This window comes from Juglans microcarpa x Juglans regia, chromosome 1D (genome assembly GCF_004785595.1).
Source record: "Juglans microcarpa x Juglans regia isolate MS1-56 chromosome 1D, Jm3101_v1.0, whole genome shotgun sequence".
NCBI lineage: Eukaryota > Viridiplantae > Streptophyta > Magnoliopsida > Fagales > Juglandaceae > Juglans > Juglans microcarpa x Juglans regia.
In genome coordinates, this window is record NC_054594.1 from 29,757,062 (window position 1) to 29,829,150 (window position 72,089).

The following is a 72,089-nucleotide window of genomic DNA, read 5'->3' on the forward strand; positions in this document are numbered from 1 at the left end:
TGGATTGCTTGTGATAAGGTTATTGAATTCCTAAAATTGTTTTGATATGTGAATCTGGAAAATGTGACATGGTGGCCTTTGTGTGTGATTTTCTTTAGTCTCTTTCATTGTTTTGGCATGAAAATTGCTAGGGACTAACAATAAGCAAGTTAGGGGGTGTGATGAGTGTACGAAAATGCACTCTAAATACCCTATTATTGGACTAAAATGCTAAAATGTGAATAGAAATCAAAGGAATTAATTTGTATTATTGAATTGAGTTTCTATCTACTTTGGAATACTCCTGAGTATATTTTTATGTTTAATTTTAGAATCTATAAAAGAGCAAGTCCAAACCCAGTCAAATTCAAAAGACTTTCAAGTGGGCAAGACGTTAGAATAACCGAAGAACTTTCACAGAGGGTAGGACTCTTCAAATAAAGATAATGATGGGGTTTGAGAGTAATTTGGATAAGAGAAAAAGTCAATCCGAAATTCGTTAGAAGACAGCATGTACATACTTTAATATTTTGATCATAACTTTCTACTCAAATATCAGATTGATGTGATTCTTGGTACGTTAGAAATCATCTTAAAGGGCTACAAAGTTCTCTCTAATAAGAATTTCTAAATTCAAACTCCTGAAGCACATATGTGACTGCCAAGATGAGTTCTAAAATTTAGGCGATTTTGTATGCGGGAATATGAAGACATTAGGGTTAGGGATGAACTTGCACATTCGATGGTATTTTTAATTTATGTATTTATTTTTTAATTACTAAAACTCTTTTGTTTTATCATTCTTAATTCATTGTTGATGTTTTCTTCTCCGAATAATCATAGAATTTATTTTGTTTATGGATTTAGACATGCTTTTTCTATTGAATGGATTAGCTCTTTACTTATGTTTGGATCAATTACTTATCTGTGTTGATTTAATTCTTTACTGCAATATCGCTCCCTGAGTATATTGTCGTCCTTGAATTTTCTCAATAGTGATAATAATTTACGTATTTTAAAAGTGGAGAATGATTTTTCAAAAGGTTACATTTGGTTTAATTTTGGTTTATAAATCTATACCTTCCGATTGGAAATTTTAAGAGTTGAGTTTCCAATTGAGTTATTCATTGAATTAAAAATAATTAAAATATCATATTTGTGCAAGGGATTCCCAACGCTTTACTGTTTGTCAAATTTGACTACTTTTTCCGTTAGTCACATTACTTCATTTTAATTTACATTTAAAATTAATCTTTGTTCTCTATTAATTATTTAATATTTTTCTTTAGTCACATTGTCTCTTTGTGGAATCGACATCCCAAAGTTGTGTTACAACTACCGCGTTATTTTTTGGACGTAATCATTTCACAGCCTGCATCAACTCGGTAGAAATTTTGGTCCCGACTCGTACAGTGTGCTCAGGCATTTAGTGGTCCATGGAAACCAGCTCCAGGGGTTCATTGGGCGCTACCTGTCTCAGTGTCTACTTGTCTTGGACCTTCTCATCCCATTTGGCCAAAGTCGACGGTGGAGGCGGTCCAGCAATCTCCCCGGCTTCTTCAACCATCCTCACTTCCTTCCCCTCATGCCTTAATTCTCGTGCATAACATTCCCGACCTGCTCGCCTCGAATTTCGCCTACACCCCCGAGTTTGTGGAGAACTTCATCTTCAGGTGGTATGTGGATGTCACCGCCTTTAGATTATTCAAGGTCGGGCGACCCAATATCTTGTTGTACGAGGGGGCCTTTACCACTAGGAAATCAGCCATCATGGCTGACATTTTGGGGGCCTTCCCGACCAGGATAGACAAGGTAATAGCTCTCATTAGCTTGACGATGTCTCCTGAGAAACCCTTGAGTAAAGTCAGGGTTGGGTACAGTCGATCAGGGCTAATTCTCATTCTAACGAAGGCTTCCCATAATAGGATGTCTGCCGAGCTGTCATTTTCAATCAAGACTCTCCGCGTCGTGAAGTTGGCTACCTGCATGGTAACTACCAAGGCATAGTCATGGGATGGAGGATACCTTCTTTGTCTTTCTCACTGAATGCTATGACGGCTACCCCCGTGTGTCTCCTAGCGCTTGTAGTGGCCCTCCCCATCGTGAACACTTCCTCGTACCGAGCTCTACGGGAGTGGGCCCTCCTCTCGCAGATCCCCTGTGATGGTGCTAATTTTGCCTACCGAGTTGCCTGTCCATACTAGGCTTTGACGCCGTGGGTTCCTTTTGGTTCCCCTTCTAGCCCTTCGTCTCCTCGAGCACTCACTCCCCTAGGGCCTCGGGCGGTCATTTGATCGTTGTGTAGGCCTTTCATCCTCTTGGCGTCGTTGTTCCAATAGGCTCCCCAATTCTTCCATCCTTCAATTTACTCCTCGGGATCTCACAAGGACTGTACATCAACTCACCTAATTTCTCCTAGCAATATATTGTTTCAGAAAAAGGATAATACTTACATGATCCCTCCAATTGAGCCAAACACGCCAAGCTACAAACTAAATAGATACCTAAAATCTGGAAGGAAGCGTGTGATTGATCTGTAAGTTGGAGACTTAACAGGCCTAGTGCCTTCCAGTTCAAAGATGGAGAAGACGTGCTTGAAGATGGGTAAATAGAATTATTCCATCAGGCATACATCATTCAATGCAAGCTTCGCTGTTCATTGCATTCAAAACTAGTGATTCAAAATTCAATGAATTCCAACATCTTTGGTCGGCGATTCAACTTTTTAACTACAATTTTTACCATTATCTCCGGTTCTTACTCCCAATTGGAACAAGAACTGCATCGCACGCATGGATTTGTGCCTTGAAATATCACAAATCCGAGTGAGATAACTAATTACGAATTGGTAAGACCTTGGATTTTCAAGAAAAAAGAGCATAGGACCTATTGTGTAATGTTTGCAAGAGTCATCTTTCAACAAAGTCAGGCTTACTTTACGTAATAAAAACAAACATTTGATTTCAAGGCCCAAACTTTAATTTGTCCTTATCTTAAGATTATAGAAGTAAACTGTCATTTGGATAGTAGATTGAAATGAGATGAGTTGAGATGACAGTTGAATAAAATATCGTTAGAATATATTTTTTAATATTATTATTATTTTAGGATTTGAAAAAATCGAATTATTTATTATATTTTGTGTGAAAATTTAATAAAGTTGTAATAATGAGATGAAATGAGATGAAATAAAATACTTCTTATATCCAAACGAAACAGTGGGAACTTGTGTAATTTACTTTGCATTAGTAAGATTTTATCTTATTAATTATTATTTCTATTGTGTTTAATTCGTGGGTTTCACTAGTTATTTGGTTTGGCTTTATTGTTAAGGCCTCGGGTCCTAGCAATTATTGTTAGAAACTATAAGGAGATTTTCCTCACTTCACAAGCCCACTGGGCCTCGGCCCGATACCAGCCCCAGTGTCCAAGCTTACTCATGAAGAAAGGCGCCTACAAGGAAAAGCAAATGGGTGGTTGATGGGATGGACAAGCCTAACATATCTCGATCACACTCTGACCGTGGGGACTTGTACAGGGCAAAGCGAGAAAGACGGAGAACCATTGGTTTTCTGATATGGGAACATCGACAGACCACCAAAGATAAAGCAGGATCAGGGAACCATGCTGCTTTCATGGTATCACTACCCAACTTACACGCCACATTAATGATGCCGTCGTAGAGCCACGCCGCATTAAAAGACTCTGATAAAAGGAACCATACGAAGGACACAAACTCCAAAGGGGCAGACACGATCTGTCCCCCTCCCAAACTCCTAGTATAAATAGTAACTTTCAGTTACGAGACTTTTATACAATATTTTTTATAACTTTTTATACAATTATATTTTAAAAAGAAAATATTTATATAAAGTGATGTTATTTTATAACTCATTTAAAATATAAAAAATTATAAACATAGTTGTATATCTATCATTTTTTGTGGCAAGATATAGACATGGCAATGGACCATGGTTAGGTCCAGTTTGGCTTGAGAGTTGAGATCAAACTTGTTTAGTACGGAGAGGGTTGTTTTGTATCCAAACGGCCATAAAATTTTTAGATGATTTCATATCTTATCTCACTGTGTATTCAAATAACGACACATTCCTTTTTCGACATGCAGGAATTTTTTGCTTTTTCACCCCGAAAGGAAAAAACACAACCTTTTGCTTTTTCGCCCCTTTCCCTAAGCTAATTCTCATCCCCGTCTACGCACCTCCATTCCCAAAAAATGTGAAACGTTGCGTCCCTCAAAGTCCATTGAATGCCAACCCAAATCGACATGTATGTAATTTTTTCGCCAAAAATGGAGGATAAATTTTGTTACTGTAATGCAAAGATCTGTCAATTTTTTTATGGATCCATCCATAATTGTTAATATTGACCTATATGAAATAATGGGTTCGGGCTACAATAGAAAATGATATTTAATAATTTCTAATTCATAATTAGAATTATATATATTGTAATAAAAATGATGGTCTTTTAGACTTATTGATTAATCTAAATTTAAAAATTGGTTTCCTATTAATGATGTGATTTTAATATTTTTTGTGGATATGTAATTTATTAATTGCTATTAATTAATATAAATATATTTATAAATAATATTCAACCATTATAAATACTATGCAATAATTGGTGGGACTCACAACTATTACATCCCTCAAAAAATTAAAATCATATCATCTCACTTTTAAATCCAAACATACAAACTTTTAAGAATCATAACATTTCATCTCAACTCAATAATCTTATTATTATTTATAATTAATCTCAATTCATCTCATCCTAACTCATTATCTAAATTATCACTGCCCCATTTGGATACTGATGACTTGCATAATTTCTTATATTTTATCACTTCTTAACTTTAAACTTTAGTCTAAATACCATATTATTGAACTAAAATGCTAAAATGTTAATAGAAATTATTGAAATTAATGTGTATTCTTGAATTGAGTTTCTATTTACTTTGGGATACTCCTGAGCAGATTTTTATGTTTAATTTCAGAGTTTATAAAAGAGCAAGTCCAAACCCATTCGAATTCAAAGGACTTTCAAGTGGGCAAGACGTTGAAACAACTTAAGAATTTTCAACGAGTGTAGGATTCTTCAAATAAGGATAATAATGGGGTTTGAGAGTAATTTAGATCAGAGTCCAAAACGCGCTAGCAGATATCATGGACACACTTTAGTATTTTAATCATAACTTTCCGCTCTAATATCGAATTGATGCGATTCTTGATGAGTTTGAAAGCTATCTTAAAGGGCTACAAAGTTGTCTCTAATAACGTTTTCCAAATTCAAATTCCTGAAGAGCGTACGTGGCTGCCAAGTTGAGTTCTAAAATTTAGGTGATTTTATGTGCAGGAATATGAAGACATTAGGGTTTCTTTCATATCCTATTTAAGCATATCATTAGTACGAAATTGGAGAGTTTTTCAGAGGGGCATTTCTTTGGAGTTTTTCGTTTCAAACGCTGCGGCTTGCGAGGGATGACGCTGCAGACTGCGAGGAGCATTTTCTGTGTTTATTTTCTTCTATTCTTCTCTCAGAAAAATTATGGTGAATTCGTTTACTTAAAATTTAATTTTTAGTATGAACTAAATTTTCTTTATTCTAGGAAGACGATGTAATCTAGGTCTGAACTATGATTGATTTTCTATTCTAATTTGAAGTAATTCTCTTTTACGTTTGTTTGAATTATTCTGAGTTTATTGCTTCTAATTAACTGGCCATTAATTAGATGATTTTAATCCTGTGATTTGCTGTCGAAAGAGGGAATTATATGATAGATCTTGGATATTTCGGCATAGGTAAATATAGAGATCGAAAGACTTATATGAATCTATGTTATATTAAAATCATAGGTCTTATTCCTTTCTTGCTTTATTAATTTGCATAGTCTTGTGTAAAATGATGAACAAGAATAATTTCCAATTGACTATCGAAAGAGACTTTTGGACGTTGTGGAGATTTGCTAACAAATAGAGAGAAATAAATTCAATTAGTTAGATGAGTAAAGCATAATGAGAAATTAGGTGAAATCGATCTCCTAGAAGTTTTATTTCTCATTGATTTGATCTTTGAACAACAGTTTTCTTTTCCTTTGAATATTTTCTTTGAATTAATTTTATTTTAATTTGCAATTACAAAAATCTTAGTGACCTTTCTAAATAAAGTCGAGATTAATATAATTTCGGTATTTATCAAAAGTAAGTTACCAATCCCTGAACACGATACTCTTCTCATCACTTTACTATAAAACTACGATACTGTGCACTTACAGTTTTACACCGATCAGATACAAGAAATTTTTTATCTCATCTCATCATTATAGTTTTTCTAAATTTCTACATAAAATATAATAAATAATTTAACTTTTTTAAATTTCTAAATAATAATAATATTAAAAAAATAATATTTTAACAATATTTTATTTAATTTTTAATTTTTATCTTAATTTATTTCACATCAAATAATTATATTTTAATAACATTTTATTTAATTTTAATTCCATCTAAAACTATCACATCATCGCCCACAATCAAACTGCCCAGGCGATAAAAGCACAGCTCCGTCTCAGCATACGACAACCCCAACTATCACATCCACACATCCCAAGATTCCCTACCATCACATTTCCTCTCTCTACTGAGTCGTGGCATTATTGGTATGGAAAATATGAGGGTGCACGTCAAATATAAATTCTAAATATGCAGACTAATTAAAATAAGGAATTGACATATTAAATAGATATATTTGAAACTCATATTAACATTTTCTTATTTGCATACGTACGTTTTGGATTGCATGTTCTGAAAATATGTTCTCCAGATCTTTTCTCTGAATATTTGTTGGGTACTAATTATTGATGTCGTATTTTGCAAGCCTGGACAACTTCACACATTCGATATACGAGCGATCACTTACACAGTCACTATCGGAGACCTCGAGATTCATTGATCCTTCGATGCTTAAATCAGTATAACGATTAAGATAATAAACAATAGTTAAAGAATGATAATGTAAAATGCTAGTGATAGATTGACTGATTACCTAGTCTGCTATGAGTTGGACCTTTATTTATAGTTACCGACCAAGCTCCCACCATAGTAGGGTGTTGCATAGCAGGGGATAATACGATTGTGTTGTCGATTTCACCGAGCAGCTCCTATGTCGTTACCTTGCCGAGCTTCAGAGGTCTCAACCTTACTGTACATTGCTCGGGCATTAAATGCGGCATGGTTACTGCTTTGGCAGCATTAAATGCGGCACGCCTTCTCTCTGGGCCGCATTTAATGCAGCATGGTTTCTGGCCTGGGCCGCATTAAATGCAGCATGCTTTCTGTCCTAGGTCTCTTCCATCTGGTGATGTGCGTTGTGTCCATTCTCTCCCAAGCTTTGCCCATATCTTTTGCCCCGTCAGTATGGCCCGACCTGGGTTTTCTTGAACCAAGTATTACCTGTTTTGCCCAGAGCAGGTGATGTGGCCGACCCTGCACCTGGCCCAATCCACCCCAAACCATATAACCACTATTGCACACTGGGCCCATTATTTGGCCCTGCATAAGGGATTTTCTCCCTTCACAATACCCCACGAATTTTTAGCACACCTGTGGGCTGGAAATTCAAAGACTTTCTTCCTTTTTTTTTTTTTAAAGAACCCGGGTCTGGAAACATAGAAAGTGAATGGGCACTTGCCCGCTCATTGTGACATGAACTGATTTCTCCGTAATCATTAATGCCAACCCCATTAATTAATGTGGCTTTACGGCGCGTCAACTTCACCCAGGATTGGTTCATTTTGTGTACACGTGCGGTGGGTAAACGTCACGCCGTCTTCCCGTTGCTAAGGCGTCTCTTTGAATCTCATGTTGTCATTTAGAACATGTGACCATTTATCACGCCGTTCCTATTTATTCCTTCTTCTTCATTTCTTCTTTTCCTCTTTCCTTTTGCCTTCGTCTCACTCTTCCCCTTTCGTTTTCCTGAGTACCTGAGAGTTCTTCCAATTTCTTATGTCTGCTCTCACCATGACTAAGCGAAGTGCTAACGAAGCCCGTTTTAACTACTACGCGGGGCAATGGTGGACGTCGGCCATGATTCAGTATCGGTTCGTTCTGCAGAGAGTTCCCCATTCCTGATGGGACTGCTCAAGAAATTCCCTCATCCCGTGTCACATTGGTGGACGAGTAGGGCCTGTCGACAAAGGAGGCCCTCTATCCCCACATGTTTTCTATTGGACTACGCTTGCCATTCTGTCGTCCAGTACATGACATCCTGGACTTCCTGAAACTGGCTCCGGCGCAACTCAACCCTAATGCCTGGCGTTTGGTTCTGGCCAGTTGTGTGGCCTTCCGAATCGTTTTGAGCGGTTTAGACGATTACCCAGACCTAACCGCCCGAGAATTTCTGAGTGTGTACTGGATCAATCGGCTTGACAGGAACTGTTGTAGCTTCCAATCCTATTCCGCCGAAAGGTGCTTCGCTACCTTGGAGAGGCATATTCTTTGATAAAAGAATGACACCAGCGATTCTTCTTTGTGAGGGGCATTGGCTGGGAATGCCCTGAAAGGGAGATCAAATACGGTGAATTCCCAATTTGATCCGTTTGGAGTAAGGTTCCGACCACTAAATCCCTTACTATTACGTTATCGGAGAGGGAAGGGAAGAATCGAGCACAAGAACAGTGCCATGAGCTCTGACCTACTAATAGCTATTCTCAACACAGTCTAGATGACTTGCTGAGCTTCGTGCAAAGGTGCAGAAACGAGGAAACAGGTACGCAAAATTACTTTATGTGCAAGCCAGGCCTTCACACAATGCAACATCGGTCGCCCAAATGAACGGGGCAAAGATCTAACGGAATAATGGCGAAGAGTAGTGCAAACAAATATACAAAAATAACGAAGTCCTTTTATTTCCCGAACAGCGTTACAAACTGGTCAATAATGAGAATACAATGTCAAAAAAGAGCGGAATAATGGCGAAGAGCAGTGTAAAAAAATATAAAAAAATAACGAAGTCCTTTTATTTCCCGAATAGGGTTACAAACAGGGCAATAAGGAGAATACAATGTCAAAAAAGAGCGGAATAATGGCAATGAGCAGTGCAAACAAATACAAAAGCAACGAAGTCCTTTTATTTCTCGAACAAGATTACAAGCAGGATATTATATTGGCAAAAGCTGCAAGAATGAAAAGAAAATATCTTCTGAATAAGAACAAGGTGATCTGCAGTACGATGTCTCCGTCAAAGAAGAAGCCGTTCAGTAGAATCCTACTCTGGTCAGACGAGGTAAAGATCTCTACGGTAACGCCATGGCCAGACAGAACAGGCAGATCGGTAGAATGACTTCCCCCTCAAGAAGATGGACACCCCTATCGGTCCGGGTTCATCTGAGCATAACTGAAATGCTCAGCGGCGAAGTTGCATCTCCCCCACAGAGACGCTTATCTATCTTTCTTGGGGGAAGGGGATTCAGCGGCACCCTACCCAGGATCTCCGAAGGGCTAACTGGGATTCAAGGTTGGGCAGGAGGGAGAAGGATTCTTACAGACAGAGGGTCAATAGGGAGCAATAGAAATCAACTCCCAAGATTTAATTGCCCCTTTGAACTGTCTATTCCTACCCTCCTCAGTCGTGGCTGCCACACCACCTCCTTGATCGAGCACCGTACAGAACTCGTAGGACGTGAGTTCTGATGCATTGCTTACGGAGGAGGACCCCGTAAGCAAAAAGACAAGAACAAGCGAGGTTTCATAAGCAAAAGGGCAAGGACAAGTGATATGGGAAGCTTGTTTCTTCTTTCGTATTCGAAACGCCATAACCAGCGACAACCTGAGCACCACAGAAGAAGGCGTTGCTCCTCGAAAAATACGAGAGGAAAGAAGAAAGCCATGGGAATTGTCAAGTTTGGGTGGAAGGAAAAGATGCGAGGTGGGATGAGTTCTCCAGGAAGAAGGAAGAGCCCCTTTTATAAGCAAGGGCGACATATGACACCACCGGGGTACCATAACTCCCAGGACCTCCCTGGGCAACCACGTGTCCCTAAGGCCTCCCAAGTAGCCCACGCGTCCCTTATGGGAAACCTTGGGCCCTTGAAACTCGAAAATGCAGGAAATCCCAACAAGTGCGTCGCACGGAGTTCATGGACATTAACTGCAGGAAAACCCAACAGACCCGTTGCACGGAGTTCGTGGAGCAGTTAATGGGGAAATTAAATGCGGGAAACCCCAACGTGTGCGTCGCATGGAGTTGATGGAGAAGTTAATGCGGGAAACCCCAACGGGCTCGCCACACGGAGTTCATAGAGCAGTTAATAAGAAGGTTAAATACAAAACTTCAATCGACAGGCTGCACAAGGCACAAAAATTTTCTTACAGCTGGCATGGCTGCACCAACGGAAGTGGGACAACATTCAAATCAAACAGGGAACAAAGAGACATCTGTAAAAGCAGGTTCAAGATGAACATGAAATTAACAGCAGATTAAGACTCCCACGTGCGTAAATATGATGCCGCGCAGCTCGATAAACGCTTGGAACGAATAGGATTTATATATGATAAAAACTCTTGAGCAGGGGTTTCACAGTAAAAGAACTACGGAATGCAACAAGTCCAGGAATGAAGAAAGCAAAACACAAATTGTCATCATGTGTTTGTGTGAGCGTGAAAACTTAACAGGGATTTAGACCAACGTGTAGAATTTCCACTCGGCCAGCAACCTTAAAAAAGTATCTGCTCAGTACACAACGGAGATTGCTGCGAGGTAAATGAACGAACACAGGCTCGGCAAGTAAAGAACTTCGAAACGTGACAGGCAAAGGATGGAGGAAAGATTGAAAGCCTCGATTCAGTCAAACCAAGGCAAAACTAGAGGTACATTACTTTGTATAAAGTTATCAAAGTTACACCAAAAAATCCCATGCAGGTCTGAAAACAGTGGAGGCAGCACACACGTTATTGGTACGGCTCCATGCAAACATGAAGACTTAACGAAGATCAAAATCGCCGCAGAGTTTCACAACTCGGCAACCACCCTGCAGGGGTACCTCCACGGTTCCCCTCTAAACGGGAGAATCTCGCGCACCACTCTGTTCAGTGAGATTTGACGCCAACGGGCCCGAAGGCCCTGGTCCCTCACCAACACGTTTCCTTTTTGCACGAAGCTCGGCAAGTCCTCTAGACAGTGTTGATAATAGATGTTAGCAGGTTAGAGCTCATGGCTCGGTTCCTGTGCTTTATACTTCGTGGCCAATCCAGAGACCGGGCTTATCTGATTTAGGTTGGTCGCGAGAGACATAACAATGCAACATTCAAAAGTAATCCATAAAATTTCAACTAATCACAGTCTTACATTGTTCGAGTTTCGCCTGTTTTTTTGTTATACAAAGTACTTCCTTAGGTGCTCAGCGTTCCACGAGTGTGGCAGCTCGTGTCCTTCAAGGTCCTTAAGTCGATATGACCCAAGTCTTTTGGTTGCTGTTACCAAATATGGCCCTTCCCACTTGGGACCCAGTTTTCCTTCATCCTGAGTAGTAACCCATATTTGTTTCAGAACCATGTCCCCCACCTTGAAATTGCGAAGCCGGACTCGTTTGTTAAAATACTGTTCAACTCTTCATTTATTGTCTACCGCTCGATTTACAGCTTCCTCCCTTCTTTCTTCCAAGAAGTCCAAGTTCTCTCTCAATCGTTCGTCATTATGATTCGGATCGTAATGTTGCATTGATATGTGGGTACCGCAACTTCAACCGGTATCATAGCTTATGTTCCATAAACAAGGGAGAAGGGAGTTTCCCCCGTTAGGGTTCTTACTAAGGTTCGGTATGCCCACAATGTGCTCAGAAATTCCTCAGCCCATTCCCCCTTCTATCCTCCCAGCTTCTTCATTAGTGTTAAGTAATGTTTTGTTGGTTGCTTGCACTTGCCCATTGGCTTGGGATGTCCTGGCGAAAAGTACTTAGTATTGATTTTGAGCTCCGAGCACCATTCTGGGTAATGAGAGCAATCAAACTGTCTCCCATTGTTAGAGATGAACCTTTGGCGAATTCTAAATCGGCAGATTATAGATTTCCAGAGGAAGTTTGTAATCACCCGAGCCGTAATCGTTGCTAGAGCTTCTGCTTCCACCCATTTCTTGAAATAGTCCACTGCCACAACTACAAATTTTACTCCTCCTTTTCCCGCATGGAGGTGGCCAATGTCCAACCCCCATTGCACGAAGGGCCATGGGGCGGTGACGGAAATGAGTTTCTCAGGGGCAATGAGGAATAAGGGCGTTTTCCTGGCATTTGAGGCACTTTCGGGCAAACTCTGCGGCATCCCTGTGAGCATTTGGCCAATAGTATCCTTCCCGGGTAGTTTGTGCTGCTAATGCCCTTCCACTCATATGGTTCCCACAAACTCCTTCATGTATTTCTACTAGAATGTACTGAGCTTGCTCGGAGGAGATACATCTTAATTGAGGCTCAACGTAACCTCTTTTGTATAGAACTCCTTCTACCAAAGTAAATCGAGCAGCTCGATTCCTAATTTTTCGGGCTTCCTCCCGGTCATCTGGAAGGATTCCCTCTTGAAGAAACTTTAAAATATCTGTGGCTCATGCTGGGGGTTGTAGGACCTCGATAGCTGACACCCGAATTCCTACTGCTGCTACGTCAATGGTTCGAATCACCACATGATCTAGAAGTGAAACTTCTTCATGCCCCAAGGTAGTTTTGGCTAGCCGATCCACTTCTTGGTTCTCTCCTCTCAGAATCTGATGGATGGTCAAATATTGGAAGAGGTCCCACTCTTCTTCTACCCACTAGAGATATGTTTTTAGATTTTTCCTTTTCGTGAGGAACTGTCCGATTACCTGCCCCACCACAATCTGAGAGTCAGCTTTTACTTCAACTTCAATTGCACCCAAAGACCTGGAAATTGTTAGACCCGACAAGAGTGCCTCATACTCGGCTTCATTATTGGTGACTTTGAATCCGAGCTTGAGTGCGTAATCAAGTTTTTCTCCTAAGCTTATTATTATATGCACTCCTACTCCTCCACCGGATCGGCAGGACAAACCGCAACGTAGACCTGTCAGGGCTTGCCCTGGGGCATGACGACCATTTCTTCTGGAAAGTTCGAGAATTCGGCCACAAAATCTGCTAACACCTAGCCCTGGATTGCAGTGCGTGGGAGATACTAGATCTCAAACTCATTAGCTCAATTGCCCAATTAGTCATCCGACTAGACATATCTGGCTTCTGCAGTATTTTTCTCAAGGGGATATCAATTTGGACTTTTATTGGGTGAGCTTGAAAGTAGGGCCTCAAATGTCTGGTAGTGATTACTAGTGTGAATGCTATCATTTCTGTTCGGGGGTGTCTGACCTTTGCCCCCTGAAAGGCTCTACTCACATAATAAACCAGGAGCTGAACTCCTTCTTCTACTCAGGTCAACACGGAGGACACCTCATTGGGTGACACTGCCAAGTAGACAGTCAAATCCTCTCCTAGCGTGGTTTGGCTGAGCACTGGTGGATGAGCCAAGTATTCCTTCAGCTCGTCGAAAGCTTTACCACATCTTCATCCCATTCTTGTGATTTCCGGAGGATGCCGAAGAAAGGGCGGCATCGGTTGGTTGACTTTGCGATGAAGCAGCCCATGACGGCTATCCTTCTTGTCAATTTCTGGACTTTCTTGATAATCTGGTAGAGGCATATCCATAATCGCCTTAATTTTTATGGGATTAGCTTCAATTCCTCGTTACGAGACCATGAAACCCAAGAATTTTCCTAATTCGACTCCAAAAGCACATTTTTGTGGGTTGAGCTTCATTTTGTATTTTCTCAGTACTACAAAGGCTTCCTGGAGGTCATCAAGATGCTGTTCAGACTTCTTGCTTTTAACCCGAAGATCGTCAACGTAGACTTCCATGTTTCTCCCGATCTGGTTTTTGAACATTCGGTTGACCAAGCGCTGGTACGTTGCTCCTGCATGCTTGAGGCCGAATGGCATTGCTTTGTAGCAATAAAGTCCCCAATCGGTGATAAATGCTATTTTCTCCTCGTCATCGGGACTCATTCTGATCTGATTGTAGCCAGAGTATGCGTCCATGAAGCTGAGTAAGGTGTGCCTAGCCGTTGAATCTACTATCAAATCTATCATTGGAAGGGGAAAACTATCTTTAGGACAAGTTTTGTTCAAGTCGGTGAAGTCGACACACATCCTCCATTTCCCGCTTGCCTTCTTGACCAGTTCAACGTTGGAGAGCTATTCAGGATAGTAAACTTCTCGAATGAACCCCGCAGTTAGGAGGCGTTCCAATTCCTCAGCGATGGCAGCATATTTCTCCGCACTGAAACTGCGGCGCTTTTGCATGACTCTTTTTGCCTCAGGATTTACACTGAGGTGGTATTCTGTTACAGATCCATCGATACCTGACATCTCTCTTCATAGCACCAGGCAAAGACATCACGATGCTCCACAAGTAGTTGCTCAATAGATTGGCTTAGCTCGGCGGACATCTTAGATCCTATTTGCACAGTCCGCTCAGGGTTCTCTGGATCTACCAGTACCAAGAGTAGCACTTCTTCATCCCTTACTTTGTAGTCTAGTTCCGTGACAGTGAGTGGTGAAGGCATGATCGCCTTGTTGAGCTCCGCCTGCCGCATTGCCTCTTCGTCCCCTACTTCATGGTCTGGCTCGGTCCAAGCTGGAGGTATAGGCGTGGCCGCTCCCTCATGATCCTGCTCGAGAGTTTGTACGACTATTGCCTTTGACTTCATATCCCGAGTTTAGCAATCTCTCGCGGTCTGCTGTTCGCCAAGCATTTCTCCTACTCCAGATGGGGTCGAGAAATTCACCTTCAGGTGATAGGTGAAAGTCACAACCTTCATTTGGTTCAAGGATGGGCGTCCAAGTATGACATTGTATGAAGAAGGGGCTTTGACCACCAAGAAGTCTATCATGAGAGAAGTTGGTTTGGGAGCCGTCCCTACCAATACAGAGAGGGCGATTGCTCCGATTGGTTGGATAGTGTCCCCTGTGATGCCTTTAAAGGGCGTAGGTGCTGGCCGCAACCTATCAAGAGTAATCCCCATTTTACTGAATGCTTCCCAGAAAAGGATGTCTGCGAAACTGCTGTTGTCGATCAATATCATTTTGGTCCGATAGTTAGCTATTTGCGCCATCACTACCAGCGCACCATCATGAGGTGATGACAATCCCTCTCCATCTTCTTTGTTGAACGTCACCTGATATTTTCCGGAAGGATCTTTACGGTATGGTCGTTGGGTGAAAAATGTTTTTTTGGGCCGAGGAAGTTGTTCCCCCCCCGCATATCCTCCAACTATGGTGCTGATTTCTCCTATGGGGGTTCTTCTCTTCTCGAGTTTCCTTGACGCAGGTTTTCTTCACGGTGGTTTACGGCTCTCCTTCGCTCGGGACATCCATTATCCCTCCGAGCGTGGCCCCAGTCTTCGTGGGTCAGACTATAACTTCTGCGAATTGGACCCTAATTCCTCCGAATGTGGCTTCGGTCCTAATTCTATCGAACGGGGCTTCGGTCTTGGTTTCTCCGAGAGTAGGGACGATATTCTCGTCATGGCTCATCCCTCTCATTTTTATATTGGTTGGCTCGAATCTCTGGGCTGTCAAATTTTCTCCACTTCGTATAGCAATCTTGGGTGTTATGTCCGTCGCTCCTATGGAAGGAGCAGTATTTAGGGCGCGATGAACTTTGTCTTTGCTCTCCTCGCTGACTCGGGTCCTTCTCAGTTTCAACTATCAGACTAGAATGTAAACGAGGGCCAGGTTTTCCCTTGCCTTTGGCTTCGTAAGTCTCTTTCTAGCGGACTCCTTGGTTCGATCTTTGGTGCCGCTCTACCGTTTTCTTGTCCGCCCTCTCCAAGTCACGCTTCCTGGGTGTCGTTAATGCTTAGAGCGTATCCTCTCTGTTTATGTAACCGTCTGCTCGGTCCATAAACTCCCTCAAGTTTGACGGTGTCTTCCGGGCAATTTCTATCATGAAGGGGTTACGAGGCCAGATCCCTCCTAATAGTGCCGCCAAAGTGATCGTCTTGTCTTGGTCGTCCGTCATCATCCGTTCTTTGTTAAACTGGGAGAGGTATGACTTAAGGCTCTCATCATCCCTCTGTTTAACAGTCAACAGATAGGCAGCTGGCCTTCTCCTCGTTTGGCTAGCCATGAACTGCGTTAAGAACCGACGTGCTAGTTCATTGAAACTGTCCACAGTTCCAGGTCGTAAAGAAACAAACTATACTCGTGCCACTCCTTTCAAAGTGAGGGGGAACGCCCTACATGCTATCTCACTAGGGAAGTCGTGGAGAGTCATGTGGGCGTTGAAGGTCTCAAGGTGTTCCAATGGGTCCTTTGACCTGTCGTACACTTCCATCTGAGGAACTTTGAACTTTGGAGGTATTGGTACTGCCAAAATCCCTGTGTTGTATGGCAACTCAACGTTGGTAAGCAGCTAATCCACCGTGGTTTGTTGGCCCATCTGCTTTGCTACTTCTATCTGGATTCGCCGATTGATTTTACGTCGTTCTTCATCAGCGGTGACTGCATTAGGCTGGGGGTGGTCCCCAAAATGATGGCTTTGTTGGTCTGACTCAGTTTCTTCGACATTTCTTCGTATGGCAACGTTCTCTTGTCGGAGAGTCTCCATGTCTATCATGAGTTTCTGTATCGCTTCATTTTACTGATTAAAACTTGCTTCCATTTCTTCAGACTGCATCATATCACGCTGCGAATGCTGGGAGCGGGTTGTTGCCGGCATACGAAGGACACGCTAATTATGGGACAACAAAAATCCCTCAGACGGCGCCACTGTTAATGTCATGTTTCATGGGCCTGGGCAACTTCACACCCCCGGTATACGAGCGATCACCTGCATAGTCACTATGGGGGGGACCTCGGGGTCCGTTGATCCTCCGATGCTTAAGTCAGTATGATGAAGAAGATAATAAACAGTAGTTAAAGAATGATAATGTAAAGTGCTAGTGATAGATTGACCGATTACCTAGTCTGCTGTGAGTTGGACCTTTATTTATAGCTACCGACTAGGCCCCCACCATAGTAGGGTGTTGCATAGCAGGGGATAATATGCTTGTGCTGTCCATTTCACCGAGCAGCTCCTATGTCGCTACCTTGCCGAGCTGCAGAGGTCTCAACCTTACTATACACTGCTCGGGCCTTGGGCCGCATTAAATGCAGTGTGGTTGATGCTCTAGACCAAATTAAATGCGACACGCCTTCTCTCTGGGCTACATTTAATGCAGCATGGTTTTTGCCCTGGGCCGCATTGAATGCGACATGCTTTCTGTCCCGGGTCTCTTCCATCTGGTGATGTGCGCTATATCCCTTTTCTCCCAAGCTTTGCCCATATCTTTTGCCCTGTCAGTATGGCCCGACCTGGGTTTTCTTGAACCAAGTATTACTTGTTTTGCCCAGACCAGGTGATGTGGCCGAGCCCTGCACTTGCCCAATCCAGCCCAAACCATATAACCATTATTGCGCCTTGGGCCCATTATTTGGCTCGGCATAAGGGATTTTTTCCCTTCACACTAATGTTTTTATCAGACTATAATTACGAGATCATGAATTATAGTTTGTTGTAACTGAATTATTATGAATTTTTTGGTGTTTACTTTGATGCCCTATGCTTTGAAGTACTTATAAGTATAAGCTAAGGTAAAAAAAAAGTACATGAGTGAAATTAGGAATGAGATTGCAACATTTATTAAGCACATGAGTGACTATATTATGTTGGAGACATCGACATGGTAACGGTTCAAGGTTTCGTCTATGTGAACACCAATAATCTTTCTTATTTATGAAAAAGCGAGTTAAGTTTGGACACAAAAATATGTTTTATCTCATTTTATCTCATTTAATTATTATAATTTTTTAAAATTTTTACACAAAATACAATAAACAATTTAAATTTTTCAAATCGTAAAATAACAATAATATTAAAAAATACTATTCTAACAATATTTTATTCAGTTTTCAAATTTCATTTCAATTCATTTCATCTCAACTCATTATCCAAACTTTCCCAAAACATAAATAGCTGAGTTACGTATTTACTTTTTTTTTTTTTTTTTTTATGCAAATATTTGTTTAATGGCACGTGATGTTGTGTTGAACTACCATGGTTGATTTGATAAATAGAATCATTGGTTTAAATAGAATCATTGTTTTAAATAATAATTGGTATATTTACAAAATCTAATAACATATTCCATCTTAAATTTATAATACATAATTATCATTAATTAATTACTACTTAAATAAAGTGGGTTATGACAAATGAAGAGGCAAAAAAATACTTTAAATAAAAAATTTGAATTTCCCAAGGTATAAAATAATTAATTATATGAGAGTTTAATACACCATTCTAATTATTGGTATGAGTACTTATCAAATAAACTCATGAATTTTCCATGTTAAATTGATATTCGAAACTATTTACATCAATAATAAATCAATCATTATAAAAACAAATCAATTATTGATGGGACCCACCGTTTCTTGATTCCTATAAAAAGTTAAAATCATCTCATCTTACGTATACATTGCCTGCAACATTCTTCCTTTTTCTCGTATCACGCACGCAACATGACTCCAGTTGGCTTTGCTCCAAAGGTATGCGCTGATCATAGATCATGGTTGCTGCGCACAATGTGCCCTATATGTTGCCTCAGTTTCCTGTCAGTTGCCTGCAGTTTTGATGTGCCATGATGTTTTGCTTTGATAGTGATGGTACCAAATCCGCTCTCCATTCCTTCATTAAATCACTTTGATGCTACATTCTTGTGCAAAATCATTCACACATTAAGTTATTCGGCTGCAGGTAATACACTGCGCATGGCATTCAAAGAGTCATGAACGTGGCAATGAAGCCACTAGTCCAAAGACATGATTGTTTGTATTGAATATCCACGATTAAGCATATGGGAAAAATTGGTTGTGCGTCTGAGCTACTGGTTGTAGTGAGGAACACTTGTGGGTGAGGAAGTTCCCGTGGTGAGCGTTGCCAAGGGTGGTGTGGAGCTGGAGCTTTTCGTGGTGGTTGATCATCATTGTGGCGAGGAAGTTTCTCTCAATTGACTGTCATCATGGTCGAGGAAAAGTGGGCAAGGCTAGCTCTTACCCGTAGTGCTCTCCTCCTCTTGGCAAGCCCATCGATGGTATTTGTCGCCCCTCATGGCGGACCCATGTTGCCGCCTGCGTACGCAGCAATGGGATCGCGAGAAAGTTCCCATGTTGCCTTCGTCAGCGCTTGTCCTCCATGGGTTGGTTTTTGCCATTGTCTAACTCAGGTGTTCTTGGTCCTGGGCACGTAGAGGGACAGGGAGCACCACATCAGTGGCAGACAATGCTTGCAGGTCTAGTGTGACCGTTGGTTGCCTTACTAGCCTGTGCTCATCTGGTGGATTCCTTCCTACCAGTTGATGGGGCTTTGAGCTATGAGGAATCATGCGCAAGCCTTTGCTATCTTTGTCTGGTAGTCCAGTGAGGTGGTCAGATAGGGCCCATGTCGTGCATGGGATAGCAGGCTTCAGTGAGGCTTTTGGGTGTACGTTGTGGCGTTCACCCGTCACGTGATGCTCATGGCAAGACTGAGTTCGTGGGTGGTTTCCCGGTCTAGGGTCGTTACGATGGCGATAGAGAACATCGGTGGTTTGGACGACGGTTATTGGTGGCTTCACTCAGCCGTGATGAGGAACTCTCGTGGGGAATAACATAGTGGTGGCGAGGAACTCAGGTAGGTGGAATCTTTCGTGGGCAAGCAGAGGTGATGGCGGCAACCTCTTATGTGGCGAGCAAAGGTGATGGCAACTGCCTCCTTTGTGGCAAGCAAAGGTGACGGAAGCAACCTCCTCGATGGCGAGCAAAGGCAATGATGCAACTTCCTTGGTGGCAAGCAAAGCTTCTATGGGCAGGGAACTCCCTGCCGATGATAGAAAATGCCGACGGTTTCGGTGGTGGGCGCCAATGGGGTACTTGATGTGAGATCCTTAATTTTTATGTGTTTTAATTATTTATTATTTATTATTTATTTAGTTGTGTTATTTTATAAATGTTATTTTAATTGTGCTTGAAGGTGGGAGCCCAGCTCCAGCCGTGTGAAACGGTACCGTTTTGGGAAAAACCCCTTAGGGTTTCATCGTTTTCCTCTTGCGTCGTCCCTCTCCTTCCTTTTTCTTTCTTTTTCTTCCTTCTTCTTCCTTCGGTTTTCTTCTTGTTCCACTTGCTGCCGATGCCAACCCCTCCTCCAATAGGACCTTAGCCACGTATTGAAACCCGCATCAAGCCACTATCTCTTTCTTTCCACCTCCTTCTTCCATGAGCTACTCCGTGTCATTCAGCAATGGACTCCGAGAAGTCGCTATCAAGCCATCGCTACACTCAGCCGCCACCACCTTCCACCTTGAGCTTCCATGGTTGTCCCCGTGTCGATTGGCAGTGCCTTCAGCATGGTGCACCATCACACGTCTCCTCCATTTGCATGTGAACCATGTTAGTCATATTCAATCGAACCACCATACTCGACCTATAAATAGGCAACGAGTTCCCTCAATTAAATCTTCCTAGTTAATCTTCCTCCCTCTCTTGTATAAGCTATTTTCATCTCACTTCTAGTTGTTTAGTTTATGTTCTGTGAATTTTGTTGTGAGTTCGAGAGTTTGAGAACTTTTTGCTGTGCCTTGTTTTGTCCATAAAAGTCGTGAGCTTCAATCGATTTCTTGTTGATTTTTGGTGCTTGCCGTGAGTTGCATCTTCCACCCATTTACACCTAGACCGAATTCTCACTTGAGTGAAACTCACCAAAAAGGCCACTATGTTACTCTTAAACCACCACTGCCGCCACTTTTGGCAACAGCTCCATACGTGAGATCTTCCAGAATTTTCCCGACATCGTGTAAGTAATTTTCCAACGCGGCCCATGAGTTTTAAAATAACATTATTATAATTAACATTATTTGTAAACTGTTGGTTTGAGATGGGCCTTGGGCCGCTGAAGTATTGGGATTAAATTGCAGTTGATGTTGGATCTGGGCCTTGGGCCAGATTGGAGGATGGGATTATGCATGTAGTTGGTTGTGAAACTGTGTATTTGTAATTGTTGTGATTTTAAATAAATGAGCCAATTACTATTTCATCCAATATTTGTTGTCATGGATATTTATCGTCTTTAATAAATTGTGCTATGAAGTCACGTTGTCTGTTTGGAAATCACGACCCCAAGCTGAGACGGGGCATTATCTCAAAGGAACTCCTCTGGTCACTCAGGAGCATAACAGACTGACGTGAAGTCCCCTGAGTTGTCGTAGGGCAACGACGGGAACGGACGAGACAGTAACGCTCTCGTACCGATTCTGTGGCCTTTTGCTGGCGGGGTTAAGAATGCTTGGCCATGTACGCACCAGGCACAGAACTAGGCATCGGTCGTTACCAAGTCTCATGTACGGACGTTATCCGTGGTATGACGATGAGAGTCAAGGTGTGTAGATTGTCCATAGGAGAGATTGTGGTGCATGCATAATAAAATAATATAGTTTTTGGTGTGAGTTATTAAAATTTTATTTTTGGAAAAAAGAAACGGATTTGTTTCTCATATTTGACCGTATGTGGACATGTTGGTTGTAATAATATGTTGTAAATTCTTAGAATTGGTTTTGGTTGATTACTTGTTGAGATGTCATAATCTCATTGTGGTGTATTACCCTACGGTTCCGTCTTATAATATCGTAGATTTTGACGCAAAGGTCGAGTATGAACCTGAGAGACCGGCTCCGCTGAAGCCATGACTTGCTGATATGTTGTTCAGCGATATGAGATTTGTTTCCCTGATGTTATGTTATTTTATTGTAATTATCTGTCGGATGACTGTATAACTCTTGTAAAGAGTATTTTATTATTTTAAGATTTCTGGTACTTAATAAAGAATGACATTTTTATTTCTCTGTTGTTAGTATTATATTGTACACTTATTGCATGTTGTACACACTCTGAGCACTTGTCATTGGGGTGTGGATCCGTGTGGTCATCATCCCTGTGTCACGAACTCTACTAAAATAACACGTGGGGGTCGAGGGCACCACACTTGAGCTCGCGGGTGGCCAGGCAAGACGTACTCGTTGTGGCGCTTAGCGGGATGTTACTTGCTGTGGGTGATCGAGCTGTGGGGAGGAGTCTCCATGGCTTATGACTTCCTTATCGACGGCATAGAATGTCGGTGGGTCAGGAGGCGGTTGGTGGTGGCCACATCGGCTCACAGATGCTTGGACATGGACTTTTGGTGGTGGTGCTCTTTCATGCGAAACACTGAGTGTATGTTGGGTGTGCTAGTATTCTTCCAACGTGAAGCTTCCAGGGGCTCGGGTCACCGCATTGGCGACAGAAAACTTTGGTGTATCTAATGGTGGCCAGTGTTTGCCTCATCGACTCACGGTAGGCTGGCGGGATGGTCCCCGTTGGCCTTAGGACTTTGCACGGTGAGTTCCAGGCACAACGACCTATGTTGGCTTTGTCCAGCCATTCAGAGTTGTGACAGACATAGACATAATATCTAGTGAAGGGTGGCGGGCAGCCAACCTGCTTTGTGGCGACCAAAGATGACAGAAGTGACCTCCTCAATGGCGAGCAAAGGCAATGATGGCGACCTCCTTGGTGGAAAGCAAAGCTTCTATGGGCAAGGAACTCCCTGCCGATGATAGAAAATGCTGACGGTTTCGGTGTGGACACCGATGGGGTCCTTGAGCTCACAGATGGCCAGGCAAGACGCAGTCGCTGTGGGTGACCGACCTATGGGGAGGAGTCTCCGTGGCTCAGGACTTCTTTGTCAGTGACATAGAATGCCGGCGGGTCAAGAGGCGGCTGGCAGTGGCCACATCGACTCACAGATGCTTGGACATGGACTTTTGGTGGTGGTGCTCTTTCGTGCGAAACACCTGGGTGGCGAGGAAGTTTCTCTATGGTTGACTATCATCGTGGGTGAGGAAAAGTGGCCAACACTAGCTGTTGCCCATAGTGTTCTTCTCTTGGCAATCCCGTCGATGGTCTTTGTCGCCCCTCATGGCGGACCCATGGGTGCTCATGCCACCATGTTGTCGCTTGCGTACGTTGCAATGCGATGGCGAGGAAGTTCCCATGTTGCCTTCGCCGACACTTGCCCTGCATGGACTAGTTGTCTGCCATTGTCTAGCTTAGGTGTTCCTTGGTCCTGGGCACGTCGAGGGACGGGGAGCACCACATCAGTGGCAGACACTACTTACAAGTCCAGTGTGGCCGTTGGTTGCCTTACTAGCCCATTGTCGGCTAGTGGGTTCCTTCCTGCCAGTTGATGGGCCTTTGATCTATGAGGAACCATGGGGAAACACTCATTGTCTTCGTCTGGTGGTACAATGAGGTGGTTGGACGAGGCCTACATTGTGCATGGGATGGCAGGCTTCATGCCTGCCAAGTGAGGCTTTTGGGTGTATTGTGGCGTTCACCATACACATATGCTGCGCATGGTGAGATTGGGTTCGTGGGTGGTTTCCTGGCCGAGGAACGTTACGGTGGCATGGCGGCAGCGAACGCCAATGGTTTGGATGGCGATTACTGGTGGCTTCACTCAGTCGTGGTGACGAACTCTCGGGGTGAATAACATATGGTAGCGAGGAACTCAGGCAAGTGGAATCCTTAGTGTGGAAGCAGAGGTGATGGCGGCGACCTCCTCTGTGGCGAGCAAAGGTGATGGCAGCGGCCTCGTCTTTGGCGAGCAAAGGTGACGGAAGCGACCTGCTCGATGATAAGCAAAGGCAATGATGGTGACCTCCTAGGTGGCGAGCAAAGCTTCTATGGGCAAGGAACTCACGGCCGGTGATAGAAAACGCTGACGATTTCGCTGGTGGGCGCCGATGGGGTCCTTGAGCTCACGGGTGGCCGGGCAAAGACGTACTCACGAGACTTTACTCGCTGTGGGTGACCGAGCTATGGGGTGGTGTCTCCACGGTTGAAGACTTCCTTGTCAACGACGTAGAATGCTGGTGGGTCAGGAGGCAGTTGGTGGTGGCCACATCGGCTCACAAATGCTTGGACATGAACTTTTGGTGGTGGTGCTCTTTCGTGCGAAACACCTGGGTGTACGTTGGGTGCGCCGGTATTCTTCCAAAGTGGAGCTTCCATTGGCGTGGGTCACTATATTAGCGGTAGAAAACTCTGGTGTATCTGGTGGTGGTCGGTGTTTTCCTCACTGACTCACGATAGGCCGGCAAGATGGTCCCTGTTGGCCCTAGGACTTTGCACGATGAGTTTTAGGCACAATGACCTCCATTGGCTCTGTCCAGCCATTCAGAGTTGTGCCAGACACAGATGGAGTTGCTACTGAAGGGCGGCGGGCAGCCAGCCTAATGTCGCGAGCCTATATTACGTGCACCCGTTCCGCCACTGCACATGTCCTACGACACAAATGACTTTCAACTTTTATATCAACTCATCTCATCTCAATTTACTATCCAAACAGTAACTAAATGAAATCTATACTAACTTTTCCATCTGTCAATGGATGCGTACGCTCCTTTTCTAACTTCATCACTTTTTAGCTTTCTTTAATTTTTGGTATGTCAGGTCTTCATGCGCTGCTTACAATTGAAACAACAATATTAGAGCACTAGTAGTGAATTAGGCATTGTTAAATTTTGGTCAAACTTTAGCTAATTAACTTAAAAACTATCTTGATGGGCTCCGAGATGGACCTAGTCTTAAAGATCATTTGCAAGTTCCAGATGAGTCAATTATAAGGTCATGAGCTAAGAAGATCAAGGAGGCAATGCAATGATTGGTGCAATCCACTTGGGACGAGTCTAGCAAGAGCCCAACATTTAAGATGGGCTTGAAGGATGAAGATCCAGTTTTATTCATTTGATACAAGTTATAGAAGAATGCAACAACATGACTTAAAGGCTTTGGACACTTGAGGTCTTTCAACTTATTTAATTCATTTAAAGGACTTATTTTATTAGTTTAGAATAACTAGGTTTATTATGAGAAGACTTATGGGGGGCGCCTATTCAATAGCATGTTGGGAAAATTATTATTTTGTTGAACTAGGGTTTTAAAAAGTAACTGTAGCCTTACTGTAGACGTGACACTATTCACTCAGGGGCATTTTTGAAAGATGGAGATTTATATTGGTTAGGATTTTAATTAGGTTTTGTTTTAAATACTCTTGGTAGCCTCATTTTAATCAATTTATGAAATTTGATGAATTTATTCATTGTGAATTGAGTTTATCTTTTCTTGTTCTTGAATGAAATTTTTGAACTTATCAAAGGTAAATCACAACATTTGTAGCGTTCTTCCTTATAATTTAGGTTCTTGAGACAGGTTCTTAAACGGATCTAGATTTTCATTTAATCTAGGTTCTTGAAACGAGTTCCTCAACGGATCTAAATTTTTCATTGGCTTGATTTTAGCTTTCTTGGATGAGTTTTCAAATTGATTGTGGGTTCAAGGGATTTCATTCCTGTGGGTTCAAGGGATTTCATTATTACAGGTTCATATCATATCTACATCAAACTAACTAAATCTATAATAAATTTGTCCATCATCTTCTTGGTTGGCTAGATTTAACCAGCCCAAATTGCTGGCTAAATTATTTTGTAGCCTTAAAATAATCTTCCTGCATGTAGGAGGCAGTGCGCCAAGTTCCTTATTCGATGAATATAAGGGTGCGTTGATATGAACCCACGGGAATGAAATCCCTTGAACCCATAATCAATTTAAAAACTCACCGAAGAAAGTCAAACTCAAGTCAATGGATGGAGAGTCTAGACCCGATGAGAAGTCGTTTAAAAAACCTAGATTATATTAAAATCTAGACCCGTTGAAAAACCCATCTCAAGAACCCAAATTACAAGGAGAAACGCTACAAAGATTGTGATTTACCTTTGATAAGTTTGAAAGTTCAATTAAGAACAAGAGGAGTAAAACTCAACTCATAATGAATAAATTCATTAAATTTCATAAACTTCTTAAAATGAAGTAACAAAAAGTATTTAAACCAAAACCTAATTAAAACCCCAGCCAAATTAAAGCCCCAACTTCCAAAAATACCCTTGAGTGAATAGTATCGTGGCTACAATACGGCACTACAGTAACTTAGCTACAGTACTTTTAAAACCCTAGTTCACTACAGTAATTCTTAAAGCCCTAGTTCAACAAAATAATAAATTTCCCAACAAGCCCTTGAATAGACCCACCATTAAGTTCTTCTCATAATTAAACCCAATAATTTTAAACTAATAAAATAAGTCATTTAAATGAATTAAAAAAGTTGAAACCCTTCAAGAGCCCAAAGCCTTTAAGTCTTGCCCTTGCCCTCTTCCATAACTTATCAAATGAATCAAAACTCGATCTTCATCATTCAAGCCCATTTTAAATGTTGGGCTCTTGCAAAACTTGTCCCAAATGGATTGCATCAATCCTCGCATTACCTCATTGATCCTCTTGGCTCTTGACCTTGTAATTGGCCCATCTGAAAATTGTAAATGATCTTTAAGATTATACCTCTCTTGATTCCCATCATGCGTGTATATATTTATCTATGTTTTACCTTTTTGCTGACAATGGGCTACGGGAATACTATACTACTACCAGCAGCTTGGTATATCCAAACTTGTTGGGCCAGACTGCAATATAGGAAAGGGAAGATAACACCAACAGAAGTAAATATTTACTTCTTTTTTCTCTTTTCAAAATATAACTTCGCTTGCTCTTCTAATGCAACGAAGGGATGTTTATTTAGATGCCACACATATGCCAAAAGTCAGAGTATACAGTATTGACAGCAATATAAAAAAGTCGTTGAATTAATATCAACGTTAAAAAAATTAATGTGTATTTTTTAATAAATAATAAATATTTTAATTATAATTAGAATTAAAATAAATAAAAATATTAAAATCAATATTTTAATAGAATAATAATAGATTTAAAGAGTTTTTTTTTTAGTAAAAGGAAGACGGCACCTCCTGCCCTTTATTAAAAATTCTCACTTATGAGAAAGGGAAACTTTGTCTACAAAAAAACCATGAAACTCAAATGAAACCCAAAAAAACACTCAACCCCATTAAACAAAACCTATACAATTACCAAATATGTCTAACATATGTTGTGCCCATCATATCCAATTTGTACAGCCCCCTAATTTTCCGAGGAAACTGTATCCAATCCGTGAACACCACCCTTTGCCAAAACATGTGCAACTTTATTCCCTTCTCTAAAGAAAATACTTAATAGAATAGTCAAAATCTACCAAAAGTTTCATTAACTCATCCCAATAGTTCCAAAGATACCAAACTATACAGTTTCTAGACAATATCCACGAGACAACCACCAAAGAATCACATTCTGTCTATGCACATATGCCCCAACTGATGACAAATTTTTATTCCTTCTATAACCGCTCAAAGCTCATCCTCGTTATTAAAACAAAAACCAAAAAATTTTGAATAGCCAAAAATCAATTTACCTTTACAATCCCGAAGCAGCCCACCCACCCCAGCTGGACCGGGGTTCCCAAAACTGCTCCCATCTAGATTTAATATCCAACGGTTAGGCCTTGGTTTAACCCATCGCACCACCTTTACCTTCATTGTAGCTTTCTCTATTATCGGCACATTTTTCTCAGAATCTCTTCATCAAAAATAGACAGCTTCTGCACCTTGACCATTCAAGCAACAATGATCTGCTCCCAATATTTAATTGAGCTCCACACTTCCGAGACCGACTCAGCCCTCCCTTCCATTTTTGCCTTGCACCTTCTACTCCACAACCACCACACCACAACGCTAGGTTGTAACCCCAACAATATACCCACCTGTGACTGTCGAGATGCACGATTAAACCACACTTGTACCCTTTCGTTCCAACTCTGCTGAGGAATAAACGGAATTCCTAATTCTACCGACACCTTTTTCCAAACAGCCCGGCAAACTCAACCTTGCCAAGAACATGCTCCAAGTTCTCCTCCTTTCGGCTCACACAACAATTACAGGCTAAGGGGAAAAAAAATTAAAGAGTTTGTTATTTGATATTGTTGAAGATTGACTAATTAAATTTAAAAAAATAAATTTTCTAGTCAAAATTTGATTAAAAAATAGTTAGGTCATTATTAATGCTCTTAGTACACCATGACAAAGTAGCGTCGAGTCATAATAGAATTGATCTAATAGTTAGGTCTCGTTTGATTATAAAATGAGATAGATAAAAGTTAAAAATTAAATAAAAAATATAATTTTTTAATGTAATTTTTATTTTAAGATTTAAATTAATTAATTAATTAATTATATTTTATGTATAAATTTTTAAAATTTATAATAATTAAAACCAGATTATTTATGATCTTAAACGTTACGAACTATTTTTCATTTTTATTTTTCATATCGAATGACGTGAATCATCCTTACAGCTCTAGTCGTCAGAACACGCGTTATTTCAAGAGTTCTTCTACAGTCACCGAAGATTTGTCCCGTAATTTGTCCCAACTGATGTGGCATGTGCCACATAATTTATTTAATATTAAAAAAAAACTGAAAATTGATTTGAAACCAGATGACCAAATCACCAAACCCATATTGCAGATGACCCCCAAAACCCAGACAGACGGAATCCCTCTCCCTCTCCCTCCGTTCGGCACCAGCCTCCACTCCGAACAGTAGCAGCCCTCAATTTCCGACGTCATCTTGCAACTCCCCTCCATCTGGCCTCGCGTCCCCAGGAATCCGAACGGTAAATAACATTCCTTCCCTCTTGTAGTCTCTCTAAGAAGTTATTACCAAACATATTGGGTAGAATATTAAGGATAATGATTTACGAACCCCAGCATGGCGTGGGGCTAAGGGCTTTTCTTTTCAAAGGAACTTTTGAAGATGTTGCTTTTTGCATCTGAACTAGCTCTTTTAGTAATCTTATTCTGGGTTCCATCGCTAGAGGTGGATCCCCCAGCATGTATTGACTACAAAAAAAAAAAAAACATGGATTTCTTTCTTTGGAAATTGTTGTTAGAAAAACTCTTTGATAAAATATATTTATTTGATATCTCTCGGGTAACATGGTATAAAGGTAATTCCAGGAAAGATTTGAGCTCTTCATGGTTCAACACATGAGGTGTAATATAATCATTTGGTAGAACTTTGCATCCATCTGAGTTGGGATGTTCATTAATTTTTCTAATCTTTACTGCCAATACGACCTCATTTACAATCATGAAAGTTCATAAGCATTTGATTGTATGAAAGAATCAAAACGAATTACACCTGAATTTCTTGCAAAAAGAGAAAAAAATCTATTTACATATTTGGAAGTCAATGGCATTTTTTCCATACAAACTGCGTCTACTAAGAATTATAAGGAGAGTGAGATGGATCAACATGCAGTTTTCTTCAGCTATTACATTCATATTTTTCAAGCCATAGCTGTTCTCTCAATATGCTTCAAGAGGACCATATATGTTTTCGCCTCAGCTGCCAAACCAACCTGGATTTCGCCACTATTGACATGTTTTCTCACTATACACGTGCTCTTTGTTTTACTGCCATAAGTTATGCTTTTTTTTTTTTTTTTTTTTTTCCCACATTGGTAGTCATCTTGGGGATGCCACTGACAGAAAATAGTGTGATGACGGAGAGGATGACATTTCATTGAAGGAGTAGAGGAGATGTACAGAGAATGACACTTCTGGGAAGAGATCTGAACGGGATGAGATTTCATTCTACAGAAGAGATTTTATTTGGGGGGACGGGACGGAGCGGGAGGGAGGGAGGAAAACAAAGGGGAAGGGCGTTTTTTGTTTTTAAATTCAAATTGATTCTTCTGTAATTAAGGCTTATTTAGAATGTTAAATTATCTCAATTTATTTTAATTTATTATTATTATTTTTTTTAATTTTAAAATAATAATAATATTAAAATATAATATTTTAATAATATTTTATTATTTCAATTCAATTTTAATCAATTTAATTTAATATTTAAATATAACATAATCGAAAGAAGCTTATCCACGTGGGTCACTTCAAGTCATTCAGATGCAAAGTTCGAAACATTTCTTCGGCTTCTATCATTTCTTTTTCTTATTTAGTGATTAAAATGATATTATAAATTTTTTTATTTTTCTTTTAAAATATTTAAAAGTATCTAAAATTTATATAAAAAAAAATTTACACTTATCCAGATCCAAATTAGTCGTATCAATTCAGCTTTCTGTCCTCCACTTACAATGACTCCAGCTTTTTTCATTTCATTTCAACTTTATCTTCTTTCATTTAGGTGTCAGCCTTTCTGCACATACAAGAACGCAGCGTCAGTAGAGAGAGAGGAAATGTGTGGGGTTGTCGTATGCGATGTAGTGTGGATGTGATTGTTGAGGTTGTCTTAAGCGGAGACGGAGCTGTGTTTTGTTTGAAAAGTAAATTTATTTTAATTTATTATTATAATTTTTTTAAATTTTAATATAAAATATAATAAATAATTTAATTTTTTTAAATTTTTAAATAATAAAAATATTAAAAAATAATATTTTATCCTCGTAACTCAATTCAACACATTTAAACGTAATTTAAAAATTCATACGTAACTTAAAAGTTAAAAGGCAATGAACGGGAAACCATGCCAGTGATGCCACTCCCTCGAGTGAAATCGGGAGGAAGAATGAGAGGATTAAAAGGTTAGGAAAAAATTAATTGAGAGAGAGGGGAACCAAACGAAGAGAGGTAAAAATAAATAAATTTATTTTTTAGAATTGTTACGTACAACCGTCTATGTGGAATTGTCAAGTAACTGCCTGACGTGTCAACACAGAAATTTAAATTAAAAAAAAAAAAGAAAACCGAGAGAACTATCGGACTGAAGTCACTGAACCAAGAGAGGGAAAAGAAGAAGAAGAACAACTGAAATCCAGAAGGAAGAAAGAAGGAAGGACTGCGACTGAAACCTAGAAGACCAAACCCATTTCTGCAGAGCCTTTCGAGTGGAAGGAAGAAGACCATTCTCCTCCTCCTTCCTCTTCTAATAGTTGTTGCGTGAATTCTTCGGTTCTCCTCAGTGTACGAATTGGTTCCAATCCCATGTGGTACCTCAACCACTTGTGCTTCGACGAGAAACCCAATTAACTAGAAGACCCTGAAAACAAAGAGAAACTAAAAGCAAAGCAGTCATTAATTGAAGCAATTGGCGCCGAAAACGCCATAATTTTTTCTAGATTTTCATTCCCATTTTTTTCTTCCATTTGCTGAATTTCCTCTCTAATTTTTGGGAATATAAATATGCTCTTCCCCATAATTCAGCACTCATGATCGTTCACAACTGAGAATTATGTTCAGCCTGCAGGTTTTTTTTCCCCTCATTTTTTTTTCCTTTTCCCTTGGGAATTTGACTCGAATGAATGGTGTGCCATCGACTTGGTACCACTGAAATTAAATTAAAAATAATCAATATGATGTTCTATCTTGGTCAATGAGCTTTGTAGGAGAGAAGAAGAGAAGCTTCGGAGAGACGAAGGAGAAACGAACATTAGGGGAGAAGGAGGATGCGATGAAGGAGAGCATAAGGGGAAAAGGGAGGTTCACGATGAAGGGGCTATCAGGTTTTGTTTCTCCTGTCAGTTCAATCAAAATTTGCTTGAATCCATTCCAAAATGAAAAGCACCGTTTCATTTTCATTTTCCACGTGCAACACGATTGCGCGCCGATTACCTTGACGGTTGCAAGAAGCATTTTTCTTTTTTTATTATACGGTTGTGCGAGAGTTTTTCAACCGGTTGTAAAACATCAATAGGGTGGTTCATAAAATTTTCTATAATTTAATTAAAAAATATATTTTTTAAATTTTATTCATTTTTTAAAAATCTTCTACATCTCATTTTTTATTCATTTTTAATTCTATTAAAATATTTATCTATTTTTTTTATTATTTTTTTCTCTCACATCCATTTACAAATTTAATTATTTAATATTTTTTTTTATATTTTGAATTATTACTCTAATAAATATTTTAAATAAAAATTTAAATTATTTTTAATATTTTTAAAATTATTATTTTTTAATATTTTCATACTTATTTAAATTAATTTAAAATTATTATTTAAAATTATAATAAATATGAATATGAGAGAAAGTGTAAATAATTGAAATAAGAATTAATTTAATTAAAATGAATAAAATATTAATAATAATGATTTAGAAAATGTATAGTAATTTTTCAAATATGAATAACTATTATTCCTTAAATTTTTTCTCTAAACTAAGAATCCGGATGGAAGAAAATTTTGAGAACATTCCTTAAATTTTTCCACCAATTATAGAGAAAAAGAAGTTAAGGAAAACCAATTGAAAATGCTCTAAATGAAAAACGCTATAGGCAGTCACCTGGTGCATGCGCGGGACAAACCGGTCTGACGTGAAAAAATTAAAAACGCACCGTTTCAGTATTTGATCCTCATTTTCCCAGATCTTCGACTCTCCCTCCCCCTCTGTGTTTCTCTCCCTCGAAGACCTTCCCGAGTTCTTTGTGTTGGTCCAAAAAAGAGGGTTGTTTCGCTTCGTCAATCTCTACTCAAGCAAACATCGCGTCCTGCTCGCGAGGAGATCAAGCTCAAGTTCATCGACACCTCCCCAAAGTTTGGGCACGGCCGATTCCAGACAACTCAAGAGAAATAGAAGTTTTATGGACGGGTCAAGGCATAATTATGCAAGCATGTCAGATGTTTTTGGCCATCAAGTTAATGTCCTTTTTATTCAATGCAATATTTTCTTCAGGACAATTGTGTCGTCGAAATTTATGCGGTTTGACATGTTTGATGATTTTGTACGGTTTTTTTTGTCAAGTTTTATTCTAACGAGGATATCTTTTTCATCTTAAATAATTAGTATTGCTTTAAAATTTTGGCCAGCACTTAAAATCTGCTATTTCATGAGTTGGGCACCATGCTGGTTTTGGTTTCTATTCCCTATTTTCTTCTTTTTTCGTATTCCATTATTTTGGGATCAGAATCTCTGAGCTTTTCTACTCCGAAGTGGAAATTGTGAGGAGTTTACTATTTACATATCTTAGTTAAAGGTCGAATATCTGTATATTTGTCTATTATTATCTTGAATGAAATCTTGTTTACATATAAAGAAACATCTTAGCTCAAGTGTATGTAAATGGCCCCAGAAATATTTTGGGTTTATAAAAGATGATAGCAGCTTTCTCTTCTGAGAAGAGGAATGAGGCTGACCAAAACTAGTTGAATCTGACAAAAAGAAATAGTTGACCAAATGTAGACAGAAAAGAAAAACTTTATCAATGCTTGATGCTGCCGACAGAGAAGACCACACGAAAATAGAGACCCACAAATCAAGACAAACAATACGACTCAGAAGCAATGTGGGTAGCAATTGCCCAGATCAGTGAGCAGGAAGACGAAGAACTAACACGAACAAGAAACCAAAAATCCAGATGGGTGGGAAGAGGAAGATTTTCGTTTGGTTACTCAATTCATCTTAACTCATTATTATAATTTTTTTAAATTTTAATATAAAATATAATAAATAATTTAATTTTTTTAAATTTTAAAATAATAATAATATTAAAAAATAATATTTTAATAATATTATATCATCTCAATTCAATTCAACATCTAAACACAATTTTAGATAAACATAAATTCTGTTTTAACCTAAAATTATTTTAACTTATTATTATAATTTTTTTTAATTTTAAAATAATAATAATATTAAAAAATAATACTTTTCAATTTAATTCGGATCAACATTCGATACTGACTTTATTTCATTCTTGTTTCGGGCGGGCATTTTGTTTTGTTTTTTATTTTTTTTTAAAAATGTGATATGGAGTCACCGACTGTACGTAACGACCGTAGGCAGAAGAATTGTGCTCTAAATAGAGTTTTTGATATTGGAAAGAAAATATGAATAAATTTTCATAACCTCTCCATATTCTACATTTTTTTTTTAATTTTTATTATTTTTTTCTTTTATCAAATATTTATTATATGAATAATAAATAAATAATTTAAAATAATTTAAAAAAAATAAATTCTGAAAAAAATTAAAAAAAATATAAAATATAAAGTGTGATAAAAATTGTATAACAAAACTCAAAAAAGATAGCACAAATGGTCAGAAGTAAATATTTTCTACTTTTTTGACTTTTCAAAATACAATGAGGGGAAGTTTATTTAGAGGGTGGGTCTACGCCCACCGCTAGGAGCTCCTATTAATATATTTTGTGTTTTTTTTATTTTTTTGCTTTTTTTACATGATTTTTTTAATATCTTTAAATATTTTTTAAAAAATAAAAAAATTTACAATATTATTATAAAACACTTACTTAATTACGAAATAAAAAAAAAGTTAAAAAAAAAAAAACAGTCCCACGGGAGCTCAAGCGGGAAGCCTCCAACGGTAAGCATAACTTCTTCCTTATTTAGATGTCATTAATTAGAGTATTGGTAATGGTCTAGCTATTATCAAGTCTAAAATTTAACTAGAATTTTAACTTTTAGTTATAATATCAACTTTTGAGAGCATCTCCATCCCATTCCTCATATCACTGTTATCTTTAAATTATAGAAAATAATTTAGAGAAAAGCTCAAAAACCCCCTCCCATCCCATTCTCTATTTTAAGATTTTGGTTTAGGGGATGAACAGTAGTTTCCTAAATATAGAGAACTACTATTCATCCCCTAAATCATCTTTTATTAATATTTTATTCTAATAAATAAAATAAATTCTTCTTTCAATCAACTATACTTTCTCTTACTCATATTTATTATAGTTTTAAATCATAATTTAAAAATTAATTTAAATAATTACTAAAATATAAAAATAATAATTTTAAAAATATTATCAAACCCGTAAAAAAATAATTAAAATTTTTGTTTAAAATATTCACTATAGTAATAGTTCAAAATATAAGAAAAAAAATTAAATAGTTAAGTTTGTAAATAGAAGTGAGAGAAAACAGTAATAAAGAAAGAAGAGAATAATATTATTTTAATAGAATAGAGAAATGATACGAAATGAAATGTAGAAAGTTTTTTAAAAATGAATAAAATTTAGGATAAAATTATAATGTCCTTTTTAGCTAAAATTTAAAGAAAAATTTAAGGAACCGGATGTGAATGCACTGACTAGGTGAGTCTACATTGGACTAGCTATTATAAAGTTAAAATAATAATATAATATTATATTTTTTGTTTTTTTTAATTTTTTTTTTACAAATACGATTTATATATTTCTTAGATCTTCATGCTTTGTAAAAATAATGTCTACACTATCAATTAGTAGAAAGAATGTACATGCTATGCATATTTTACCATTCAAAAAGAGAGAGAAGTGATGAAATAATTAAATATTACTTTCTATTGTGAATAGTAACTAGTCATGTTTAGAGAGGATTTAAGATTTACTATTTATTAAGTCTTAAGCTTTGGACTATTGACTAGTCTAATGTAGAGATTTTTTTTCACATCTAACAAAAATTTAGACTTATATTAATATTTAACTAGTCCATTACCAATGCTCTTAACTGTTTGAAAAAGCCACACATATGCTTGAAGTATAGGATGTATTGCCAGCAGTTAAAAAAAGTTGTTAAAAAATTATATCCATTGTAAAAATTATGAGTGTTAAAATATTAATATGTATTTTTTTAATAATGAATAAATATTTTAATTATTATTATAACTACAATAAATAAAAATGTTAAAGTTAATATTTTAATAAATTTAGAGAATTTATTATTTGATATTGTTAAAAAATAGTTAATTAAATTTTAAAAAATGAATTTTTAAATTAAAATTTGATTAAAAAATAGTTAATGAAAATACTTGAAAAATATTGATAATGTTTGTAATAGTAATAAAAAAATAATAAAAAAATATTAATAAAATATTAAATAACAATAAAAAATATTGAAAAATAATAAATAATAAATAAAATAAATAAAAAATAATAATAAAATAAAATATAATAATAAGAATATTTAAGATATTCTCACTTGCCACGCACAACTCACATAGACAAAGTAGTGCGAGTCATACAGTAGAATTGATCTAATAATTAGATCTCTTTTGATTATAAAACGAGATAGATAAAAATTGAAAATTAAATAATATTATTAAAATAAATTTTTTATTTTAAAAATTAATAAATAATTTATTAATTTTTAAATTTATATTTTAAAAAATTATAATAATTAAATAAAATGTGAGCAGATTATTTATGCAACTGGATCTTAAATGATATTAATTATTTTTTATTTTTATTTTTCATATTGAATGGCGGGAATAAGCCTCAGTACCTTACAGCTCTAGCCGTCAGAACACGCCAACTGCCCTTTCTTTCGTATCAATTCAGCTTTCCGTCACTTCAGCTTTAATTCATTTCAGCTCCATCTTTCTGTCCTTTCGATGTCAGCCTTTCTCCACATACAAGAACACAGCTCTTCCAAATGCTAAAATCACAGTTCCATCTCCGCATCGAAAATCTCGTTACTCATGCCCTGACTCTCCGCATGCAGTCACGCGTAGATCTAACTGCCGCCCCACGGCTGCAATAGTGAGCTCAGCGAAGGTTTTTCCCCCTCTCTCTCTCTCTCTCTCTCTACTGACTAATAGCATACGATTAATGCATGTTCTGAAAATATATTCTGCGCATCTTTTTTCTTAATATTTTTGGGTACTAATGTTTTTATTAAACTATAATTACGAGATCATGAATTATAGTCTGTTGTAATCGAATTTTATATGTTTTTTGGTGTTTAATACGATGCCTTGTAAAGTGCTCAAGGGCTTTGATTTTTTTTTATTAGCTTGAATCCAATAAGAAACATATACCGACCTGTAACTAGACGTTTATATTGATATTCGTCATCTCTTACATTTTCTTAATCATATAATTTATTAGGCAACGAGATTCTTGATGAGAAAGTCCTGCATAGAGCAAATAAAAAATTCTGCTAGTCCTATTTTGGATTGGGCTGTTTTGGGAAAAAGGTAATATTATCATTAACTCAGCTTTTTTCGCTGTCTTTTTATATTTATGTTATCAACTGCACGAATAATTTTTAGTTAGTTTATATATTGCATCCATATTTAGTTCATGCACATAATTACCTATACAAAAAGACTTCCATTGTTGATAGTTTCATGAGATATAGCTATCTTATTTAACTGCATTTTTTAAGTTTTGTGGAAAACAACCATGCAATGTGAAACTTGCAAAATAATATATAGCATCCACATCAGTAAAATAAGTGCAAGTTTGGCAACTCAGATTAGACAATTTTGAATTCAGTTTTCATAATGAAATGAAATAAATATCCAAACGGTCATTTACAAACAAAACCTTATGTAAACACTGCAAGTTTTCATGACTCGACTAATCGTGTATGTTTTAGTTTGTCAGCATTGTTAGAACTATCACTCACTATAGTGCTAGAAGCACGATTTTTATTTATTTGAAGTAGTTAGAAGTGTCAATTTGAGATATGGTCTGCGCCATTAGTGTCAGTTGATTATTTAAGATTTTACGGCTCAATAATCTCATTTTTAATTTTCGGACGATACACTTATTAGATTTAATTTACTTATTTTGAGGCACTTCGTGGTAAAATTTTAATAAAGGAATTGTGTAACAGCCCACTAGAAATTTACTGATAGAATTTCTATTAACTTTAGGAACCTCTTGAAACCCTAAAAGTTTTTACGAATCGACCAATCGCTCAGGTTTTAGTCTGTCAACGTAGTTAATGTTATCACTCATTATAGTGCTAGAAATATGAGTTTAATTATTTGAGATAGTTAGAAGTCTCTGAATATGTTTTGGTCTACGCCATTAGACCCAATTGATTATTTAAGATTTTATGGCGCAATAACTCATTTTCATAATTTCGGACGAAACGCCTGTTTGAAATTAGGCACTTTGGGGTTGAAGGGAAAATTAAGTCTATGTGAAGGTATACCCTATGAGAGGAGTAAGACGTTTCGGAATGAAGGAAAAATTAAGTCCAAGAGTTTTGCGTACCGTATGAAGGTATACCCTATGATATGTGGGACCCTACCAAATAGTGGAGAAGGTGGGAGCAGTTGCGTACTGTATGGAGTTGCCAATTGAGTTTTATGGAATCCACAATGTATTCCACGTGTCCTCATTGAAGAAGAGTTTTGGGAACTTGATATCGACAGTGGTGGATCCCGCTAGTGTACCTTTATAGTCCAACATGACCTATGAGGAGAAGTGGTACATATCATTGACCGGAAGGAAAAAGAATTACGGAACCGCAAAATTCCATTAGTCAAAGTACTTTGGCAAAACCATAATATTCAAGAGGCAACTTGGGAGAAGGAAGTCGATATGCGAGCCAAGTACTCCCAGTTATTTTTTTATTTTTTTTATTTTTATAAAAGAGAAGGAAGTCACATGTCCAATAGTGATCCCTGTCCAAATTTATTAATAAGCCCTCACGTGTGGCGAAGGAAAACAATGCTAACAATCACAATACTTGACATTTACAAAAAAATTTAAAAATAAAGAAAACAAATCCCCAAGTACTCAACAAAAACCAAAAAAGCCTATCTCTAACCAAAGTCAAATCACACGTCCTGAATTTACATTCAACACTTTCAAATCTGAGGTAGACCACATGCATCTGTTCTAATGATCCCTTTCAACAAATGAGGAAGCTCCGTTTGACCTACCCAAACATGGGAAACACCACTACTTCCTAGTCGGGCCAAAAAATAGTAGCCTTATTTCCTTCTCGATATATTTGACTAACATTAAAATTTATTTCTCCCAACATTTTAACTATATCTTCCCAAAAGTCCTCTAGATACCAAAGAGTACATCTTCCTTTCTTAATCCAATTCACTAATATTAAAGAATCCATCTCAATGATAAGATTATTGAACCCCCATAGTTTACAATGTTTAAGACCTACCCATAAAAAGCCATAACTTCCGCAAGGTTGTTACTACCATGCCCATATGACTCGGAAAAAGCATATACCACATTCCCGAATTCATTCCTAACTACTCCTCTTGCACCCAAAATACTCGGATTATTTAGGCAATTTTCGTCCACATTCATTTTAAGCCACCCCTATTTGGCTTTGCCCATCTGACTACCTTAAAGACTTCCTTCTTTCTTGCGATAATAGGTAGATACAAAGAGTTTAACACTTTAAAATCATTATCCACTAAGTGAGAAGCCTTACTAATCTTAATACCAACCCAATGAATCCAATACTCAACTAATCTCCATAAAATATGAAACTTATCTTTCTTGCCTTCCATCCTGGCTTTACACCTCCACCTCCAGAAGTTCTAGGAAATGATCACCGAAACAAAGTCAATTAGCCTCTACCAAGTTGTGATAATTTTGATGCTTTACGAAACCAAGCCTCCATTGTTGCTTTCCAAGACCGAATTGGAACAAATGGAATACCCAACATGTTAGAGCAAAATTTCCAAATGACCGCCACTATGTTCCCCCTATACAACACATAATTAAGCTCTTCTACGGCACCTTGTTGACAACACTTACACTTGGACACTAAAGGCACTCCCAACTTCCTTATACAATCATCCACACTCAGATTTGAATTCAGGGCCTTCCACATAAACACATAAAACCTTTTAGGAATTGCAACATTCCATATCCAATCCAACCATTCATATTTATGGTTGTCCTCCCGAACAAGACTCCAGGCACTCCTAGACGTAAAAGAACCCTCCGAATTACCCAGCCAGATAAGTTTATCTTCACCTATCCTTCGACCCTTAATGTCGTTGACAATTTCTTCAACTTTTTCAGACCCTATTAACTGTTCCAGCTTATTCAAATCCCAGCGGATGCACACCATGCATATACTTTGCAAAAAAAAAATACTTTTGCCAAATAGAATCAGAACATAGGAGGTTCCAAGCAAATTTTGAATGTAACGACCTTTGAACATCACCTAACTTCCTCAACCCAAGCCCTCCCCCATCCATCGGATTACAAAGTTTCTCCCATTTTATCCACTTTTTCTTAGTATTCTTGTTAATCGAGCCCCAGACAAAAGGTACTCAAATCTTATTGATCTAACTATAAACAATTTTCAGAACGTGCATCACTGAAAGGAGATGGATTGGCATGCTCGTCAATACTTGTTTTAAAAGAATCAATCTCGCCCCAGCGGAAAGGAATTTTATTTTCCAACCTTCAATCCTATTACGAATTCTTTGAATAATATCCTGGAAATGTACTGACTTCAATCTACCCAACACAATTGGAACCCCTAAGTACTTGAATGGAAACGCCCCTTCTGAAAACTGAGTGATGGATAGATATGCCTCTGTCTAGCATTATTAAAATGCTTAGAGAAAAAACATATGAGATTTGACATTATTTACCTTTTGCCCCGACCATGAAGCGTAGGTGCGCAAGATACCAACTACCTCCAAAATAGAAGATTTCCCTCCATTGGAAAAAATTATCATATCATCAGCATACAATAAATTTGAGATTATAGGGCCATGTCTCAAATGAGAGTAACACTTTGCTCCTCTCTGCAAAGTTCTTCTTAATCTAACGGGAAAGTACTTCCTCCACTAAAATGAATAAGTACGAGGATAAAGGATCACCTAGTCAGAGACCCCTTCCACCCTTAAAGAACCCCTTTGCTGTGCCATTCATTACAATTGAATAATATCATGAATAAGCTCCTGAGTGAGACCAACAATGCTGATAGAATCCCGAACCAAAGCCATCTGGACCAAGACTCCTATCCTTAGGAATAGAGAATAGAGCATTTTTTACTTCCTCCACCGAAGGAGAACTGCCAAAAATATTATTCTCCTTTTCCGACACTTCACATCCGTAATTAATTCAGCCAAATTCTGCTAGGAACTCGACTGATTTGCCTTTAGAAAGTTCTCAAAATAGACACAAGCCTCCTCATGAATGGCTTTCGGCGTGCTAAGTACACGATCATCATACATTTTCATTTCCATCACTACATTATGTTTCTTGGATTGTAATGCTTTAAAAAAAGATGATGACACTTCACCCTGTAAAATCCAATCTCTCTTAAACTGTTGAGCAAGGCGAGCTTCCTCCCTTTTTAACCAGACATCAAGCTCCATCTTATTAGCTAAAACATCCATTTCAACATCTTTCAAATATCTCCTTGTTCCAAGTTCTAAGTACCTATTTTAATCTCTTCAAGTTTTTTGCTAGTTTCCACAAACCTTTACCTCCAAACTCGACACACATCGCCAAATATCGTCATAAGTAGTCCACATATAATGGAATTTAAATGAGGCAGGACCATACCTAGAAGAAGTCTCCGAGAGACCCAAGAGCATTGGAGAATGGTCTGAGGACCTCCTAGGTAGATAACGATTCTGTACCGAAGGGAACAACTCCAGAAATTCCAAATTACATAAGGCTCTATCGAGTCGTGCCCATGAGCGAGCCATCCCATATTGCCCATTACACCATGACAGTTTGTTCCCTAAAAATGGCATCTCCACCAACCCGCCATTATCAATGAAAGAACAAAACTCCTCCATTGCCGTGAGTAACCTTGGACTGCCACCACATCTTTCACTATCATTCTGCAATACATTAAAGCCCCACAAAATCACATGAGGAAATTGCAAGTTATTGATAACAAGCAAATCTCCCATAAAGCCTACCTGTCTAAATATTGACATTTTGCATACACAGTAGAAATCAAAACACTAGAATTAATCATCCAAGAAATATACTGATTTGATCCACCCATGACATCCACCTGTAACCCAGCAATTCAGAAACACCAAATTTTACCAGCCTGGTCCGCATAAGAAAGACATTCACTATACAAAAAATAATTACTCCAGTAACTCAGTTGAAGATCATCCCGGAATAGCTCCGCCAGAAAGAGAATAGAAGGCTTATGTACCCAAACCAATGTCCGTAATCACTTTCTAGAAGTGCCAATTCCTCTTATATTCCAAAATATAATTTTGTTCATCATTGAGAATGTTTAGAGGGCATGCTCGAAACCCTTGAAGAACTTCTTAGCATTCTTTTAGTAATTACCTTTTTCGTCATTAATTTAGAATCAGAACTTCCATCCTTCTCCTTCGCAGGATGCGCCAACTCAGCCTCATCTTCAGACTTCGATTCCATACCAATATGATCTTGATTAAAAATTACTAGCTACAAATATTCCGATATAGGTACCTGTGTACCTCCTGTTTGCACCTTAGACTTATCTTTCAGCCCATCCATAGGATACGTAACCTCAGGTTGGAAAATCTGTTCATCACCCGTAACTAAAACCAATTCGCTATCAGCTTGGGCCCCACTTGATTCTGCACACATCGTCAAATCTGTCTCATGCATTAAGGGCTCAGCTGCTTCCATATCAACCTCAGTCTCTAAAGACACAACCCCTGCGTCACTTTCGTCCTTTAACATCTGATCATTGGCCTCTAAATTTTGAAGAACCAAAACAGAGGAAGACTCTATATTCTTCCCTAGCAGGTCTTTCTTAGCATTGACCTCATCCTCCTCCTTAGGAACCCAAACTTTATTCGATCTCATGGTCCTCAAGTTCTTGGGTTCTTTTCCTTCCTCAAGCTTAGTCCTACACGTTTTCAGATTATGTCCTTGCACTTTACAACAAGAACAAAAAGTCGGCAATGTCTCGTACTCCGCCCCTTGCAAAATACTTGTAGGGTGCCTTGGCGTCCCAATCCAAATAGAAGAAATTGGATCTTGATCAATGTTCATAAGCATACAAACTCTCGCACCATCAATTCTGGTCGCACACCGTGTTGCATTATCCCTTTGTAAAAATATACCAATCGGAGCCATTATATTCCATCAATATGATTCTTGATATAGATTCGGAGGGAGACCAGGGAGCATAATCCACACTAGCACTTGCGCCGGTTCCTCATCCTCTTTAAACTCTATCGTCCATTGAAAGGCTCTGTATGCAGCCCCTTCAATGTCGCAACTCTCCCGTGAAAGGGCTTTCAAGAAGTCGTCTTCATTCGAGAACCTCACAGACATTACGCTCCTTAAGCATCACAGACACCACTGGTTGCGTCAAAAGGCCCCATCGACTATGTATGAACCCTCTAATATGATCCAGATGAGGCCTTTGCCGCAAAAACTTCAAGACCAAATAGAATCAAGACGGAACAACAGAACGATCCAGTTCTTCCTTCGTAAATTGCACAAAAACTTCGCCCTCCACATGCTTAGGTTGTCGAAGAGGAATAGAAACCTTAGGGATAGCCTGAGGCGTATGTAACATTAACTCTACAAACGTCCTCTACCTGACTGGGTCTCGTGGAGGGAGTTGGGAGCCCCCCTGCATTAGCCATGTTTGTAACGTGAAAGCACTCCCTAGGCAGGGAGCAAATGTTTCGCAAGCATTAATTCTTGGGAGCGTTCTTGTCAGTAGTCATGAAAGCACCCCCAGTTATTTGATACCTAATCTAGCCTTGTGTTGTTTTGTTTTCGGCTCAGTCGATATTTTGTGCTTAACTTTGTATGGGACTGTTATATCAGATGTGGTACTTCGTTGCTTGGATATCAATAAAGTATATGTTTCCATTTCAGAGTTTTGTGGGCCATCTTTAGTGTTTATGTTGTAGAATATTCTCTGTTTTGATTATGTTCTTTTTACAGTTTCATGGCTCGAGAGCGCAAAATTGCTCGTAAATCGATCATTTCCACAAAACGAGTGCTTGAGATGCGAGAAGAGCGTCGTTGAAGACGACTAGCTGAGCTGAATAGGGAGGTGTCCGCTTATTGGCATACGATGGAACGCCAAGAGCACCACCACACATTCTAGACATTGATAGTAACAGAGTAGGTGATGAGAGGAGAGCTTTACCTCATGAGGAGCGTTACCTTCTGTTGCACCCGGCCACATGGCTAGATCGAAATTGTTTCAAGTCTAGGATGGCACGAGATCAAAATTTATTGGGCTAAGAAAAATTAGATTTGAGCTTGTGCTTTATTTTTTATTTTTGTATTCTTTTCAAATCTATTTTTTTTTTTTTTTATTTTTGGGAATGCATGACTCGGTAGTCCTGCAGTTTACTTCTCCCGTGTTAAATCAGTGAACAGTAAATAAGGAACATTACAAGTGTAAGCATGTGCAAAATGTCCTTCAAAATTTGCCCTTCAGTCTACAAAAATCTTATCAAGTCTCATCTCAATGAGTATAGCATCCCGATGTTTCAAGCTACACATCAACAAAATATGATGCATCAAAATCATGCTCTATGCTTAAGCTTGAAAATAAATCTTCACAAAATGATTCCGCTCAACTACTTCACCAAGATGCTCAGATTTCAAAAAATATCATAAATGGAGTGTGTCAATCATATAGGTATCAATGCACATCATATTAATGCAATTTTTTTTAAACCTGTGCACACGCTACCCCCAACTAGTGAGAGACATGGTCTTCAATGGATCAAACGAAAGAAAACAAAGTGTACAGGAATAAGCAAGCAAAACAAAAAAAATCAACATGAAATATAAAATCAAAGCAAAACAACAAATAAAAACAAACAAAATGCAAGTAAAGAAAGCTGTAAAGGGGGAAAAAAATCAAAACACTTCCCTGGAATCTTGCACAAGCAAGATCTCTTCGTGTGGATCAAAGACCTTCAGAAACGGCTTTAGACGTTGTCCATTGGCAGTGAAGCTATTTCCATTTTTCGGATTGACAATGTCTACTGCCCCGTGAGGATGAACTTTCTTTACAATGTACGGCCCCTTCCATCGAGATTTCAGCTTCCTGGGAAAAAGATGCAGTCTTGAATTGTAGAGGAGCACTTTCTGATCAGGGACAAGACGTTTGTCATGCAAGGCCTTCATTCGCTCATTTGCCAAGCAGGAATTGTCGTGGGCCTCTCTCTTTATTTCATCAAGCTCTGAAATTACATCAACAGCATGCACCTCTGACTCGTCGCAATCACCAGACATCTTGCAAGTATTGAACACATTCATTTCCAATGTCATATTCCCGAATGTGAGTTTCGGTACTCCACTTCGACAATTTATCAGTGTATTGGAGGTAGCAAGGAATGGGCGCCCAAGGATGACAGGTGCCTGGTAAATAGTAGTGGCTGACTATTGCATATCAAGAACTACAAAATCTACTGGATAGTAAAATTTGTCCACCTGGACCAGCACATTCTCAACAATACCCCTCGGCACCTTAACTGATCTGTCAGCTAACTGTATCTTGATGGAGGTCTTTTTTAGCTCACCTAATCCCAACTGCTCATACACTGAGAACGGTAGCAAGTTTACACTACTTCCCAAATCAAGTAGAGCTCTCCCAATGCGTGACTCACCAATCATAATGGAAATGTGGGGAGAGCTGGGATCTCCAAACTTCTGAGGAGTCTCGCTCAATATCAATGCACTAACTTGCTCCATTAGGAAAGCTTTCTTCTTTACATTTAGCTTCCTCTTCACTGTACACAAGTCCTTCAAAAATTTTGCATACGAAGGAACTTGTTGTATGGCATCCAAGAGTGGAATATTAATCTTTACTTGCTTGAAGATCTCCTGAATCTCAGTGTGGTATTTATTCTTTTGGCTAGCTGCCAATCTCTGAGGATAGGGAACCACAAGTTGGTACCCCTACTAGTTTTAGCATTTGCACTCACAGGCTTCTTCATTTCTGGTCTCACTACCTCTGGTTCTTTTTCAGTTTCACCAGTCTCTACTGCATCTTCAGGTGTAGGAGCAACTACCTGTGTGTCCATAGTCATCTCTGGTTGGGGAACTTCCTTTCCACTTCTCAAAGTAAGAACGGTCTTCGCTGTCTCAAAAACCTCCCCCGAGACATTATGCACTTGTTATTGCTGTTGTCGGTATACTTGAGGATTACGCTGAGGTTGTGCTGGAAATTTCTCTTTATCTTGAGTGCTCAATGTTGTGTTTATTTTATTGATGGTGCCCCGCAAGTCATTTATGGCCTGAGTGTTCTGATTGTTTGTGGTGGCCTGAATCTGCATGAATTGTTGAAATATATTGACCATCTGTGCCATACTGTCATCTAGAGACTTCTTCGCAGATGATTGAGGCTGAGAACTTTGTGCAGCTACATGAGGTTGAATTCCTGGAAGTGCTACAAAAGGATAGCTCTGAGAACTCTGATATGGTTGATATTGGTGCTGAGGAGCAGCCTGATGAAATGGCTGCTGAGAAGGTGGTGGAGACCGGCCTGGCTGATCATTCCTCCATGAGAAATTTGGGTGATTCCTCCACCCCGGATTATATGTATTGGAGAAAGGTTGATTTTGTACTCTATTTACCCAGTTCGCTAATTGCATTTGCTCAGAGCCACTCTCTTGAAATACTGGCATAATCGGGCAATCTTGGGTCTTGTGGTTTGAATTAGCGCATATAGAGCATGCCTCTACTGTTTTCACAGCCTTCACTTTTTCCATCTTCATGACCTCTAATCTTCTAGTCAATGCAGCTATTCGGGCTTGAATGTCAGTGTCCTCCTTAAACTCATATCTGCCCCCACCAGCACTAGACCTCAGTGGCTGTGCTGTCAAAGAAATTCAATCAGTCCGAGTGTTCCATTGTTGTGCGCTCTCAGCAAGATACTCAAAAAATGGCAATGCTTCATCAGGTTCCTTGCTAAAGAATTCTCCATTGCACATAGTCTAAACAAACTGCTTGCATTGTGGAGTGAGACCAGTGTAAAAATAATTCACCAACCTCCATGATTCAAAACCGTGATGTGGACAGATGTTCACCAAATCCTTAAACCTTTCCCAGCTGGCCTGGAAAGTCTCGTCAGATTTCTGATTGAACTGGCTGATCTGCTATTGTAAATACTGAGTTCTCTGAAAAGAAAAATTATTTTGTAAGAACTCACGCTACATATCAGACCAACTAGAGATAGAATTAGGCCTCAAAGAATTAAACCAAATCTTCGATTTATCCTTTAAAGAGAAAGGTAATAAACAAAGTTTAATAAATTCATCAGTAGTGGCTCTATTGATAGAAGTAGTATAGGCCAACTCAAAATCTGTCAAGTGCTGATAAGGACTCTCAGAATCCATCCCGTGGAACTGAGGTATCACTAATATCATGTCATGCTTAATAGAAAAATTAGGTGCATCATCAGGTAAAATAATGCATGATGGTGTAGTGGTGCGAGTGGGCTGCAAATAATCCCTAAGAGTGCGTGGTGCAGGTGCAACCATGGTTTATTCAATTTCAATGTCTTCGTCTGTAGAAAAAACAGAAGAGCTATCTATCTCTGAGTTGTGTATACTACTCTCAGTGCTCGATGTAACTCTAACCAACCTATTTGAATTGTATCTCACCCATGACATTAAATATAAGTCCAAATAGCATAAGTAAGATTCAAGTGACTGAGTAGTAGGTGACAAGTAAAATGTGTAATCAGAGATCAGATAGTAAAAAAAAAACATTTGAGATAAAAAATAAAAAATAACGAGTTTAAATTTACGTCAAGCAACTATCCTTGGCAACGGCGCCAAAAACTTGACTCACTCAAAAATGAGTAGAACAAAGGCTAACCCAAGTGCAGGAGGATGTCGCGTAATAATTAGGAATAAATTTCTAGATCATCTCCTCAGGAAAAGTTACTTAAAATCAAATTCGTTTAAAATGTTGAAAATATTCACAAAGAGAAAATAAAAATGATGGTATGTACAATGGATGGAAGGGTGCAACAAGAATGAAAATGGCACTAGTCATGGACTAGATTCATATTTTTGGATTTTTGAGTGTCGAAATGAAATGTAAAAGACTAACAAATTGAAATTAACAATCAAAGAATCAACTAAACTAAACAATCTTAATTAATCTGAAAATTAAACAATAAAACTAAAATTTAAGTCATAATTAAACTTTAATCAATCTAATATGCAATGGAACCAAGAGATTAATAAAACTAAGCTAAGAATTAAACTAGATTAGAAAGTAATTGACAAAATACGAACTGAAAATTGAAAAGCCCCAAAATCAAGATTCTAGGGTTCATCCTTGTATTCAAATCACAAATTCTCAAAATTAATCCATAACAATTGTAATCACTGTTTAATGAAATCTTAAAAGAGTAAGAAAATAGCGACATTAAGTAAAATAAATAGCAAATAAATTGTCCAAATTTCTAAGCCAAAAATCTCAAAATTACTCCATAAACTTTAAACTAAAATTAAATAAATAGTAGAGAGTGAAAAGAGCAAGCTAAATGAATGGAGATGAAGATGAAGGTGATAAGCAATGGAGGAGGTGACTGGAGCGGCAATTGGACCCTGGAAGAGTTCTTCAAATGTGCGGCGTTGCTCTACAAAAGTCTCAAATTTCGTGCTAATGATATGCTTAAATAGGGTAGAAAAGAAACCCTAATGTCTTCATATTCCAGCACACAAAATCGCTTAAATTTTAGGACTCAATTTGGCAGTCACGTACATGGTTTAGGAGTTTGAATTTGAAAATCCTTATTAGAGACAACTTTGTATCCTTTTAAGATATATTTTCAACGCATTAAGAATCGTATCAATCTGATATTTGAACAGAAAGTTATGATTAAAAGACTAAAGTGTGTCCATTCTGTAAACTTGACTTTTCTCAAGCTTTTCATTTCTTGACCTTTTGGTACCTTAATTTTTCTCAAGCTTTTCATTTATTGACCTATAAAAACAATAGAAATTTGAAAAAAAAAATAGAATCTCAAAAATATATTGTGCGTGTGAATGAACATTATCTAATTAAATCACAAGTTATAAAATTAAGCATAAATCATGCTATTAACCAATTTAAATCACAACTCGAATTTATTCATCTTAACCATTTTTCCATCTAAAAAAAATAATAATGTAATGAAATAAATAAAAGATATTAGTTCTAAATGTATAAAATATGCAATAACTCAGCTCAATCAGCATACAATGGAACGCCAAGAGCACCACCACACATTCTAGACATTGATAGTAACAGAGTAGGTTATGAGAGGAGAACTTTACCTCATGAGGAGCGTTATCCTCCGTTGCACCCGACCACATGGCTAGATCGAAATTGTTTCAAGTCTAGGATGGCACGGGATCAAAATTGATTGGGTTAAGAAAAATTAGATTTGAGCTTGATAGCATTTCAAATTCTTGCGAAACTCCCTTAAAATCCCAAATTGAACCCCACTTGGTTGGGGCCCACCAAGGTCCATGAATTTAGTCACTTTGGCAAAGTTTCTTGAAGAAGTTTCCTCCCCCACATGGCAGACCATCTACTGCCATTGGCTGCACCCAACAATGCCTTGATGTGAAAGAGAAATCCACTCCATCAACCTCCATCTCTCATAGCTGCTGCAAATAGTCCTTGTCCCTCACTATTTTTCACTTTATGTCACATAGCTAACTCCAATCAAGGGTCATTCAAGCCCATAACTTCCCCCTCCAGGAGTCTAAAGTCGTGCAAGGCACATTTCACTCCATTTTGTCACTTCTTCATCCCGTTCTTAGAGTGAAACTCAAAAGAGCTCTCAGGCAGATTTCTGGGTCTTGTTGCGTGGAGATTTTCGACCCTTTGTAAGTATTTTTTCACAATGACTCATTCATAAAAGTTGTTCGTCTTTGAGTATAGTTTTCGTGGATATCTTATTAGTCTCATTCCATACACATTTGATCGTTCAAAAGTATTTTTAAGCATGGAAGATCATTTTGGGCGTGAAACTATATTGTTTGTTATGTTTTGAAATTTTTGACCAAGCTAATGGACATATCTTGGTCCGAAAATTTTATAGTGTTATTAGCATGTGTTTATGAATGTTAATTGAGGTTTTGTTGCATGAATAAAGTTTTTGATGATAGATTTCCTTAGATTTAGAAAGTTGAAAACTAGAAGTGTAAAAACAGTTTTTGTCTTGTGAAAGTTTGAATATTTCGTGGTTTAATCTTATTCCAAAGGCTTTTATATACATGTTAGGATATTATTTTGAAGTTATTTAGTATTTGTTTTAAATATGTTATTTTGAAGATATTTAGTATTAGTTTTAAGATTTTATTTTTTGGGTTAGATCCATGTTTTATTGAATTTTAGCCATGCAGTTTTAAGTTTGATGGTTTTATCTTCTTTAGGACACATTCTTAAACTTTAAAATGTTTTAGTTTGAAGATCACATTTCTTTAAGCCATGGATAAAGAGATTGATCAAAGTTAGTTGAGAGAAAGGTTTCAGTTTCGGACTAAGTATAAAACCAAAAATTTCAAGTGCTCTTTTGTGATTTTTGGTGACATTTCTTTGATGATTTAAAGCATGATTAATCTTAGGAAGATGTTATGAACGTGTTAGAAGTAAGATTTGATTTTTTTGGAATTTTTGGAGATGTTTTTATTAAGGTCAAAACTTGTAATTAAGAGTTTACTTTTTGTTAAAAAGTTTAGGTCTTTTTACAAAAAGTTTGGTGTTTGATAATTAGTTTTTTCTTAATGGATATTTTAAGTGTATTTTTAAACTTAGGTATGGAAGATCTTTGTTATAAAATTTTGGATTAATTATAGGTTTTAAAGATGGATGAAATTGTTACAAAAAAAAAAAACAAGGGAAAAATCCTATGGATATTTCGGCCATAGTGAGTTTTCCATAGTTGAGAATGATTTTAAATTTTTTTGAGTTGATATTTGAATCTAGGACAAAATTTACATGAGTAATGTAAATTTTGGTAATTTTTAGAGTTAGGAAGTGAAATTCTTAAGTTAGGGGTAAAATATTCATTTTCCCATATGTAAAGGGTAAAAATGGACATTTACTCTAAGTTGTCATTTTTTACATTTCTAATTGTTAGTAATTAAATTTTTAACTTTTAGAATATCCTCTTACAGTTTCTCGTATTTCGCATTTTATTCTCATAGAACGCGACAATCAAGGTAAGTTAGCTCTTAACTTACTATCAGTTTTCTAATTGTTCGTATGTTATATATGCCATGCCTGTGATATTTATCTATTACATGAATTATTCTGTCATGAAAGACTTATCTGTTATATAATATATTCTGTTTCCTGTTACTATCTGTTGCAAGTATATCATATTATATATGCCATCTATTACATGTATGTCATGTCACGTAATATTCATTGTCACATGTTATGTCATGTTACAAAATATTGTCTGTTATATATTATGTTATGTTACGAAATATTATCTGTTATATGTATGCCATGTTATGTAATATCTGTTACATTTGTCTCAAAAGTATATCATGTCTGTCATCTCATGTTCATGTTACAATACGAAACGTCAGGACCGTCTTCAGAGATATCAATCAACTGATAAATAATGCAAATAACATGAGGAACCTGCAAAAAGAATATTCATTAATGAAAATGATAAACAAACATTGTACACCCGGAACAAAAGCACACTCACATGGTGAAAAAAATTAGAAATAGCTTTACATCACTGTTGTGGGATGAAGGTACAATATACTCTCAAGCAACATGGGAACCCCATTATATTTGACATTACCCACGTGTAGAGCCCACAATCAGAATGAACCCAGCAACTCTCTTTCTCTCTTAATTACACTATGTAATTTTGGAGGAGAATTACAAGGAACCTGGATCTTCCAATCTCTCACTATCAGCTTGTTGATGAGTTTAGTCTCAAATAATGGAAAAGTTCTGTAGTGTAGCCCTCGTACCAGTTGTACAAATTCCATTCGGTCATAGATAGCCCAAAAAGGAAAGAAAAGAAAAGAAATGAGAAAGTATTTAGCATTCAAACATTTCCTCCCCCTTACCCACATGATAGAATGCTTCGAAAATGTAAACATAACCATAACCATAACCAAACTCTTCCTTGAAAGTGTAAAATGACTGGTCATATAGATATGATCATACATTGTTGAGAATGAATAAAGAGCAAATGCTGCTAGAACCACAGGCACAATATCTTTAACAAGACATTCATTCAAATTCCTTGATGAGCTGTTGGTTCACACTAATCAAGAAGAAAATGCTCAAAACATACTAATATTTGGTCATAGTAAGCTAAGGTGCGACTATCGTGGAGAACAGTGAAGAAGACATCTGAATTAACTTGCTATACAATCACCGTTATGCCAGATAGTTAGATTTTCACTTTGTCTCTGCTCAAACTCATAGGTGTGTCTAGAACTCCTCTTTGTTTGGTCATGATTTGTGTAAACCAATCCAATAGCATTTGGTACCTACGTATGCGTAGTCCCATCATAGATGTCCCCAATAAAAGGGATGCTTGGTACATAAAAGTCGAAGATAATTCCAAGTTAAGAAAAGCTAAAATAAGGGCTAGCTGAATATATAACTCAGTTACAAGGGAATGAGGAAAGGTAGGACTTTGGAGTTTATAGTCGGTATTGGGATTCTTTTAAAGACTTTTTATAATTATATTCTAGTTGTGAATACGGATGTTATAGTTATAATTTCCAGGCATTCATATTACATAGTGCAAGTCTTCAAAATTTCATCAAATATTTTCGGATTACCATTAATTTTTTGGTAACTTCAAGTTAGATTTCTTACATAATTGTTATATCAGTTTACCATTCTTTTATCAAGATAATATTTACCAATAAAAATAAAGATAAGAGAGGTATATCAATAAATTAGTTTCAACCAAAATATAAATGTGTTCAACCAGAAACTGCATCGTGTTCTGGAAAACAAATTAGTTTCCACCAAAATAATTATTATTTTCAATCAAAATAACAAATTAGTTTCAATATGGATCTGACCTCCCAACCATTATTCTTGAAAATAATTGTTTTGTCATTTCGTTCGTGTTCATCTCCTTTGACTGCTGTTCGATTTCCAGACTATGTAATCTGCTCAAAATTGAGTTTGAATTTAAATTGTATTCAATGCCAGTTCTAAACTCGTTTGCTCGTTTGTCGTTTTCTTAGCGTTACCACCTACTCTCGTGTCTCATAACTCACCATCGATAGGTATGGCCTATAGTCGTTGTTTATAAATTTTTTTGCAGTTCATCTTTTCATATACATTAATTCATATTAGTTGCTGCAATTAATCACTAGAATTTTATATTTATCTTTCATTTGCATTCATTGAGATGATGTATGGAGATGCCGTTAGTGGTGCACTATGGGCAGGCAAGATCACAAGTAGGGACCACGCTTTGTACGCTGAACTCATTTCTGCTCTGGGTGCAAAGGCGTTCGATGCGAACTAAGTGAAGGGCAAAATACAAAGGCTGAAGAAGAGGCAGCTGCAATTCATCGATCTAATGGGCCAAATGGTATGGGATGGGACCATGACACTTAAATAATGATAACCAGTGACGAGCACTGGGAAAATGCCATTAGGGTAAGCTAATTAAACTTACACAAAAAAATAGCCGAGTTACTACATCAATACATGTTTCCTTCAATTTATTTCATTGTCATGGTAACCAATATCTAACAAGCAACTTGATATATTTGACCTAGGTGAAATCAGACTGGAAGAATTTTCAGAACATGGGATGCCCAAAGTCTACACTTCATCACTCTTCAACCAAACCAGTGCCAAGTAGTGACGAAGAGCGTTAGCTTGATGCAGAGATGCGACATTGGGGCCCCACACTGGGCATGCAGTCGAGAGTGGTGGTTGATATTGATGACATATATGTTTCCATGGGGATACGTTCTACGGTACCTTCGACACACTCGTCACGTCGTCGTCAAAATAAGGGGGGTGAAGCAGCCAGGTTGAGGAGTTATCGAACTTCATCAGTGAGATGATGAAAACAAATTTAGCACGACAAAAGTGCTATGAGGAGAGAGCTCAGGCTTCCACCTCACAGCGTAGCAAGGGCCCGACGCCGACCATGGACAGCAATGACGGATGGGATCTGTTCATGCATTGTATGGCATTGCTGTAGGCGATTCAACCGAAGTTGGTAGGAGATAAATTTTTTCATGCATTCAATGAACTACGTAATCCTGTCGTCCAGCGAGGCCTTTTAGCCATGGATGACGAGCATAGTTGGGTCATGCATTGTTCATCAGATCATGTTTTTATTGCTTTATGCCAGTTTATTTATGTCATTTTGTATTAGATTTTATTAATTACTTTATGTGAACGTACTTTATATGATATTAGTTGCTATTAAATATTGTTGTAATGGTTGATATGGAAATCTATGTGGCTGACCGATTTAGAAATCTATGGGATTTTATTGCTGAATCACTTTATTGGTAGCTGGTGGAATGATATGCGGTAATTGTATAAATATTTGTTATTATCGTGTATAGAGGCTTTTATTTCATGAAAAAGTGAGTTGATATGCGGTTATATTGCACCAGATTGTTCACAGCACGTTGGGTATTTATTGGTGGATGAAGATACTTTCATTTCATGAAAAAGTGAATAGATATGCAATTTTATTGCACCAGATTGTTCACAACATGTTCGGCATTTATTGGTGGATGAAGATGATTTAAAAAAAACGTTAGGTATTTATTGGTGGATGAAGAGGCTTTTATTTCATGAAAAAGTGAGTGGATATGCGGTTTTATTGCACTAGATTGTTCACAGCACGTTGGGCATTTATTGGTGGATGACTTTTACATCATCTACCCATCTGCCTTTTTATATTTTCCAGTATCGGTTGCTTGCAAGTAGTGACACAGTTGGGCTGATTTTATTGATTAGGTTGGAATAGGGGTTAGTTGTCTATTTGACTGAAAAATATCACATAAAGCACTGCATAAATAATTTGGACAGCGGGGTTCAACGCACAGACGTTAAAGAAACAACACCAATTTTTGGGAGTAAAGGTCTTAGGCACGATCCTTTTTACATGAAGCCATCAAGTCTGAAATCTCTATGCATATACTGTAACTTTTTTAAGAATAATAAACATGTATTATATTCTCTACACTTGCTCTAAAATTGTGTTCTATTTTCAATTCATGCTACATTTCTAGTATTACTGTAGTTGAGTGATGGACAATAGTCTGAAATCTCTATGCTTAATAGTAGTATTACTTTGTCGATGTTAGGAAACGTCAATAAGCTAAGATTCACTACTTGTGCACTATTCGATTTAGGCACGTCATCGTCTTTCATGTATGCGGTGTTTGCATGGATCTGTAGCTTGCAAATTGAGCTATTACCCTATAAAGTCGTTGTGACAGTTCCTGACAGGGAATACAGTAGCTTGTACCCGAGTAGGTAAGGAGTGTCCTGTAGAAATAGAGGGTGGAGCTTTGAAGGTCGATTGGATGTTTTTTTATCTAATGGAGTTCGATTTGATTTTGGAGATAGATTGGTTATGAGAAAGTCTACTTTGCCTTCCCAACTTAATACCTCCATTTGACCGCTGGTCAAAATTCTTTTTATTTTTTTATTTTTTTAACTTAGTGATTAAGGAAGTGATTTTAAGTGTATTAGTGTATTTTTTTATTTTTTAAATGTATTTAAATATGTTAAAAAAATGTGTAAAGAAAAAAAAAAAAATTTTACGCTAGGCAGTATGCCCCAGCGGTCAAAATGGGACGGCATAGTAGCCGCACCCATTGGTTATTCAAGCACTATGCTAAGATAGACCGATTGTGACAATTCGATTTGATGGTTGTCTTTTCCTTCTCGTCTAGGCTTGGCTTCCATAAAGCTGAGCAGTGGGTGGCCCGCTGTCGAGTCGATTATCAAATCGATACGAGGCAAGGGGAAGCTATCCTTCGAGCAAGACTTGTTTAGGTCAATGAAGTCAACACACATCTTCCACTTCCCACTCGCCTCTTCACTAGTACTGCTTTGGACAACCACTCAGAATAGTGGGTCTTTTGAGGAGATGGTCCACTTCTTCAACTATGGCTACATACGTTTATGTGGTAAAACGCTTTTGTTTGATTTTTCTGGCTGTGGGGACCACACAAATGCGATGCTCAATGATCGCGTTATCGATCCCAAGAATTTCTTTGTGACTCTTGATGCTCGACAAGGAGTCGTTTCACAGCCTGCCTTAACTCAGGAGAAATTTTGGTCCTGACCCGTACAGTGCACTCATGCCTTTAGTAGTCCACGAAAACCAACTCCAGGGGTTCATTGGACTCTACTTTTCTCAATGTCTGCTGGTCTCGGACCTCTTCGTCCCATTTGGCCAAAGTCGACGGTAGGGGCGTCCAGTAATCTCCCCGGCTTCTTCAACGGTCCTCACTTCCTTCCCCTCATGCCTTAATTCTCGTGCATAACATTCCCGACCTGCTTGCCTCGTATTTTGCCCACCCCCAAGTCTGTTGGGAACTTCATCTTCAGGTGGTATGTGGATGTCACTGCCTTTAGATTATTCAGGGTCAGACGACCCAATATCTTGTTGTACGAGGGGGCCTTTACCACTAGGAAATTAACTATCGTGGCTGACGTTCTGGTGGCCTTCCTGGCCAGGACAAACAGGGTAATTGCTCCCATTGGCTTGACAATTTTCCCTGAGAAACCCTTGAGTAGAGTTGGGGCTGGGCGCAGTCATTCAGGGCTGATTCCCATTCTAACAAAGGCTTCCCAGAATAGGATGTCTGTCGAGCTGCCATTGTCAATCAAGACTCTCCACGTCGTGAAGTTGGCGACCTACACGGTAACTACCAAGGCATCGTCATGGGGTGGAGGATATTTTTTTCGTCTTTCTCGCTGAATGTTATGACGGTTCCCTCCTGTGTATCTCCTGGCGCTGGCAGTGACCCTCTGCATTGCGAACACTTCCTCGTATCGAGCTCTACAAGAGTGGGCCCTTCGTGTCGACGAGGTGGGCCCTCCTCCCACAGATCCCCTTGCGATCGTGCTGATTTTGCCTACCGGGTTGTCTGTCCTTACCGGGCTTTGACGCCGTGGGCTCCTTTTGGTTCCCCTTTGGCCCTTTGTCTCCTCGGGCTCTCACTCTACCAGGGCCTTGGGTGGTCAGTTGATCATTGTGCATGCCTCTCGTCCTCTTGGTGTCGTTGTTCCAATAGGCTCCCCAATTCTTCCATCCTTCATTTTACTCATCGGGATCTCACAAGGACTGTACAACAACTCACCTAATTTCTCCTACCAACATATTGTTTTAGAAAAAAGGATAATACTTACATGATCTCTCCAATTGAGCCAAACATGCCAAGCTACAAACTAAATAGATACCTAAAATCTGGAAGGAAGCGTGTGATTGATCTGTAAGTTGGAGAATTAACAGGCCTAGTGCCTTCCAGTTCAAAGATGGAGAAGACGTGCTTGAATATTAGGAGTAAATAGAATTTTTCCATTCAAAACGTGCTGTTCATTGCATTTAAAACTAGGGATTTGTACTCATGATTCAATGTATTCCAACATCTTTGGTAAGTGATTCAACTTTTTAACTACAATTTTTTCCATTATCTCCAATTCTTACTCCCCAATTGGAACAAGAACTGCATCGCACGCATGGATTTGTGCCTTCAAATATCACAAATCCGAGTGAGATAACTAATTAGGAATTCGTAAGACCTTGGATTTTCAAGCAAATGCAAGAAAAAAGAGCATAACACCTCGATGTAATGTTTGCAAGAGTCATCTTTCAACAAAGTCAGGCTTACTTTACGTAATAAAAACAAACATTTGATTTCAAGGCCCAAACTTTAATTTGTCCTTATCTTAAGATGATAGAAGCTTAGTGTCGTCTGGTTAGTTGATTGATATGAGATGAAAGTTGAATAAAATATTATTAGAATATTATTTTTTAATATTATTATTATTTTAAAATTTGAAAAAGTTAAATTATTTATTACATTTCGTGTAAAAATTTGATAAAATTATAATGATAAGATGAAATAAAACACTTCTTGTATCTAAACGAAATAATAGGAACTTGTGTAATTTACTTTGCATTAGTAGGATTTTATCTTATTAATTATTATTTCTATTGGGTTTAATTCATGGGTTTCACTAGTTATTTGGTTTGGCCTTATTGTTAAGGCCTCGAGTCCTAGCAATTAGTCTTAGAAACTGTAAGGGAATTTTCCCGACTTCACAAACCCACTAGGCTTCGGCCTGATACCCGACCCGAGTGTCCAAGCTTACTCATGAAGAAAGGCGCTTACAAAGAAAAGCAAATGGGTGGTTGATGTGATAGACAAGCCTGACATATTTCGGTCACACTCTGATTGTGGAGACTTGTATAGGACAAAGCGGGAAAGACGGAGAACTATTGATCCTCTGACATGAGAACATTGACAGACCACCAAAGGTAAAGTAGGATTAGGGAACCATGCCGCATTAATGATATCACTACCCAACCTACACGCCACATTAATGACTTCGTCGCAGAGTCATGCCGCACTAAAAGACTCTAATAAAAAGAACCATACGAAGGACACGAACTCTATAGGGGCAGACATAATATATCCCCCCTCCAGACTCCCGGTATAAATAGCAACTCTTAGATATGAGACTTTATTGATCTTGGTATCAAAGACTCCCTGACTTCAAGGTCACCCTCTTCTAGTTGTCTTATTCTCTATTTTCACAAGCTTAATTCTAAAAATTTGAGTTGCTGAAACCTGATCTTAAAACGTACGAAATACAACGTTAATAGAAACTACATGCCTACAAATATAAATGTAATAGTTTCCCTATCATGATTGAAAAGAAGACGACTACGAGATTTTTAGTTTTCTTTGGGAGTTGAGATGAAAAACTTGTTTGGTACGGAGATAGTTGTTTTGTACCCAAACGGCCATTAAATTTTAGATGATTTCAGATATCTCATCCCACAGTGTATTCAAATAACGACACATTCCTTTTTTGACATGCAGGAATTTTTTGCTTTTTCACCCCGAAATGAAAAAATACAGCCATTTGCTTTTTCTCCCCTTTCCCTAAGCTAATTCTCATCTCCGTCTACACACCTCCATTCCCAAAAAATATGTAACGTTGCGTCCCTCACAGTCCATTGAATGCCAACCCGAATCGACATGTACGTAATTTTTTCGCTAAAAATAGAGAATAAATTTTTGTTACCATAATGCAAAGATCTGACTGTCAATTTTTTTTGGGACCATCCATAATTGTTAGTATGATGATTTTTTAGAATTATATCTGAAATAATTTGTTCGGGCTACAATAACCAATGATATTCATAATTAGAATTATATATATTATACTAAAAATGATGATTTTTTAGAATGATTGATTAATCTAAATTTAAAAAATGGTTTGCTATTAGCGATGTGATTTAAATATTTTCTTTTGGACATGTAATTTATTAATTGCTATTAGTTAATATAAAAATATTTATAAATAATACTCTATCATTATAAATATTATGCAATAATTGGTAGAATTTACAACTATCAAATCTCTCAAAAATTTAAAACCATATCATCTCACTTCTAAATCCAAACATACATATTTTTAAAAATCATCTCATTTCATATCAACTTAATAATCTCACTATTATCATAAATAATCTCAACTCATCTCATCTCAACACATTATCTAAATTACCACTGCCCATTTGGATATAATAAATGTTTTATCTTATCTCATCTCATCATTATAATTTTCTTAAATTTTTACATAAAATATAATAAAAATTTAATTTTTTTAAATCTTTAAATAAAAATAATATTAAAAATTACTATTTTAATAAATTTTTATTTAATTTTTAATTTTTATTTTAATTTATCTCATTTCAATTTATTACTTTAACTTCCTATCCAAACTCCACATGAGATATTTTTGATATCTTGACGCGCCGCTTCGAATTGAAACAACAGCATTAGTGTAGAGCATTGTCGAGTCATTGGGGGAATCGATCTAATTGTTAAGGAGAATGCTTTATCTCCCGCTCGGGGCTCCCGCAATAGTATATATTTTTATGTGTTTTTTTAAGTTTTTTTTTTATATAAATTTTTTTAACAATTTTAAATAAAAAAATCATAATATTATTAAAAAATATTTTCTTAATCATAAAGTAAAATAAAAAAATATTTTTATGATTTTTTATTTTATTTCGTGATTAAAGAAGTATTTTTTAATAATTTTTTTTTTTAGTTTCAGATTAAGAAAATATATTTTTAATGATATTTTAAATTTATTTTATTTTTTAAAAATATTAAAAAATTTATATAAAAAATAATTAAAAAAAAATATATGTAAAATAATATTACACTCCAATCAAAGCTCTCAACGAAAACTCTCAGCGGAAGCATTGTCCAATTGTTAATTGCTATGAACAATTTTTTAATTTTTTTTATAATCGAATAAGTTGGAATCGACTGCACCAAACCTTTCTTTGGTATCAACTCAGCTCTATGTTCATTCATTTAAGTGTCAGCCTTTCTGCACAAACAAAAACACAGCGTCAGTAGAGAGAGAGGAAATGTGATGGTTGGGACTGTCGTATGCGATGGAGTGTCATAGCCGTCAGAATACGCTTTATTTCATTTCAGCAGTATCTTTCTTTCTTTTCGATGTCGGCCTTTCTCCACATACAACAACACAGCCAGTAGAGAAAGAGTAAATGTGATGGTTGGTGTTGACGTATGCGATGGAAGTGTGAATGTGATACTTGGCGTTGTCTTATGCGGAGACGGAGCTGTGTTTTTATTAATATTAATATTATTTTAAAATTTTAAAAATTAAATTATTTATTATATTTTATATAAAAATTTAAAAAATAATAATAATAATATAACATAATATTTTTAATAATATTATGAATTTTATATTTTTTATAAAAATATTTAAGAGTATCGAAAAATTATATGAAATTGTTTTTACACTTATCCGTATCCAAATTACTGGTATCAATTCAGCTCTGTCCTCTACTTATTAGTCCCCTTACTACGACTCCAGCTTTATTTCATTTCAGTGTCAGGCGGAACTAAAATTTGGTGCGTTGGGATGATTAGTAAAGTGTATCGAACGATAGCTAATATTTAAGGTATGGTAAAATGTATCAATATTTAATATTAATCATAGAAAATAGTATTTTAGAGATAATTAATTATTCAAGCAGTCAATCTAAATTTTTCATCATTTAGAATTCCATCAAATTTAAGTAAACAATAAAAATAAAAATAATTATGTAAAATTTGTTAAAATAAATGATAAAAATTAATTAAATAAACAATAAAATTCGGTTATGTGATTTTGTTTTTACCTTCACTCTAAATTATTAATTTGATAGTAATATATATATACTTTTTTTTTAATAAGACTAAAACATTCGTTAATATCAAATAGAATCCTTACAAATAGAAATCTTATCAAGCTAAATAGTTTGACTTACAAAAGAAGGACAATAATCCCACCACATCACAATATCATCCACTTCCCAAGCATATCGTGCCAGCCGATGAGCAGCCATGTTGCCCAGCCGATGAACATAAACTACTTTAGCCACTTGAAAATCCCGCATGAGTCTACGAATATCTTGTAGAATAAAATCAAAATTAGTTAGGAACTCAGATATACCATTCAAACCATCAACAACTATCAAATAATCAGATTCTAACAACACTTTTGGAACATCCCACTGAGCACATAATTGTAATCCCCTTAACAAAACAATAGCTTCAATAAATTCTGCAGAAGAGACTTCTCTTCTAGCTTTACTATAGGCCACCACTACATCACCATTATGATTTCTAAGAATTACCCCCACCCCAACAGAATTTTGATCACTAAAAGTAGCGCCATCAACATTCAACTTCAAAAAGCCAAGAAGAGGTGGAGACCAAGTCACAACTTTATTGATTTTCTTATTAAACACATCAAAAACTTGCAATTGTTTATATTCCCGCTAAATACTCAAAGCATTATTCACTACTTCATTGAGTTGCATAGACACCTTCTCATAAAGAAACTTATTTCTTCTAAACCAAAGCCCCCAAGCAATGACAATAAATCTGGCCAATAACTCATTTGCCCCTCTATCCCAAGCAATGTTTGCCAAATCCCAAAAAGAAACAGCAGTATCCAAAATACCCAGCTGAGAACAAAAATCCAACCATACCTTCCTCACATCAGAACAAAAAAAAAAACAAAGCATGAATAACATCTTCACTTACTTGATCACAAAACACACACTAGTAAGCCTCTAAGACATGTTTTTTCTTCAAATTTTGGAAAGTTGGCAGCAGCTCTTGACATGCCTTCCATGCAAATATTTTCATTTTTTTCGGTAGCTTCAAACCTCACAAACATTTCCAAAAATCTTGATGACTACTTTCCCTTGAATTCTGACCATTTGATTGGGATTGACTCTGCACTAGCACTCTATAAGCACTCTTTACAGAATATATACCATTCTTCTTATGAACCCAAAACAAAGAATCATCTGAACTTATGGAAACATTCATCTTCAAAATTTGCTGAACCACATTTGGATTGAATAGAGCTCTTAAACTGTGGACCTTCCACCAACCAGTATTTACATCAATTAGGGACTGTACTCTTAAATGGCCATCATTCTCAGCTTCATCTAGCAATCTGGAATTCATATTACAATTTGGAATCTATAGATCTTTGAAGACTCTAATTGATTTCCCATTACCCACACGCCATCTACACCCTCTTGCTAAACATTTGACAGCTTCTTGAATTTCCTTCCACGCATAAGATGAATTAAAGCCAACTTTTGCCTCAAATAAATTGGTATTTGGGAAATATCGTGCTTTATAAATTTTGTAGAGAAGGGAGCCCTCATTCGATATCAGCTTCCACCCTTGTTTGGCTAAAAGTGCCAAATTAAAAAGCCTTAAGTCTTTAAAACTCATTCCTCATCCAAACTTGGAATTACAAAGTTTCTCCCAACTAACCCAGTGTTTTTTTTCCCCTGAGACTGATCCCCCCACCAGAATTTAGCCATCATCATTTCTAACTCGTGACACAAGGATTTAGGGAACAAAAACAACTTATAGCATATGTTAGAATAGACATTGCTACAGCCTTAATAAGAACCTCCCTACCCTTTTGAGATAACAACTTTTCTTTCCACACTTGTAATTTTTTCCACAACCTCTTTTTAATACTCGAGAATGCTTGTTTTTTTTTTTTTATTTCCCAACCATAGGTGGAAGGCCCAAATACTTCTTCTCATACTGTTGAGTATAGCTGCCCCCCAAAGTTGCATAATCTCGTCTTTCAAATTCTCATTAACATTTCCACTAAATACCATGGAAGTTTTGTCTTTGTTAATACATTGCCCTGAAGCTCTCTCATACTTATTCAACAAAGAGTGAATTTTTTCATTTGTAGAAATATTGGCTTTAGAAATTATGATACTATCATCTGCAAACAACAAATGATTAACTCTAGGAGCTCCTATACTAATTCTAACACCTTCAACCACCTCCCTTCCAACGGCTTGCTTTAAGAGGGAAATAAGACCTTCCGCACACAATAGAAACAAATAAGGAGATAATGGATCTTCTTGTCTTAGCCCTTTACTTGGAATTATATTACCCGTTGGACTCCCATTTACAAGCAATGAAAAAGAGATAGTTTTCACACACTTCATCACCATACCGATCAGTCCAATATCAAAACCAAGTGCTTCCATCATTTTTTTCAAAAACACCCATTCCACCCTATCATATGCCTTACTCATATCAAGTTTAAAGGACATAAAGTTCTTTTTTCTAGTTCTCTTATATCTCAGAAAATGTAACAACTCATAGGCTACTAAAACATTATCAGAGATTTGTCTACTGGGAACAAAAGCACACTGAGAATCCGAAATCACTTCAGGCAGTATTTTTTTTAGTCTATTTGCAATGACTTTTGATGAAAGCTTATAAAGTACATTACAAAGACTAATAGGAAGAAAATCAGCTACTTTAGAGGGAGATGCTTTCTTAGGAATTAAAGTGAGAAAAGTATGATTTAATTTCCTAGGAAACTCTCCAGTATTCAAAGCTACAAGCACAGAGGCAGTAACTGATTTACCTATTACAGGCCAATACTTCTGGAAGAAGAGTGGTGACATCTCATTTGGTCCAGGAGCTTTCGAATGATGCATTTTTTTGAGGGCGACTTCCACTTCCTCAGCCATATAGGGTTTCAACAGATCAGCATTCATCTCAGCAGTGACTTTTGCTTCTACACCAGACACAACCTCCCCCAATTCCACCTGTTCGGCAGCTGAGAATAATTTGCTAAAATAATCAGTGATTAATCTATCCATCTGATCTCCTTTGAGCCAATTTCCCGTCTCATCTTGCAACTGCACGATACTATTCCTCAGTTGACAACTAGAAGCCTTAGAGTGAAAAAACCTTGAATTACTGTCACCCTCTCTAAGCCACAGCACCCGAGATCTCTGCTTCCACATTAACTCATCTCACTCAAGCCACTTTTGAACCTCTTCCCTAGTTTCATTATGCTCATGCAGTAAAGACATACTTGGGTCACTTTCTTGCAACAACTTCATTTTCAGCTTTGCATTTAACAATTCCTTTTGAACATAACCAAAAGAACTCTTATTCCACTTCCCCAATTCCACTGCATAGGTTGAAATACCCTCCATAACACGACACAAAGAAGTAGAACTATCCACTGGTTGCCAAGCTTTCGCAATAATGGATGAACACTCTTTCTTCCCCATCCACATGGCTTCAAATCTAAATAATCTTCTACCCTTTCTTCTAACAAAAGCCCCCTCTATATCTAACCACAAAGGGATGTGGTCAGAATAAGCTGCCATTCCATGTAGAACCTTCAGATGCGGATACAACTCACACCACAAAGAGTTAGCAAGAAATCTGTCCAAACATTCACAAATCAATCCATTCCCTTCCTTCCTATTACTCCAAGTATAACGAGGGCCCACAAAACCCAAATCTCTGAGCCCACAAACGGCTAATACCTCCTTGAACTCCCTCAACTGATTTTCACTCCTCAAATTCCCTCCGCACTTTTCAGAGTTCGTAAGGATTTCATTGAAATCCCCGAAAACCACCCATGGTAAATTAACACCACGACCTAAAAACTTTAACAAACTCCACACTTCAAACCGCAAACTACAATCGGGATGCCCATATACCCCTGTTAAAAACCATTTTCCTCCATCGTCATTTGTAACACAGCATGTATATGATGGTTAGTGAAATTAACAATAGACACATTAATTTCATCCTTCCATAGCAAATCAAGACCACCACTATGCCCCACACTATCAACACCAAAACAATTATGACAACCAAACTTAAACTTATAGTAATCCAGTTGTCGAGTTTTCATTCTTGTTTCTTGCAAAAAAACAACATCAAAAACTTCCTTCGTAATCAGATCACAAAGAGTACGAATACTCCATGGGTTCCCAAGCCCACGAAGATTCCAGCTCAAGAGCTTCATTGGACTTGGTGAGGCTGTTCACCAGCCGCCACCGATCTCTCTAGAACCAGTTCTGTCGTAACAGAGCCCGCAAATCATTTACTTCTAATGGCATCTTCCGCCAACAGCAAAGCACCCTTTCTCTTCTTGCCATGATTTCCTTTAGTTGATGTGCCAGTCGGACCCGAGTGTTCGACTTCTCCTTGAGCAGAGTCAATAGGCGAAATGGAAACCCTAGCCTCTGGCAATTGCCCCCGAGCACGAATTTGTTTTCTCAGGGACTTAAGTTGTAATGGACGAGAAGGGCTTAAGTCGGGCATCAAAACCGTACAAGTGGGCCCGAAACCAAAGCCCAAACCCATATGTGACTCATCTAAAATAACTACTTCCGTAAGCCCATCATCCTCCTTTTTCTCCATCAACGGAACCTTCGCCCCATCTTCCTTCAATTGCTTCTCTAGCTCATCAAACACTATCCCTGAAACAGCGGGCTTACCATTGGCACCCAAAGGTGTCAATCTTGTAGTTGGCTCCGACTCGTTAGGTACCAAACTACACTCTCCCATGTTTCCACTTAGAGGAGATGTAACGGTTTCCACCACAATCGAGCCCCTCGCATTGCCAACCTTGCTACTCGTCGGGTGCTAATGTTTTTATCAGACTATAATTATGAGATCATGAATTATAGTTTGTTGTAACTGAATTTTATGTATCTTTTGGTATTTAATATGATGCCCTGAGCTTTGAAGTACATATAAGCCAAGGAAAAAAAAAGTAGATATAAGTATATTGGCCTAAACAATGTCTAAAATAAGGAATGAGATTGCAACATTTATTGAGCACATGAGTGACTATATGTGAACTCCAATAATCTTTCTGTAAGAACCTAAATAGCTGAGCTACGTCTTTACTTGTTTATTTTTATGCAAATATTTGTTTAATGGCACATGATGTTGTGTTGAACTACCATGGTTGATTTTATAAATAGAATCATTGATTTAAATAGAATCATTGTTTTAAATAATAATTGGTATATTTACAAAATCTAATGACATATTCCATCTTAAATTTATAATATATTATTATCACTAATTAATTACTACTTAAATAAAGTGGGTTATGAAAATAACGAAGCCAAAAAATACTTTAAATAAAAAATTCGAATTTCCCAAATATAGGTATAAAATAATTAATTATCTGAGTGTTTAATACACCATTCTAATTATTGGTACGAGTACTTATCAAATTAACTCCTGAATTTTCCATGTTAAATTGATATTGGAAACTATTTTCATCAATAATAAATCAATCATTATAAAAACAAATCAATTATTGATGGGACCCACTGCTTCTTCGTTTTCTATAAAAAATTAAAATCATCTCATCTTACGTACACATTGTCTGCAACATTCTTCCTTTTTCTCGTATCGCACACACAACATGACTCTAGTTGGCTTAGCTCCAACGGTATGCGCTAATCATAGATCATGGTTGTTGGGTGCAATGTGCCCTATATGTTGCCTCAGTTTCCTATCTGCTGCCTGTAGTTTCTATGTGCCATGATGTTTTGCTTTGATAGTGATGGTACTAAATTCGCTCTTTGTTCCTTCATTAAATCACTTTGATAATACATTCTTGTGCAAAATCGTTCACACATTAAGGCTGAGTTTGGATGTTGAACTGAATTGAGTTGAGATGATAAAATATTATTAGAATATTATTTCTTAATATTATTATTATTTTAGAATTTGAAAATTTTGAATTATTTATTATATTTTATCTTGAAATTTGAAAAAATTATAATAATAAATTAAGATGAGTTGAGTTTGGTTTAGTTTCCAAACGTGCCCTTAGCATTCGACTACAGGTAATACACTGCGTATGGCATTCAAAGAGTCATGCACGTGGCGATGAAGCCACCAGTCCAAAGACATGATTGTTTGTATTGAATATCCACGATTAAGCATCTGGGAAAAGTTGGTTGTGCATCTGAGCTACTGGTTGCAGTGAGGAACACTTGTGGGTGAGGAAGTTCCCGTGGTGAGCGTTGCCAAGGGTGGCGTGGAGTTGGAGCTTTTCGTGGTGGTTGATCATCATTGTGGCGAGGAAGTTTCTCTACGATTGACTGTCATCGTGGGCGAGAAAAAGTGGGCAAGGCTAGCTCTTACCCGTAGTGGTCTCCTCCTCTTGGCAAGCCCGTCGATGGTATTTGTCGGCCCTCATGGTGGACCCATGGGTACTCGTGCCACCATGCTACCGCTTGCGTACGTTGCAATGGGATGGCGAGGAAGTTCCCATGTTGCCTTTGTCGGCACTTGTCCTCCATGGGCTAGTTTTTGCCATTGTCTACCTTAGGTGTTCCTTGGTCCTGGGCACGTACAGAGACGAGGAGCACCACGTCAATGGCAGACAATGCTTGCAGGTTCGGAGTGACCATTGGTTGCCTTACTAGCCCGTGCTCGTCTGGTGGATTCCTTCCTGCCAGTAGATGGGGCTTTGAGCTGTGAGGAACAGTGGGCAAACCCTTGCTATCTTCATCTGGTAGTCTAGTGAGGTGGTTAGATAGGGCCCACGTCGTGCATGAGATAGCAGGCTTCATGCCTGCCAAGTGAGGCTTTTGGGTGTACGTTGTGGCGTTCACCCTTCACATGCGATGTGCATGGCAAGACTGAGCTCCTGGGTGGTTTCCCGATCTAGGATCGTTACGGTGGCGACATAGAACGTTAGTGGTTTGGACGGTAGTTACTGGTGGCTTCACTCAGTCATGATGAGAACTCTCATGGGGAATAACATTGTGGTGGCGAGTAACTCAGGTAGGTGGAATCTTCCGTGGGCAAGCAGAGGTGATGGCGGCAACCTCTTATGTGGCAAGCAAAGGTGATGGCAGCTGCCTCCTCTGTGGTGAGCAAAGGTGACGGAAGCAACCTCCTTGATGGTGAGCAAAGGCAATGATGCAACCTCCTTGGTGGCGAGCAAAGCTTCTATGGGCAAGGAACTCCCTGCCTGTGATAGAAAATGACGACGGTTTCGGTGGTGGGTGCCGATGGGGTCCTTGAGCTCGTGGGTAGCCAAACAAGACGTTACTCGCTATGGGTGACCGAGCTGTGGGGAGGAGTCTCCATGGCTAATGACTTCCTTGTCGGCGGCATAGAACGTCGGTGGGTCATGAGGCGGCTGGTGGTGGCCACATTGGCTCGCAGATGCTTGGACGTGGACTTTTGGTGGTGGTGCTCTTTCGTGCGAAGCACTGGGTGTACGTTGGGTGCACCGATATTCTTCCAACGTGAAGCTTCCAGTGGCGCGGGTCACTGTATTGGCGGTAGAAAACTCTGGTGTATCTGATGGTGGCCGGTGTTTGCCTCACTAACTCACGCTAGCCTGGCAGGATGGTCCTTGTTGGCCTCGGGACTTTGCATGGTGAGTTCCAAGCACAACGACCTTCGTTGGCTTTGTCCAGCCATTTAGAGTTGTGTCAAACATAGACATAGTATCTAGTGAAGGGCAGCGGGCAGCCAACCTGCTCTGTGGCAACCAAAGATGACGGAAGTGACCTCCTCGATGGCGAGGTAAGGCAATGATGGCAACCTCCTTGGTGGAGAGCAAAGCTTCTGTGGGCAAGGAACTCCCTGCTGAGGATAGAAAACGCCAACGGTTTCAATGGTGGACACCGATGGGGTCCTTGACCTCGCAGATGGCCAGGCAAGAAGTAGTTGCTGTGGGTGACCAAGCTGTGGGGGATGAGTCTCCGTGGCTGAGGACTTCCTTGCCAGTGGCATAGAATGCCAGCAGGTCAGGAGGCGGCTGGTAGTGGCCACATCAGCTCACAGATGCCTGGACATGGACTTTTGGTGGCGGTGCTCTTTCGTGCGAAACACCTGGGTGGTGAGGAAGTTTCTCTACGGTTGACTGTCATCGTGGGTGAGGAAAAGTGGGCAACGCTAGCTATTGCCCGTAGTGTTCTCCTCCTCTTGGCAAGCCCGTCGATGGTCTTTGTCGCCCCTCATGGCGGACCCGTGGGTGCTCATGCTGCCGCTTGCGTAGGTTGCAATGGGATGGTGAGGAAGTTCCCATGTTGCCTTCGTCGGCGCTTGTCCTGCATGGGCTGGTTGTTTGCCATTGTCTAGCTTAGGTGTTCCTTAGTCCTGGCTACGTCGAGGGACGGGGAGCACCACATCAGTGGTAGACACTACTTACAGGTCCAGTGTGGCCGTTGGTTGCTTTACTAGCCCGTGGTCGGCTGGTGGGTTCCTTCCTACCAATTGGTGGGGCTTTGAGCTGTGAGGAACTGTGGGGAACCCTTGTTATCTTCGTCTGGTAGTCCAAGGAGGTGGTTGTGCCCACATTGTGCATGGGATGGCAGGCTTCAAGCCTGCCAAGTGAGGCATTTGGGTGTACGTTGTGGCGTTCACTACACATGTGCTGTGCATGGCGACACTGGTGGCTTCTCGGTCGAGGAACGTTACGGCGGCGACAAAGAACACCGGTGGTTTGGAAGGCGGTTACTGGTGGCTTCACTCAGTCATAGTGAGGAACTCTTGTGGTGAATAACATAGTGGTGGCGAGGAAGTCAGGCAGGTGGAATCCTCTGTGGGCAAGAAGTGATGGCGGCGACCTCCTCTGTGGCGAGCAAAGGTGATTGATGGACACCAAGATGGACCTAGTCTTAAAGATCCTTTGTAAGTTTTAAATGTGCTAATTATAAGGTCAAGAGCCAAGAAGATGAAGAAGGCAATGCAAAGATTTATGCAATCTACTTGGGACGAGTCTAGCAAGAGCCGAATATTCAAGATGGGCTTGAAAGAAGGAGATCCTGTGATCATCTACGTGATATAAGGTATGGAAGAGTGCAACATAAATTAGGGCCTATTATTATGTTTATGTGATTGAAGGCCTTGAATTTGTATATTTAATTAAAGGGACTTATTTTATTAGTTATAGGAATTAGTCTAGAATAAATGGGCTCGAGGATGCTTGGTCCACATATGTCTGATTTCTTATGAACTAGAGTTTTTGGAAAGGCCTTGTATTTTGGTCAATAGCTTATTTGGAAAGTTACCTTTTAGGAACTAGGGTTTAAAGAGGTATTATAGTGAATTATTGTAGCTGCGGCACTATTCATCCAAGGGTGTTTTTGGAAGAAAGAGCTTTATTTTGGCTAGGTTTTTAATTAGGTTTTGGTTTAAATACTCTTTCTAACCTCATTTTAAAAAATTTATGAAATTTGATGAATTTATTCATTGTGAGTTGAGTTTACTCCTCTTGTTCTTGATTGAACTTTTGAACTTATCAAAAGTAAATCACAACTTTTGTGGCGTTCCTCCTTGTTATCTGGGTTCTTGAGACAGGTTCTTCAACGGGTCTAGATTTTAATATAATCTAGGATCTTGAAACGAGTTCTCAACAGATCTAAGTTCTCCATCCATTGACTTGATTTTGACTTTCTTGGGTGAGTTTTCAAATTGATTGTGGGTTCAAAAGATTCCATTCTCATGGATTCATATCATTTGGTTTTTAGAGTAAGGTTTTCAATTAGGTCTGATTCTATCTTTTAATTCTTGCATCTTTAAATTTAATTCTAGGGCTTCATTATTCTAGGGTCGCAGAAAATAAAAAAAAGAAATGGAAAAGAAGCAAAAAGTAGGTTGCCGAAATTCTTAAGGTTTTTGGTTTGGCTGAAATTTGCATTATCTAAGGTTTCATAATTCTAGGGTTTCTTGCATGTCTAAGTTTGTCAATTGCTTGGAGTGTAGTTCCATTGATTCTCTTCTACTTCATTGTCAATTCTTGTGTGCTTGAATTCAATTGCTTGATTTTCACAATTGAATATTACTATTTGTGATTGAATTAAAGAAAAGAAAAAAAAACTCAAAAAAAAAAAACAAAACTAAAGATAGCATATTCAAAGGTTGGTACATAGTTACAACAAAGAGAAATAAAGACATTTGTTGATTGAGTTTTATCATCAAATGGGCTGAATACATCTTTCTAGTTTGTATCTTGTTTAATAATTACTCTTTCTCTGGTATAAATTCCTTGAGTCTCGTGTCGTTTGATTCCTTCATTGTTTCTTGTTATTATTTCTTGAACATATTGCTGGTTGGAATAATACAAGATTGTATTGTCTTGATTTTGTGCAAATAGTTCTTAAAGAACTTGAGCAGAAAAACTATTGAGGTAAAAGGCAAGAGGGTGTGAGACTATTATCGAGAAAAAGTCAATTAAGAGAGAATGAGGTGATGCTGAGACCTCAAGAAAAAGAGAGAATGAGTTGAAAAATAATTGTGAGGTCAAGAACTCAAAAAAAGATAAAGAAAAAGAGAGTGACAGAAAAAAAAAAAAAAAAAAGTGAAAAGAAAAAAGAAGTGAAGAGGGAAAAAGAGAGTGAAAAAGAAAAAGAGAGTGGAAAGAAAATAGAGAGTGAAGAAAGTGAGAAAAATAAAGAGAAAAGTGAGCTTTTATGCTAAGGCAAGTCTTAATACTAACGAACTTGACGTATCTTTGCCTAGTGTTTTTGTCTCTTTGTTGCAGGGATATGAGGTCGTGTTTCCTAGTAGTGTGTTTAGTGGATTGCCACCTATTATGGAGATAGAGTACTACATTGATTTTGTGCCAGGTGTGATAATTCATACCCGACATTTCTTTGAAAAACATGAGTCATTGACACACTTGAAAGGATAAGATAAGTTGTTGACTAGAATGCATACTAAGTG

At 38.1% G+C, this 72,089-nt stretch overlaps 2 protein-coding genes and 1 long non-coding RNA gene across 3 annotated transcripts; 1 reads left to right on the forward strand and 2 right to left on the reverse strand.

The window, feature by feature from the left end:
- Positions 1 to 12,591: 12,591 nt before the first annotated feature.
- Positions 12,592 to 14,089, reverse strand: LOC121246473 (uncharacterized protein K02A2.6-like). Its single transcript, XM_041144655.1, has 3 exons — positions 13,743 to 14,089; positions 12,850 to 13,105; positions 12,592 to 12,750 (listed from the first exon to the last, which is right to left on the reverse strand). Exons 1-3 carry the CDS (start codon positions 14,087 to 14,089, stop codon positions 12,592 to 12,594), a joined length of 762 nt encoding a protein of 253 aa, XP_041000589.1.
- A 9,620-nt stretch (positions 14,090 to 23,709) lies between these two features.
- On the forward strand, positions 23,710 to 44,004 carry LOC121246483. Its single transcript, XM_041144661.1, has 5 exons — positions 23,710 to 23,774; positions 31,517 to 31,633; positions 36,363 to 36,627; positions 36,961 to 37,049; positions 43,732 to 44,004. Exons 1-5 carry the CDS (start codon positions 23,710 to 23,712, stop codon positions 43,814 to 43,816), a joined length of 621 nt encoding a protein of 206 aa, XP_041000595.1. The 3' UTR covers positions 43,817 to 44,004.
- A 1,493-nt stretch (positions 44,005 to 45,497) lies between these two features.
- On the reverse strand, positions 45,498 to 51,841 carry LOC121254719. The gene is made up of 3 exons (XR_005938697.1): positions 51,753 to 51,841; positions 47,601 to 47,603; positions 45,498 to 45,509 (listed from the first exon to the last, which is right to left on the reverse strand). It is a non-coding gene; the product is annotated as an uncharacterized LOC121254719 (long non-coding RNA).
- Between the last annotated feature and the right edge of the window lie 20,248 nt (positions 51,842 to 72,089).

What these genes read in the sequence shown, in the direction of transcription:
- LOC121246473 (XM_041144655.1), bottom strand. Translation starts at nt 14,089, where the DNA reads ATGGACGCATACTCTGGCTACAATCAGATCAGAATGAGTCCCGATGAC. An exon ending in TTCTTGGGTTTCATGGTCTC is followed by an intron (nt 13,106 to 13,742) that starts GTAACGAGGAAT and finishes CGAACTTTCCAG; the next exon opens with AAGAAATGGTCGTCATGCCC. An exon ending in CTCAGATTGTGGTGGGGCAG is followed by an intron (nt 12,751 to 12,849) that starts GTAATCGGACAG and finishes ACCATCCATCAG; the next exon opens with ATTCTGAGAGGAGAGAACCA.
- LOC121246483 (XM_041144661.1), top strand. Translation starts at nt 23,710, where the DNA reads ATGGCGGCGACCTCCTCTGTGGCGAGCAAAGGTGATGGCAGCGGCCTC. An exon ending in CTCGTCTTTGGCGAGCAAAG is followed by an intron (nt 23,775 to 31,516) that starts GTGACGGAAGCG and finishes TGAGCTTTGTAG; the next exon opens with GAGAGAAGAAGAGAAGCTTC. An exon ending in TGGGCTGTTTTGGGAAAAAG is followed by an intron (nt 37,050 to 43,731) that starts GTAATATTATCA and finishes TTCTTTTTACAG; the next exon opens with TTTCATGGCTCGAGAGCGCA.